This window comes from Sorex araneus, chromosome 1, assembly GCF_027595985.1.
Source record: "Sorex araneus isolate mSorAra2 chromosome 1, mSorAra2.pri, whole genome shotgun sequence".
NCBI classification, from domain to species: Eukaryota; Metazoa; Chordata; class Mammalia; order Eulipotyphla; family Soricidae; genus Sorex; species Sorex araneus.
Window position 1 is genome coordinate 422,156,679 of NC_073302.1, and position 72,089 is coordinate 422,228,767.

At 38.1% G+C, this 72,089-nt stretch overlaps 2 protein-coding genes across 2 annotated transcripts in view; both read right to left on the minus strand.

Annotated features, from left to right (window-relative positions):
• Positions 1-7,101: 7,101 nt before the first annotated feature.
• On the minus strand, positions 7,102-36,169 carry LOC129402461 (hyaluronidase PH-20-like). Its single transcript, XM_055129137.1, has 4 exons — positions 36,103-36,169; positions 17,622-18,478; positions 16,691-16,780; positions 7,102-7,629 (listed from the first exon to the last, which is right to left on the minus strand). The coding sequence occupies exons 1-4, from the start codon at positions 36,167-36,169 to the stop codon at positions 7,102-7,104; spliced, it is 1,542 nt and encodes a 513-aa protein (XP_054985112.1).
• A 27,243-nt stretch (positions 36,170-63,412) lies between these two features.
• LOC129402463 (hyaluronidase PH-20-like) overlaps positions 63,413-72,089 on the minus strand; it is a 12,515-nt gene continuing 3,838 nt past the window's right edge. Inside the window, exons 2-3 of the mRNA XM_055129143.1 lie at positions 67,289-67,378; positions 63,413-63,940 (exon numbers count right to left, since the gene is read on the minus strand). Coding sequence (XP_054985118.1) covers positions 63,413-63,940; positions 67,289-67,378 — 618 coding nt within the window. The remainder of the gene's footprint in view (positions 63,941-67,288; positions 67,379-72,089) is intronic.

Here is a 72,089-nt window from a genome sequence, read left to right on the forward strand (position 1 = left end):
AGCATGGTATTGGAACAAAGGCAGAGCCGCTGACCAATGGAACAGAGTGGAATATCCCTACACACCACTGCAATTGTTTGAATATCTAAGCTTTGATAAGGGAGCAACAAATGTGAAGTGGGGCAAGAGATGCTCTTTAACAAACGGTGCTGGCAAAACTGGACAGCTACTTGCAAAAACATGGGCTCAGATGTCCACCTGTCACCATGTACAAAAGTCAGATCGAAATGGATTAAAGACCTCAACATCAGACCACAATCCATAAGGTCCATTGAAGACAAGGTCGGCAAATCCCTCCACGACATTGAATTCAACGGTATCTTCAAAGATGACACTCCACTGGCCAAGCAGGTGAAAACAGAGGTGAATAAATGGGACTATCTTAAACTATGAAGCATCTGCACCTCAAAATATCACTTTTCACAAGTCTAAGTAGAATAAAGTCACTATCTCTGTCACTGTCATCATGTTATTCATCGATTTGCTCGAGCAGGCACCAGTAACAACTCCTTTTGTCCTAGCCCTGAGATTTTGCAGCCTCTCTTTACTCGTCCTTCCAAAAAATTGCCACATTGGAGACTCTTTCAGCGTCAGGGGAATGAGACCCATTAATAGTACTGTTTTTGGCATATCAAATATGCCATGGGGAGCTTGCCAGGCTCTGCCATGCAGGTAGGATACTCTGTGTGGCTTGCCATGTTCTTCCAGAGGGAGAACTAGACTATAAAAGGTTGTGCAGCCACATTTCGAGAGATTTGTTTTATATTCTCTGGATCTTGGTCATTGGAGGATTACATGGCACTGGGGGCAGTTTGTGGGTGTGACTGCCTAGCTACTGGAAAACTGAGGCATCTCGGTGGAGGAGTCCCAGTCCTGATCTGAGCAATCTTGGAGGGAGATCTCAGCCCCTGGTGCCTTTGCTGGTTCCTTCATGGTGAGGCTTATCTGAGTGTGTGGAGAGTGGCGTTGAGCATGGCTGTGGCTGGGTTCCCAAAGACCTCAGATTTTGAAGCTCTGCTCGGTTGCTGGTTATTTGTCATTTATTCAGTCTCTCATCTTTCCCATCTCACACACTCTTCCTTACTATCCCTCATTCCTAGATCCCAGTTCCTCAGATTCCAACTCTGACTCTCTGACTTCCTGGATTCTGATTCTAGATTCTCACTTGTAAAAAACTAAAGAACGCCGAGGGGGCGCGTGCACTCGCGGGCTCTCCGGGCGGCTCTGTCTCACCGCCCGCGTTCGGTGCCCAGGAACCGCTGTGTGTGCCGTCGGTCGAGGGCAGGCGACGGAAGGAAGAAGGAAGAAGGCCAAACTGGTTGCTCGATCCGTTTATTTCATTCTCTCCCTCCGCTTCTCTCCCGCTCTCCTGGGTCTCTCCCTGTGGATCTGCCCCGTGGATCTGGCTCGTGGATCTGGCTCGTGGATCTGGCCCCCCAACCCACTCTCACCGCCTAGTTAAATCTCCACAGCATGAGGGGGTTGGGGCATACACGTAGGTGTGGTCACCATCAATAGGGTAAGGTCCTTTCCCTAAGGGGATGCTTCTCCTAGGACTTAATTCTCTTTCAGCAGGAGGATCCACCCAAGGGCGGAGTCCCATGAATGTGTTTCTCTTCTCCTCAGCCAGCAAACATATAAGAATTCATAATATTAATTATTTTGTATGGACACAATAAGAGATGCATTAAAGCTTATAGAATTGCTCTCCTGGGGCCATCTCAATCTCAGACTACAGTGCTCAGGCCAGATCAGTCTTTCCTATCCCGGGCAGGGTCCCAGTCTCATAATTACTATTGGATCATGACAGCATTTGTCTATGATCAAGCTCTTAACTTATAGTTAAGAATTAGGCACTCTGGCCAGGCCCATCTCGATGCCAGGGTAGCACATAACTCACCGCTTGCCCTGGATCCTTCCTGTCCCACGTCGGGGACCCTACTTTGGGGTGCTAGGAACTGAGGGCAACTGAGGCTTAAGTGGAGAAAGCAGAGGCCCGGGAGGGAATATTCGAGGCCAATTAATTCCCAAGTTATAAAAACATAATATTGTCTTCTTGTGTCTATACAAAACAGTCATAGCTTTAAAGTAAATTATTCAAAAGGCACAAGAAGAAGAGAAAGGCAATATTAACTTATATAATATAAATTCAGTATCCTAGGAAGGTCTGACCTTGCAAATTAGCAGAGTCAGATTAAGGGAAAGCCGAGGATTAACTCTTGGGGAAGAGAGCATGGAGAAGTGATTATAGCTAAACAAAGGGATGGAAGAGATTCGGGAACACCTTGATGGGTGAGACTGGGGTAAGCCTAAACTCTGGGTAAAACCGGGACAAGCTGCTTGTGGCAAGGAGGGAAAGGACAAAGTAATGTCATCCTACACTCACTCTTCTTCCTGTTCTCTGCTTCTTTTCCCTGGATGTTGACTCTGAGCTCCTGGATTCTGACTCTAACTGCTTCTTGCTCTGATGACTCCCTGACTCTCTTTTTCTGCCTCCTCTGGCTTGCTCTCCTCTCCCTGCGTCTTTTTTTGTGCTCTGCCCTTGTGTGTACCACTATGCTCTCTTCTGTCTTTCTCTCTATTTCTGACTCTGTCTCTGTAGTCTCTCCTCTGGTGTCTTCTGATCTTTCTCTCTTATCTCTTCTGCTTCTCTCTCTGGAGCCCCTCTGCTTCTCTATGGAACCCTTCTGCTTTTCTCAGAATGAAATATATGACTTCTAAAATTATACTTTCAAACAATTAAATGGATATAAATGCATGATTCTCCATAGATAATATGATACATATTTTAAGCTATTAGTAGAGTTTGTGCTTCACTTTGAAATATACTTATTTGGTTGAATTAATTTTAATTAATACTTAAAATATTTCAAAGTGAGTTCAAGACATCATGATTTATTTAGAACCTCTGATGAATCACTCTCCTTGGATTGATACTTTTCTTTGTTTTCCCATTCTAAGGTGCTTTGAGACCAACCAGAGAAGTCCAGGGCTTACTCCAGGCTCTACACTGAAGTGACAGTCTTGGCGGTGCTCGAGGACATAGAAGATGCTGAGAATCAAACCAGGTTTGCAATATGCAAGGCAATACCTTATGCTGTGCAATCACTACAGCCACTGTTCTGCTTTTATTTGTCTTGAAAACATTAAAGCTGTTACCATAGGCTCAAACAATAAATCATTATTGGCTTAGTTATCAGAAAACCTAGCCAAGGTAAAGCAGTATTAACTTCTAAGAAGAAAGGTATTACATAAACTAAAAGCTATAATCACTGCACATGAAATTCTTATGAAAGTCAAGGTAATTAATCCATTTTATTGAGTTCATATGCATAAAGTTTAGCTATAGATGCAAATTTTGAACAAACATTTTAACATAATGCTTCACCAGCCTTGTGTCAATCATATAGTGTTTACTAGCTTTTTTTGCTGCTTGGCCATTTTCAGATCCTTCTGATTGAGTTTGGAGATGCCATTGTGGCAAAGCAAATGGTTGTTTTTCATGAAAGCATTAATAAAGTTTCTGATCTTATGAGGATGGGAAGTTTCTATACTCTGTTGTAAAGATTCATAAAGAATTTCATTATCTGGTTAGTATCTATTATTCATTCTAAAATTTATCCTTATCTATTATTTATTCTAAAACTTATCTTATAAAACCACATAAATTATATTCAATCAGACACTTTTTTTGATGACTCCCCTGAAATTATTCTCTGACATCCACAAATTCTTAATTGCATGCTAGAACATGCTGAGCATCTAGCATGATATTTTTCACACACTTTTGTTATTTTCCACTTTACAAATCTTCTTGAAAAAATGCAGCATACAAAATACATACAAACATATGCTACTTCATCTTGATTTATCTGTGACTCACCTAAGTCTAGCAGAGAAGAAATCCTCAAATGTTTTTAGAAGGATGTGAATTGATGATTAGAGCAAATAAGAAATTTAGGTATATGGGTTTCTCAAATTTGACACGAGCAAATAAATGAATATTTTAGAGATACATGAATTTTAAATACTACACCAAGATTAAAAGTTTGTAGTATAATCAATAATTTAGTCCATAGAAAATTATTTTTTGTTCACTACAACTAAACACCTAAAATATTAAATAGCTATTACATTTTGTTAATATTATGCATGGGCTAGAGCAATAACGCAGCAGATAGGGTGTTCGCTTTGCATGCGGCCTATCCAGGTTAGATTCCTCAGCCCCTCTCAGAGTGCATGGCAAGGTATAGAGAGTAAGTCGTCAGCACAGCAGAGCCTGGCAAGCCACCCATGGTGTATTCGATATGTCAAAAACAGCAATAACAAGTCGCATAACGGAGACATTACTGGCGCCCAATCGAGCAAATTGATGAGCAAGGAATGACAGTGATACACTGAATATTATGCATAGAAAGTTTTGATTATTAGAACAAAGGTTTTAAAAGACAGTATTTCACCTGAATATTTTGCAAAATTTTGTTATGATTGCAAAGTTCTTGTACATTTATTTGTGGCAAATTTGCATGATTGGAATTTTCAGTTTCTAAGAAGTAAATGTTGCAGGTCTTTTCATTAGTATTTCATAGAATGATGAATGTAATAGGCAACTCTAAGAGATGCTACGAAGAAAAAAGAAAATATTCTTAATCTGTACATAATAATTGGAAAATATGATAGGACATATAATAATGATGATTACAATCAAGGATTGGAACAATAGCACAGTGGGTAGGGCATTTGCCTTGCATACGGCTGACCCAAGTTTGATTCCTCTTTCCCTCTCGAGAGCCCAGCAAGCTACCGAGAGTATCCTGTCTACACGGCAGAGGCTGGTAAGCTGCCTGTGGCATAATACAATATGCCAAAAACAGTAACAACTCTCACAATGGAGACATTTCTGGTGCCCACTACAGCAAATCAACAAACAACGGGATGACAGTGCTACAGGGCTATGATAGGACTTCCTCTTAAAAGCTCAATTTTTATGGTATGTCAATAACCAGGGCTGGAGCGATAGCCTAGCACATAGGGCATTTGCCTTGCATGTGGCCAACCTGGGTTCAATTCCTCCGCCCCTCTCAGAGAGCCTGGCAAACTACTGAGATAATCTCGCCTGCATGTTGGAGCCTGGCAACCTACCAGTGACGTATTGGATAGGCCAAAAACAGTAACAATAAGTCTCACAATAGAGATGTTCCAGTGCCCCCTTGAGCAGATCAATGAGCAACGGGATGACTTTGATTAGGACAGCCACAGTTAATAATCAGATTAAGACCAAATGTAGATTCAATCAAAATCCAGTATCAGTTTCCATTTACTTAGATTCAAACTGTACCATGATTAGTTGTTGTTGTTGTTTGTCTGTTTTCGGTTTGTACCCATGTGCTCAAGGCTTATGTTTGGCTGTCTGCTCAGGGAGATTACCTGTGAGTTCTTGAGGGATTATTTGTTATGCCTGGGCTCTAACAGGTGTTAGACACAAGAAAATAAATGGTTAAAACATTGCATTATCTCTCTACCCCCATCTTTTGAAATAAAGGTCTTATTCAATTTTTAATTTATGGAGCAATAATAATTCAAAGATAACTTATTTATGAAAAATGTTTTGCTAACAAAAATAACCGCAAAAATGGTAAGAATTTGGGTTGGGTTTATATGTGGCCAACCTGTGCTCCATTCCTGACTTCCTTAGTGTCCTCTGAGCACTGCCAGGAGTAATTCATGAGAGCAGAAACAAAGGAAAACTTGAGCATTGCCCAGTGTGGCCCAAACCCCACACCAAGAGTAAACTATTCTTAGAGACTTGAGGAAAAATAAGGAAATTAAGTACATAGGATTTTAAAAATAATTACATATACATATATATGAATTTTGAATATAAACTACACTGAGTAAAAGTCAATAGTACAATAAAGAATAATTTAGTGAATAGAAATTTTATTCAATACAAGTGAAATCATAAAGATTACATAACTAATAAAAGCACTATGATACAGAGAAATAGTTGGTATTATTAGAAGAAAACATTTTACAAATCATTTTTATCTCAACAATTTGACAGATTTTACTATGATTGCAAAGTGCTTGTACACTTATTTGCAGTAAATTTCTATCATCAAAATCTTTAGTTTTCTAAGAAGTAATCTTGACTTCAGAGTTTTACAGAACTTTTGATTAGTTTTTGATAGAATGAATAATAAAACAGACTACTCTAACTAGATATGCTATGCATGATATGGAAAATATTCCCAATCTTTGCATAACAAATAGAAAACATAAGACAGGAAATCCTCTTACTGAATTTATATGGCAAGTTAATAAGCAGATTAAAATTCGAAGGTGCATTAAACCAAAATTCATTATCAATTTTCATTTTAAGTCAGATTGTCCAACAAATATTATTTGTCTTGTTCTGTTTTAGGATCACAATTGCAATACTCAAAACTTATTCTTGGCTCTTCATGTAAATCTCCTGACAGAGCTGTGGGAGCAATTTGCTCTGCTATGGCTCTGAGTGGGGTCAGCCACATGCAAAGTAAGTGCCCCAGGCCCTTATTTTGAATAATATCCTACTCCATTTTTAATGTATTTTTCAAAAATAATTCAAGGATAATTTACTTATGAAAAATATCTTGATTAAAAAATAATGGCCAGAATGATAGCAAAGTGGATAGGGCTTGGATCTGGTGAACTGTGGTCCTATCTCTGGCATTGTCTAGTTTTCACCGAACAATAATCAGTCTAATTAATTCCTGAGCCCAGATACAGGATTGATCTCTGAGCATCGCAAGGTATGACCCAATCCGACCCTCAAAAAAAAGTAAACTGTTTTAGGGGCATTCTTTATTCAATTTTCAAATATCAAAGGGATATAAAGTTAATGGGACTACTAAAATGTAATCCGAATAAGCTAAATATTTCAATGTAAAGGATATCCATGAGACAATGGGCATATACTTTGACAGCTTTTCCTTGGTTGTTATTGAGGATGGCTCTTCTGACATCAATGGGTATGTTTGATAAGATTTTAAGAAAAACTAGATTCTATGTGATAGAGAGGAAGCTGTGACGTCGTTTAGTTGACTCGAAAATCCTTCTCTAAGTGGTGGTTGTGGTGGTGGCGATTGTGGCGGCAGGTGTGTTAAGGGCTGTGGTCTTGGTTGTGTTGGTGGTTGTGGGGGCTGTTATGTAGATGGGTGTGGCGGCAATTTCTGTGGAGGTTGTTTTGGGTTCTGTGGTACTTTCGTGTATTTCTCCTGGGTTTACAAAGGCTGATATGCAAGTTTCCTCATTAATGCAGACCCTTATGTTTTTAACATTTTCTACTTCATCATTCTTCTTACAAGTGACATTGGCAAAACAGGTGCAATCAAATTTGTCAGAAAACTGCTGTAGGTCTTCAATTGAGGGCTCCCCATATACTATGAACTTGTCACAATACGCAAACTTAATAACAAAATTCTTCGGGTTCAGGTGAAGATAGTCATTTGAATTCCAGTCTTTCCTCGTACAGAATCCTCGATCTTGGCAGAGAGCTTGGTGACATATTTTAGCTGCTAGAGTGACGTTGATTAAGTATGGACTCAGTGTTTCTCTCTCAAAAGTTTTTAGATTTCTGCAAGCAACCTGCAAATTTTTAGGAAATTCAGAATATTGAGGAACAAGTTAGTTTACATGTGAATTCATTTATCATTAGAAACAGTGTATTAAAGCAAGAAAAACAAAAAGTACATCAAAAATATAGAAAACTAATCTTCTTTATGGTTATAAGATATAGCATTTCAAATATATTTGATAAACATCTCTAAGTGAATTTCACATGCTATTTCAAGCCAGGTAAAAATTGATGAACATGCCCTATCTTAACTTGAGCCTTTCTTAATATTTGATGAATTTATGGCCCTGGGAAAGGTTATTGTGCCAGTAGCAAGAGTTCTGGGCCTATCTGTTGAAGACATAGCCCTTATTCAACTGACTAGAATGTAAATCAATTTAGGAATCTTTCATTTTTTTTGATGGATAGGGTTCCTGAGTGATATATATGAGGTCTTCCATGTGCCACCAATACCACTCTGTGTGGTTGTGAATGCTCGTGAACCCTCTTGTAGTGACCTAGGGCTCTAGGACACCTCTGAAATCTCTGTCACACACAAATACACACACACACACAACACACTGGCAACACTGCCTCCTCAGGACTAGCACTGAACTGCTGTTCTGGTTGACCAAACTCATAGGGAGAGGCCCCTAAACCTTCTGAGGAACACTTGGAACTCTCATGAACACCACTCAGGAACCCTTCTCATGCCAAACAAAAGAAAACAAAATAAAAACATGGAATTATATTATTTTCTTACATTCTCTAACCATTAATTCATTAACGCACAACTATTACTCTTACTGGCATTCTCAAATTGCCAATGAATCAGCTTGAAGATTACCATATTATATTGATGATAAAGGACATGGAAAGTAAAACGTAAATTACTAATAAATGAAGTAGCATTCAAATAACAATAAAACGGGAAATCTAGGAGATATATATGTAATGAATTCCAGGGTGACTATAGTGAGGCAGTATCAGTGGTAGAAAATAATCAGGTTAAAATTGAAGGACTGGGGCAAAGAGAGAGTACATGATTAAGGCACTTGCCTTGTATGTGGTCAACTCACATTCTGCCCTTGGCACCACATATAGTCTTTAAAATTCCACTAGGAGCGATCCCTGGGTAAAAATGGGTGTGGCCCAAACAAAAAAAAACAAGTAAAGGACTATTTCTCCATAAATAAGACTGAAGATGTTCTGAGAATCATGATAGGAAAAAAAAGTTAAGATTAAAATTAAAAAATAGAGGGTGGAAAATTAAAGTTTTTATCATGTCATATTAATTGTGAAATATGTTCTTTATTATTCACTAAGGATAAAGTTCATAGTACTGTTTAAATAAAGGAAGCAGCATTGAGAATTTAAACTCTTTTTACATAGAATATTAGAGCATAGCAAGTAGAGAATATAAATTTGGGGAGACACTGGGGAAAATTAGAATATTACAGAAATTAAAATTTTTAATTTTCACCAAAATAGTAGTACAGAGGGCTGGATGATTGCTCTGCACGTGGCCAAACTGGGTTCAAATCAGCAAACCCTATATTATACCCTGAGGCCCACCAGGAGTAATATCTGAGTGCTGAGTAGCAGTAAGATCTGCAATATCAGGTGTGGTGAAAACAACAATTTTTTTTTGTTTCCAGACTTTTGAAAATATCTATTGTTGTAAGTATCTATTTATTTATTTTTTTTTAATTTTTTATTGTGGAAAGTTACAAAGTTACAAAGTTTTCAGGTTTAAATCTCAGTTATACAATGCTCGAATACCCATCCCTTCACCAGTTCTCATATTCCACCACCAAGAATCCCAGTATAGCTCCACCCCGCCCCCTCACACCCCAAGCCCCCCCACGTCCCTAGCCCCCCCACCCTAAGCCCCCCCCGCCTGTGTAACTAATAAATTTCACTTTACTTTCACTTTGCATACAATATTTCAACAAAACTCACTATTATTGTTTGGAGAGTCTCTCCCCTAAAGTCAGACCTGCTGAAAAGGAAGCATTAGATAATTTGTTTTCCATTGCTGAGGATGAAGAAGTATGAGGTCGAGTGTCCAAACTTAGCGGCCTCTCAGTTTTGGGTTTCTGTAATTTAGTATTTTAGTAACTAAGTCCAGAGAGATATCTGCCAGAAGTTGCATCGTTGCCAACTTGTACTTCTCAGTTACATTATATTCCACATATGAGTGCAATCTTTCTATGTCTGTCTCTTTCTTTCTGACTCATTTCACTCAACATGATACTTTCCATGTTGATCCACATATATGCAAATTTCATGACTTCATGTTTCCTGACAGCTACATAGTATTCCATTGTGTAAATATACCAGAGTTTCTTTAGCCAATCATCTGTTTTCGGGCACTCTGGTTTTTTCCATATTGTGGCTATTGTGAACAGAGCGGCAATGAACATGGAAATGCAGATGTCATCTCTACTATACCTTTTTGCCTCTCTGGGATATATTCCCAGGAGTGGTATTGCTGGGTCAAATGGGAGATCAATTTCTAACTTTTTGAGAATCATCCATATTGTTTTCCAAAAGGGCTGAACCAGTCGGCATTCCCACCAGCAGTGAAGGAGAGTCCCTTTCTCCCCACATCCACGCCAACACCGGTTGCTTTTGTTTTTTGGGATGTGGGCCAGTCTCTGTGGTGTGAGATGATAACTCATTGTTGTTTTGATCTGCATCTCCCTGATGACTAGTGATGTTGAACATTTTCTCATGTGCCTCTTAGCCATTCGGATTTCTTCTTTGGAAAAGTTTCTGTTCATTTCATCAGCCCATTTTTTGATCGGGTTGGCAGTTTTCTTCTTGTGGAGTTCAACCAGTGCATTGTATATCCTTGTTATCAACCCTTTATCGGATGGGTACTGCATAAATATCCTTTCCCATTCTGTAGACTGTCTTTGTATTTTGGTCACTGTTTCTTTTGAGTTGCAGAAGCTTCTTAGTTTGAGATAGTCCCATTTATTTATCTTTGTTTTCACTAGCTTAGCCAGTGGCGTGTCAGCTTTGAAGATACCTTTGGCTTCAATGTCGTGGAGGGTTTTGCCGACCTTATCTTCAATGTACCTTAGGGATTCTGGTCTGATGTTGAGGTCTTTAATCCAGTTTGATCTGATTTTTGTACATGGTGATAGGTGGAGGTCTAAGCCCATTTTTTTGCATGTAGCCGTCCAGTTTTGCCAGCACAATTTGTTAAACATGCTTTCCTTGCCCCACTTCACATTTCTTGCTCCCTTATCAAAGATTAGATGATCATATATTTGGGGGTGTATATCAGAGTATTCAACCCTGTTCCATTGGTCTGCCGCTCTGCCTTTGTTCCAGTACCATGCTGTTTTAATGACTACCGCTTTGTAGTAGAGTTGGAAATTGGGGAGGTTGATTCCTCCCATTTTCTTTTTCCCAAGGATTGCTTTAGCTATTCGTGGGGGCTTATTGTTCCATATGAATTTCAGGGGCGCTTGCTCCATTTCTTTGAAGAATGTCAAGGGTATCCCTATAGGGATCGCATTGAATTTGTACAATGCTTTGGGGAGAATGGCCATTTTGACAATATTAATTCTTCCAATCCATGAGCAGGGGATGTCTTTCCATTTCCTCGTGTCCTCTTTTATTTCCTGAAGTAGTGTTTTATAGTTTTCATTATACAAGTCCTTTACCTCCTTTGTTAAGCTGATTCCGAGGTATTTGATTTTTTGAGGCGCAATTGTGAATGGGATTGCTTTTCTCAGGTCACTTTCTTCTCTCTCATTATTTGCATATAGGAAAGCCATGGACTTTTGGGTATTGATTCTATAGCCTGCAACTTTACTGTACAAGTCTATTGTTTCTAGGAATTTCTTGGTAGAGGTTTTAGGGTTCTCTAAGTATAGTATCATATCATCTGGGAATAGTGAGAGCTTGAATTCTTCCTTTCCTACATGAATGCCCTTAATGTCTTTTTCTTGCCTAATCGCTATTGCAAGTACTTCCAGTACTATATTGAACAGAAGTGGAGAGAGTGGGCATCCTTGTCTCGTCCCTGTTCTCAGAGGGAAGGCTCTTAGTTTTTCCCCATTGAGGACAATGCTTGCCATAGGCTTGTGATAAATGGCTTTGACTAAATTGAGGAAGGTCCCTTCTATACCTATTTTGGCTAGTGTTTTCATCATAAACGGATGCTGGATCTTGTCAAATGCTTTCTCTGCATCTATTGATATGATTATATGATTTTTATCTTTTCTTTTGTTGATATGGTGGATTATGTTGATTGATTTCCGGATGTTAAACCATCCTTGCATCCCCGGGATGAATCCCACTTGGTCGTGGTGTATGATCTTTTTGATGAGTTGTTGAATTCTATTTGCTAATATTTTGTTGAGAATTTTTGCATCTGTGTTCATCAGGGATATTGGCCTGTAGTTTTCTTTTTTTGTGGTGTCTTTGTTTGCTTTTGGTATTAGGGAGATATGAGCCTCATAGAAACTGTTAGGGAGGGTTTCTGTTTCTTCAATTTCCTGGAAGAGCTTGAGAAGGACTGGCAAAAGGTCCTCTTTAAATGTTTGGAAGAACTCACTAGTGAATCCGTCTGGACCTGGGCTTTTGTTTTTGGGGAGACTTTTGATTACCATTTCAATTTCCTTGATGTTAATTGGACTATTCAGGTACTCCAGGTCTTCTTGGTTCAGCCTTGGGAGATTATAGGAGTCGAGGAATTTATCCATTTCTTCTAGATTCTCTTGTTTCGTGGCATAGAGATTTTCAAAGTAGTCTCTGATGATCTTTTGAATTTCATTGATTTCTGTTGTGATGTCCCCCTTTTCATTTCTGATTCGGCTTATAAGGGTTCTCTCTCTCTCTTTCTTTGTGAGTCTTGCTAGTGGTTTATCAATCTTGTTTATTTTCTCGAAGAACCAGCTCTTGGTTTCATTGATCTCCCGGATTGTCTTTTGGGTTTCCATGTCATTAATTTCTGCTCTAAGTTTTATTATCTCTTTCCTTCTGCCTGGTTTTGGCTCCTTTTGTTGGTCCTTTTCTAAGGTCTTGAGCTGTGAAGTCAAGTTATTTATGTGGGCCCTTTCTTCCTTCCTGAGATATGCTTGCAGAGCTATAAATTTTCCCCTTAAAACGGCTTTAGCTGCGTCACACAGGTTCTGGTAGCTCGTGTCTTCATTCTCATTTGTTTCTAGTTATCTTTTGATTTCTTCCTTGATTTCCTTCCTGACCCACTCATTGTTCAATATCGAGCTATTTAATTTCCAGGTGTTTGATTTGGTTTTCTGCATCTGTCCATAGTTAAGTTTTATCTTCAGTGCATCATGGTCTGAAAAGATAGCTGGTACAATGTCTATCTTGTTGATTCTGTTGAGGTATGTTGTGTGGCCCAGCGCATGGTCTATTCTGGAAAATGTTCCATATGCACTGGAAAAGAATGTGTATTCCTTTTTGGGGGGATATAAAGCCCTGTATAGATCTATTAGCCCTCTGTCTTCTATTTCTTCCTTCAAAGCCAGTATTTCATTGGTGAGTTTTAATCTTCTAGACCTGTCCAGAGGAGACAGTGCGGTGTTGAAGTCTCCAACTACTATTGTGTTGCTCGAGATGTCCTTCTCGAGGTCTCTTAGCAGCTGTTGTAGGTATTTAGCTGGTCCCTCATTGGGTGCGTAGACATTTAGGAGTATGATTTCTTCCTGATGTACACATCCCTTGATTAATAAAAACTGGCCTTCACTATCCCTTCTAATCTTTTTCAACCTGAAGTCTATGTTGTCCGATACTAGTCATGCCACCCAGCTTTCTTTGAGGGAGTTGTTTGCTTGCAGGATTGTTTTCCATCCTTTGACTTTGAGTCTGTGTCTGTTCTGGCTATTCAGATGTGTTTCTTGCAGGCAACAGAAGGTTGGGTTGAGTCTCTGAATCCATTTTGCCAGTCTGTGTCTCTTAATTGGTGAAATCAGACCATTGACATTAAGGGAGATTATTGTTATGGGATTTTGTGCCATCTTTGTGCAAGGGTTTGTTGTGCTTGTAGAGGTTGTTCTTGTCTTACAATAGCCCCTTTAGTGCTTCTTTTAGGTTTGGTTTTGAGTCTATGAAGTTCCGGAGCTGTTGTTTATCCCCAAAGTAGTGTATGATTCCTTCTAGTTTGAATGAGAGTATAGCCGGATAAAGTATTCTTGGTGAAGCGTTGATTTCATTGAGTTTTTTCACTATATCCCGCCATTGCCTTCGAGCTTGGAGGGTTTCCTCTGATAGATCTGCTGTGAGCCTAAGGGGTGCTCCTTTGTATGCAATTTCCTTCTTGGACCTTGCTGCTTGCAGTATTGTGTCTCTCTGGAAGATGTCCATCATTGTAACTATGATATGTCTTGGGGTTTTTCTGTTAGGATCTCTTTTAGCTGGCACTCTTCAGGCGCCTTGAATCTGGATGCCCGCATTGTCCAGCTGTGGGAAGTTTTCCGCAATGATTTGTTTGACTGTGTCTTTTTCGTTGGGGTTGGTTCCCTGTGGTTCTGGTAGTCCAATGATTCTAATGTTGTTCCTCTTGAATTCATCCCCTAGGACTCTGATTCTGGCTAGAGCTATTTTGAGGTCTCTTGCCATGGTTTGATGTTGCCTGTAGGCCTCTTGCAGCTCATCTTCAAGCATACTGATTCTGTCTTCGGCTGCAGTCATCCTATTGTTGAGGGCAGTTAGAGAGTTTTTGATTTCATGTTCGGAATCCTTCATTTCTTTTTGAAGGTTTTTTATTTCGGCTCTCATTTCTTCCCGCATTTTGTCGGCTGTCTGTTGTATTGTTTCCGCCAGGTCTTCCTTGAAGTTGTCCATCTTTGCATTGAGTTCATTGAACATGTTGAGGATTTCAAGTCTGAATTCTTTCTCAGAGAGGTCAAGTTTGTAGGAAGCGCCCATTGAGGTTTCCGGACTCCTTTGATCGTCCTCTGGTTGCAATGGGGATTTTCGCTGTTTCTTCATGTTGTTTGTGGTGATATGAAAGAGGGCCCTTGATGATGAGTGTCCCTGTTTCCTTTTGTTGTGAAGAAGGATTGTGGATAGGCTCAGTTAATAGTGGTTGGCTTGTTACTTGCTGGTTGTAGAGCCTGGTCTCCTACTGAGATGTTTCCTTCAGTTCTTATGTGAAGTCTTGTGTTTTATTGTCCTACTGCTTGCGAATAGCTAGGGTGTTAGTCTTGGATAGGATGTTGAGGAACCTACTTGCCGCCGGCAATGAGGCCACGCCCACTTTTCTTAGGCCACGCCCCTGGTGATTAGGTCACGCCCCTTTCCCACAAACCGACAGCCGTCAACGTGCTGGGGGTGGCCTGCCGGCCACTTGGCTGGCAGTCCAGAGGGGAGGGAAGCCCGGTGTGCTCAGGGCCGCGGACATTGTTGTAAGTATCTAAATAGCTCTCTCTCTTAGTAACTTTTTTCTATTCTCTCTATTATTTGGTGATTATAGCAGAGAAAATAATAGTATTTCGATTAGAAAGAATGACAGAGATCATATTGAAAGAATTTCAGAGACTACTGTTATTTAAGTATTTTTTATATATAAGGTAATAAGGTAAAATCATGACCTTTCTGATGGACAATAGAAGACAGTGTATCTTCAGATCTTACAGAGTAGCCCTTTCTCTGCAGTTACTAGAAAACGAACCTTTGCAATGACATCATTAGGCATTCTCCATGGCATATGGAACTGACCACATTTTTTACCACCCTATTCCTTCCACTCTGTGCTTCAATCACATTCACACTTTTCCCTCTTTCTTGAAAAGAACATTTTAATTTCAAGGCCATTACTCATGTCCAGAAACATGGTCCCTAACTTGCATTAATTTTAAGTTCCAATTTCACCTCAATAGATAGATCCACGCTGACTACCTCACATAGAAATATCCAACTCACACCTCTCTTTCTTACCTATACTATTTCATTACTCTTAGTGGCATATATCACCACTAAACCGAGTATATGTGTACCACATGAAAATGAGTTTACCTGTGAAGGGATTTTGCTCTGCTCAGGTTACATTTCTGGCCCCTAATTAATTTGTCTGTCATTTAATCATATTCATTCTTTAACACGACAAATGCTCATGTTATTTCCCTATTAAGGACTGGAGGTTAAATATTTCAGGTTGTATAATTATATAGATTCTGACTTATACTACTTAGGCACGAATTATTAACATAGACAGTCCTAGATATCAAAACCAATGAGCATGTTTATGTTGTCCCCAAAATGTATTTTTAAAAACTAATAATAGGTTATGGGGTACAGCAATGGCACAGCGGGAAGGGCATTTGACTTGCATGCAACTGACCTGGGTTTGATTCCTAGATTCCTCTCGGAAAGCCTAGCAATCTACCGAGAGTATCCCACCCTTACAATAGAGTCTGGCAAGCTACCTGTGACATTTGAAAATGCCAAAACCAGTAACAACAAGTCTCACAATGGAGACATTAATGGTGCCCACTCTAGCAAATCAATGGATGAGAGTACTACAGTGCAATAGCAGATATTAAATTTTAATTTACATTATAAAACATTTTATAAGATACTAGTATTTTGATCTTTTAATATGTTTTTAAAAATCTAAGTCATTATTAGTCTAGTAGTAGAACAACAAATAAAGTCAGATAGATTTGACCCATGGTCATTGTTTGCTTATCTCTACAGTACACTATTGCTATTCAGTAGTAAGTTTTGCCAAAACATAGTAAATAGTAAAATTTTATAAGAGTATGCCTATTACTATGCAAGGCAGCTGGAAAATAATTCTGTACTATGTCAGAAAATTAAGATTATAATTTCACGTTTGATTCTTCAAAGCAATCTAGAAAATTTCAACCAATTTCACTTTTTGTTTTATTTTTGTTTAATCTTATTAAGTAATTTATGACTGATCTTTTTGCTGACTAAACAAGTAATAGATTTCTCCCTTTTACACTTATTAAATAAGTGTACAAAAGCTAGGATGATTGATTCAATTATTTTCACTGAACATATATCACTACTTCATTATTCAACATTGGGTCTGTACCTTAAAAAACAAAAACATTCCCTCTATTTACGATGAATTCAACTTACCTCACTTTGGGCTATCGTGTAGCTTCCCCAGATGACAATTCCTGAGGCCCCAAGAGCCAGAGTTTCACCAATTGTATGCACAAGGTCAGTCTGGCAAATGAGATAGAAAGAGTTAACAGACGTCATATGAAATTCTCATTCATAGAAAAGGAAACCCATAACTAAGTATGCCGAGTCAAATATAATTTAACTTTCTTCCCATCACTTATTACTATTTGACACATTCAAGGTCCTCCTATATCCAAAATACATGTCATTATGTTAATATCTTCTATTGTCAAGAAAGTAAGCACTTCAAAGTTAAATAAACCGAATTACTACATTCTCTAAACTATGTGTTTCCGTGGATAGCAGATATGATTAAATTATAAACTAGTCAGAGCCTTATTTTATACTTATGCTGATTAATAACTGTGTAGGCTTGTTCTTAAAGGCTATTGAAATGAATTTTAGGAGCCGAGGGATCATAGGTTGGGTAGGGCACTAACCTTGCTGCCAGGCTACCCAGGTTTACTGCACTCCATCTCATGCCGTCCCCAAGACCTATCAGTAGTGATCCCTGACTGCAGAGCCAGAAATGTTCCCTGAACATTGTCTTAAAAATAGAAACAAAAGCAGATAAATTCTAAGGCCGGACAGACACTAAAAAGCACAGAGCTCCTGCCTTGCAAATGGCAGAACTGGATTTGATCCCTGGCACCCCATCTAGTTCCTCAATCGTCTCCGGAGTGATCCCGAGTACAGAGAGAAGAGCAAGTACTCGGTACAGTAGGATGACGCTCAAATAAATAAATAAATAAATAAATAATAAGTAAATAACTAACTAAATAAATAATAAAGATATATTTTATTCCCTTCAAAAATGCAATTCAATTACACTAAATAGCATTGTGAAAAATTTCTTGTAGTTACCTTACCGTGATTTACTTACCTCAGAAAGAAATTGTGTCCTATCATCCGTATAAACTGAACGCATGTATACAAAAACCGGAAGTGGATTATCTCTGTTGCGTACTTTAGAAACCCGAAGGGCTTCGTTAACACGATTTCGGGAATAGAGTGCAGCCTTTTGAGTATCCCTTAAAGCTGTATTCAAATAAATGGATGGGTAAAGGGCAGTGGTTCCATTCCATAACCAGTCCAGCTCATTATTTCTTTTCTTCTCAATTTCAGGGCAACTTCCATTGTAGGGGTCGTTACGATAATTATTGTTGAAGCAATCAGGATAATTGTGAAAACCCCAATAATATTTTGGTCTAATGGTCTGAGCCAACTGCAAAGTCTTCAGCATATAATTCTTTGCTGCGTATTCAAATTTTTTTTTGGCTAAAATCTCGGCATCCGCCTCAGCAAAGGTTGGGTGAACCTTCTTGACCAACTCAATTGATTTATTCCGGTAAACCATTCTATTACCCCTGTTCCTTATCCAGATAGGTTTCCACTCTTCTAAGTCTATCACAGCCAAGCCCAATCTATCTTCTGGGAAGTGACGGATAATATCACTCTTGGCCTTCTGCAGGTGTGCATTTAGATCTCCCGACTGAGGAATTACTCCGTATTTTTCCTCTTTTGTTACTAAGTCTAGGTAGGGAAACTCACCAATGTTATCAACGTAAAGTAAGGTAACATTTTGACCTGTGACACCGAATCTGGGGTTTCCTATTAATGAAAATAATCTCACATCCACAGAAACATTATAATCTTCGAAACATACATCATCTGGGCCATTCCAGGCTAAGACATAAGTTGTCTTAGAGACAATCGGAGGGGCTCTGTAATCCTCAGTCACTAAAATTGGAAGAAAAAAGAAAATGAACATTGCCTTGGATACTCCACTGAACTCAACAAACCTCCTGGCCAACAGCACTTCCATGATCAAAATAATGACTATTAAAATCACTTCTTCCTACACTGTTTGTTTTAATCAAAAATTAATGTAAGCAATAAGCATAGAAAGAGATGATGAGCATGTTCCATTTAAAAATTATTCTTCACACATCATGTTTCAGATATGTCTTGAAGTTGTTCCTCTGTAAGAGAAAATAAAAGGAAATGTGTAGATTGACTGCATTTCTGTAACAGGGGTGAAAAAAATGTCCATCTTCTCAAACCTTGGATGCCTAAAGTTTAATTTATATATAATTTTTGAATATAGAATACCTATGCTGTGTTCAAACATATATGTGTTTGAATCAAAACAATTCTTTCCAAATTTAAATTCTATAGTACTTTGTATTTTTTTTTATCTCAAACCATTACTGAGTTTTTAGAAAAATTAATATAGGTATTTACATTTTAATCTCCCAGACACTGAAAAATTATTTCACAAGCCATATCAGGGAAATATCCTTTGATTTAAAATTAATTATCGGAACACTTACTCTGATTGTTATTTATGAAAGACCACTTTGCAATTTTCTAACACATCCTTGATATGACTTCTCAGAATTGTGAGAAAGTATTATTTTTGATGAAGCAAAGTCAAAAAATGAGGATTCAAAGCCTTACACACATAAAAAGTCAAAAGTTTGTTCTATTTTTAAATCAACTAAAAGTTCTTCCTTTTTTATGAAGAACAAGTGTTCTTGAAAATACTGGTCTGTTATATCTTTAAAAAATTTACTCTCAGGTTTAAAGTTAACAAAACATTTTATGGATCTATCTTTCACTGAAAGGAAGGGTTCTGTCCTTGTTTCATTACTTAATGTATGATTTTGGTCTCATATTCTTTGATAAGCAAGATTTACTGTCAATCTGATTATCAACACATAAAGTAAATATACGAGATATAAATTGGTCTAAATAAAGATAAAAAATTAAACAAATACTACATATAATATTTAGTATTTTCATAAACTACCTGTAATAAAATATATTTAAATGTTCCATGTCTCTGTGAGAAAATCAAAATCTCTCTTACTAAGCTAGTAGCATATAGCAATTTGAAAGTATGACAATTTTAGTTTTCAGGAATATCATTGGTAATTACCATAGTAACATCTATTCATTCCCAGTAATAGAAGATACCATTTAATATGAGAACCATTGAGAGAATAGAATGAGATTTTCAGTTATATTATAGACTCTCACTTTAGATTATAAACTAATTTTTCTTCAATACTTAAATCTTGTGAAAATGTTTTATAAAAATTGTTTGTGATATGGACACAGTTTCCATATTCAAAAGCAGAATTGCATGGTATACTCTCAGTGCCTATGGATATAGGAATTTGCCCTCAAGACAATGTATACCTGCCTACAGTTAATAATCCACTAATCTATTCTATTCTAAGAAAGTATTTTTCTTTCCCCTGAGTTAGTTTTAATTTCAAAAGAAGCATTGGCACATTATCTGTATCATAATGTCACTAAATGACCTGAAAACATAAAATTAGTGTTAGAACAAAAAATAGAGGATGAGGCGAGACAGTAAAGGTATTAAAATATATCTTTCACATGACTGAGAGAACCTGGTTCAATTTCAGACACTGTATGGATTCCTGATCATTGTTGGGTGGGACCCAAGAGAATCTGGAGCACTGTGAGACTAGGCCATGTAGGACCCCAAGCACCACAGGGGCAGCCCAGGTAATTCCTGACACTTCAGGTCCAGAAGAGCCTTGAATCCTCAAGGCCCAGCCTTGGTTCACTAAAAGGGGATCCCAGAATTATGGGAGCATGAGCACCCCTTTTGAACTTCTCCTTTAAATCATAAGACCATGAGCAATTACAGAGATACTGCAGGGGAAAAGGCAGATGGGTAACCACTTTGATATTCAGCACTACATATCCCCGTGAGTCAGAGGCCCAGAGTAAGCCCTGAATTTAGTCTGTTTGCATCAAAACAAAATAAAATTTAATTAATTTTGATTAGAATTTAATAAAATTGAAAAAGACATTTCAGAATTTCTTGATCACAAAAAATTTATCTTTAAAATAAAGTTTAGAATCTTCGCCTTCCGGATTCATTTCATGAAACAAGGACTTTTTGAAAATTTCAGAGCATTTGTTGCTCATTTCTAACACTTGCTGGTTTCAGTCATAATCTAAATTTACTGTGCACTCTGCACCAAATGAGCTTGCAAATAAAGAGCACTCAAATCTGCATCCTCTCTTACCATTCCTTTGGGTTTGTAGTGCCAAGCTTCAAATACCAGACCTCACACATGCCAATAAAGAAATTTCAAAATACAAATATGGAATTATTTCTTTACATTTAAATATTGGCGATAAATAATCATTGTGGGAAGGGGAAAAATATAAGAAATATTTGTCATGAAAAGTTGGGATTGCCAGTCAGGGATCACTGATCTCAAGAAGCCTTTGGTTAGCGTAATGACAACTTCAGATACTTTCCACAATGATCATTACTATCACACTGTGGAAGATTTAAGTATGAAATCTGAATATTTCATCAAGATCAAGAAACAAGTAGTGTCAATAACTTGGATATTAAATGAGTGATAGATGGGAACAGGATAAAATAGACAATGATTGGTTACCAATTGCATTAGGGTGACTTTGACACCTACCCTATCACCACTGCATAGATCAACTTCGAGAGAAAAAAAACAAAAGTGAAACAATGACCTTACTAGACGGATATGGAAGATGTGGATATCAGAAGAAGTATGATAGATTCCTCAAAAACTTTAAGTGTATATTCTTTTTTAAAATAAAGTGAAACATCCTACAGGATAAACCATTCTTGTGTGCACAAAATAAGCTTCCATACGGTCCAAAATTACAGAAACCATATCAAATATATTGCAGGTCCATGTTGTTTTGAAAGTGAAAATTAAATGCAGCATGAGCTGGTGAAAACTCAGACACTTAGAAACCAAACAACTTACAATTGGTCAATGAGTGTTCAAAGAATAAATTTAGGATGAAAACCATTAGATTCCTGAACACAAATGAGAATGAAAACATGAGTTACTAGAACATATGGGACTGGGACACTGCTAAAATATAGACTTTGTTCAGAGGAGCTCCCCATCCACAGATAGGTGTGCACTCCTGTGAGAAGGCCACAGTTCCAGGACCTCTTCATGGCTAGAATGTTGCTTTCGACCTCAAAGTTGATAGCACCCGATTTTTCCTCACTCACATTTGGTAATCTCAATGACTTCTTGATAGTACTATAAACTTTAACCATTTTAATTATTATTAACTTATGGATATAATGGACTGGAGCAATAGCACAGCAGGTAGGGCATTTGCCCTTCCTTTCAAGTTTTATTTTAAATTTTTTCAAACTAGTTTCATAATCAGGCCCAAATTAGTTTTTAAGGATCTTTAAAATAATATAAAAAAGGATAAGTATTGAATCATACTAAATCTTGGTTCAAAAAAAAAAAAGAGAACCCATTGAGTGTTGAAGGTAAGATTTCAAGTATATTTTTGAGTACTGGGACACCAAAACCAATCCAACACCAAAAATAGATACCAGAAAACCCAAGTCTACCCAGGACTGAAACCTTTTTGACTCCTCAACTTTACGCTGTTCTAAATATTCTGAACTAAACTGACTGAAAAATCTCATCTGCATCAAGTAGACTTCATTGGGGACAGCTGTTTCATTTCACTTTGTATAAATTTTGTGTTTAACTGAGAACTCAGATACCTTTCTAATATTTCTTGGGCCTGTGTCTTGAGGAGTGTGGTACAGTCCTAAAGCTTTGTAATAAATATTTGTAGCAGTGAAGCTATTCGATCTCACCAAAGCTCATCCCTGAGCCCAGAGACAGAAGTACTGCTGGGCATGACCAAAAACAAACAAACAAAATGGACAACAAACGTAAACAACAAACGTAAATAATAGAGCAACAATTACCATGTTATGTTATTATGTTAAGTAAGATGTTATCTACAAACCCCTTTGGACAAAGCCTGTGGAGGGATTTTGAACAAGGCAGGGACAAATGTGGGCCAGAATAAATTCACCTACTCAGATAACCTTCCTCTTTTCATTCATTTTTGTTTGTTTGTTTTCTTTGTGGGCTATCCCAATGCCATATATGCCATATGAGGGCTTACTTCTGGCTCTCTGCTCAGTGATAACTCTGTAGGTTCAGGTGTCAGTGTTGGGTGAAGGGGGTTGAAACAAGCAGTACCCTGTGCAAGGCAAACACGCTACTCGCTGTACTTTACCATAGGCTTTCTATTCATTTTCTTAATGAAGTTTCTTGTCTGTTCTTCTAAATGTATTATTATCCTTAAAATCATTGCATTTGCTTGGCAATACCACAAATTAGTGTTGTTTCTTAAATACTGTAGCGCTGTCCTCCTAAGGGGGCAACAGTAACATCTCCATTGTGAGTCTTGTTGTTACTGTTTTAGCATATCAAATAGGCCACAGGTAGCTTGCCAGGCTCTGCTGTGTGTTTCTTTAATACACATACATAAATTTATACTTGAAACTGATACTTTGAGAGTCTTTTTTATGACTTGACATATATATATAATGTATATATATATATAATATGTATATACATATATATGCTTTTGTCCTGTTAATCTGTTCTGTGAATTCATGGTACTCAAGTATCTAAGAGCGAGGCAAAATTCTTCTTATTTATTTAAAGTAAATATGAAGGTTAATAAAAGAAGGGCCTCATGATGTAACTAATTTGAAATCAAACTCATGTAATGATTCACAGAACTGCTAACATTAACTATTCTCGGAAAAATGTATTTAATCTATATGAATCCTGAAGGAGTCACTTTGGTGGAGGAAATTCAATGCTAGCAAATTCAAAATTTATGAGTCAGATATGAAGCTGAAACTCTTCTGTAGTAATGCATTTATCTCCACATGGGAGACCTGAGATAAATCTACCTCAGAAAGTTTTCATAAATGATGACTGTTATTATCAGAGCAGAGAGATTGAGGTCTCAGTGGGCATTTCATTCACTGAGTTGCCCACTTATCTTTGTGAAGTGTTCCACTAAGAGAAAAATCCATTCAAACCCAAGTTTCAAGTTATCTTCTTTTTGCCTAGCCTAATCGAAATTTAATGCTCCATAAATATTCTTTCTTGGAGTACTTAATTTAATTTAATTCAGATAATTGTGATAAATAGATGGGATGCAAACATATGGCTTTCAAAATAAAAAATGGCAAATGGATTATTAATATATAAGTCTGATAGTTTTACATTGTGAAAATTTTGGCCAAGCAGTCTGCTTTTAATTTTATTTCACAGAAGAATGTTTTCTAAAACTCAAGAATCATTTGTTAAAAAAAAAAGGGATTACTCAGTATCAAATTCAAGGAAACTGACTTTGACTACTTGCATGTTCTTTACACCCACAAAATAGGAGTAATCACTAGCAGTTATTATAGGTTTGTTATAAAAATAAGCTGTCCAGTAAGTATGCGACATATGATTAAGTATAATATTGATGTTAACCATAAAAGTACATTAATTCATAACATGAACTTCTAAGATCACTAGAAAGAATCCTTAGTAACTATAATATTCTTAACTGCTATACAATAAATAAGAACTGTATCCCATTTACCCTTGTAGATGAGAATAGCAGGCAGTTTTTTTGTTCATTCGCCAAGAACAGAACAAATCAAGAGTGCCCTCCAATAAATGCCTGAGAGAAGAACAACCGGAAGCAAGTCAGTGTTTGGGTGATAGCCAGCTAAGAACTTTGTCAGGTGATGACAAAATGGGAGTGTCCCCAAGACTCACAACTGAGAAAACACAGAGCAAATCAAGGAGATCTTGCAGGACTGGAAAATCAACTGTGAAAACATTTAGGAATATGTTTAGATGTTAAGATGGAAGTTTTGTTTCAACTCACTTATATGTTAAAGAATTCAGGCCACAAAAACATGAAGTTTGGAGTGAGAAAATATTGGATTGGGTAATGGGATGATTATCTTGATACAATTACTTTTGTTATTAAAATCAAATTATAAGGTTTAGTAAAATTATTTCAAGTTCACATGCCTAGTTGTCATCATAATTGTGCAATGTGTATACAATGATCCATGCACTACTCAACTGTTCAATGAAGGCTGCATTTTTAAGCCAGTTTCCAGGTCTGCAGGGGACCCGAATTTACCCCTTGGTCTGCAGGGGACCGGAATTAAGGCTCACCCTGAGCACATCCCAAACTGAAACGTTCCGCGCATCCTCTGCCACCCCATCCAGGTACCAGCCCGGGTCAGAGCTCTTCCTGGAATCACAGCCGTTAACACGGCCACGATTTATTCTCTCCCATACATATACCAAAAGGACCATAAGTTACCCTCTTCGCTGGAAGTTTTACCAGGTTAGTTTGACCACCAGAAACACATTAGCCAATATCCCATTAAGCCCACCTCAATTCATATTGCATCATTAACAGAATAGTAACAGTGAGGGTGAAGAGTTGAGCCACATAGGTCACCATGGTAAAGCAATGCAGATCCCCACCAAGCTTACTTGTTGAAGAGGCTAGCCCAGAAGACCCCAAAAGCAATGAAGTGCTATAAAACCTCTCTGGCAAGGAATTTAGAAGGGAGCTACTGAGGATGCTTAGAAAGCTAAAAGAAACAATGGAAAGCAATGCCAATAAAATGCAAGAGGATTTGAAGGTAGAAATGTGGAAAATGCAAACAAAATTACAAACGGCAATATCAGACCTGAAAAACCTGGTAGGCGAATTAAAAAACTCTCTGCACGGCCTCAGCAGCAGAGTAACAGCTGCTCAGGACAGAATTAGTGAGCTCAAAGATGAAGTCCAGAGACTTTCTAGAAAAGAACAGAAAATGGAAAAGAGAATAACAACCCAGGAACAGATGTCAAGAGAAGATCAGGATGAAGCCAAGAGGAATACTATAAGAATTATTGGAGGCAGGGTGGGAGTCAGGGTCTGAGAAGAGATGGCAGGTTGGGGGAGGCGTGGTGGAGAAGCAGAGTAGATGGTGCTTGCTTCATTCCACTAACCTGAAAGAGAGAGACTTTATATTTGGTTTTCGTGCCACAATCAGAAACGTGCTGTGCTCTGAGGAATAGTCTTAATGATGTTGGAGGACCATATGGGATACTGAGTAAAGAACCCAGATTCTAAATATGCAAGGCAAGTGCTCTACACGTGGTAGTATCTCACCAGTCCTAAATTCAAAAAATATAAAGTTTAATTTTACATATTATTTAAGATAACTTTGTATAGTACATATTGGAGTATGTCAAAAAACATAATGACTCTCACTGTATTTCTATGAATAAATTTGGGAAGGGAATGTTCACTTTCAATTAGTTATTAAATTAAATAGGGAAGGGTGTTACTGCGTAGTGTATACAATTATACTAATGAAACATGGAAGTAGTCTACAATAGGATAACTTCACAAACCGTGTGATCCCTTTTGATCCTCTACTTCCTTTCAACTAAGTCTGAGATACTTATACCATTCCACAGTTGTAATTGGGTAAATAATCAGAGAGGGAAGGAAAGGGGAGTTTGATACATTTTACTATACTAATATTTGTTATGTTATGGTCTTGTTGTCAGAAAGTAGTATTTCAATCATCACCCAACTGATAAGTGAGGAATTCCATTTGCTCTTTTCCCCCAGAATTTGAAAACTATCTCTAATTATGTCAATTAATCTTTATAGTTTTAGGAAAAGATGCAAAAGATAGCAAATATCTGTGTTAGAGAAACTAAAATATAGTATTATGTTTAATGTTCTCAGGAGCTTCTTGCAGCTATTAGCTCGACACAAATATTACTTTTGAATACATATATACAATATTATAAAACTCTAATCAGTTTACATATAAGTTCAGGTACATTCCTAACTAACATTCCAACTATCAAATTAATCCTAAGAAATACAGACCACCATAAAGCCAGGTTTTCATGTCATAATTCTGTTGCCACGTGCTTCTCAGGCACTAGTATTAACATCTCTTTCTTTTGTTTTCAAGAGTATCACCATTTAAGTAATGATTACCTGGTCATCTTTAATAAGAAAATTCATGGTTAAAAGGTATCAGAAATAAGTATACTTCATATAAAATAAATATAATCAAACATGCTAGCATTTGAGAACTCATAACAAACAGCCTCACTTAGTTTAACTTGGTGTTTCTAAAGTTATTGAATTGTGAAACCACATTTTCCCACAAGATTGGTGTCTTTTTCACTTACATCTACTAAGGTGTCATATATAGGGACACCAATGACAAGGCATTACTGATATTGAAATCAAGTTTTCCATATGTTCAACAAAGGTTGAGCACTGCCTTCTAGCATTACATTGAATTTGGAGTCCTTAGGTGACTGGCCAAGACACACCGTGAGATACTTACAAGCTTTCATGTTAGGGTTACAATCTCACAATGATCAAACACCCATTCCTCCACCAGTGCACATTACCACCACCAATATCCCAGGCATAAACCGCCTTTCCCACCCTCCTCCTGCCACATTTGTAGATAATATTCCCCATAATCTCTATTTTTAGGCATTAAAACTTGCAACATAGACATTATGAGGTCATCATGTTTGGTCCATAATCTACCATCGGCATGCATCTCACGTCCCAACTGGTTCCCCCACCCATCATTTTCTTAATGACCCCTTCTCTATTCCATCTCCTTTTCCCCTCTGCTCTTGAAGAAGGGTTCCAGCTATGGGGTAATCCCCCAAGCCCTTGTATCCACTGTCCTTGCGTGTCAGCCTCATATGCTGTTATTTTCTACTCAGAAAATGAATGCAGTCCCTCTATGTCTGTCACTCCTTTTCTGACTCATTTCACTTAGCATGATAATCTCCATGTTTATCCATTTATATGCAAATTTCATGACTTCATCTCTCCTAACAGTTGCATAGTATTTCATTGTGTAGATGTACCCAAGTTTCTTTAATCAGTCATCTGTCTTAGCGCATAGGGGCTGTTTCCAGATTTTGGCTATTGGGAACAGTGCTACAATGTATATATAGGTACAGATGTCATTTCTACTGTGCTCTTTTACATCCTTGGGATATATTCCCGGAAGTGATATTGCGGGTTCATATTGAAGCTCAATTTCTAGATTTTGAAGGACTGTCCATATTGTTTTCCAGAAAGGCTGGACCTGTCGGCATTCCCACCAACACTGAAGGAGCGTCCCATTTTCCCCACGTACATGCCAGCACTACTTGCTTCTGTTCTTTTGAAGTGTGCCAGTCTCTGTGCTGTGAGATGATATCTCATTGTTGTTTTGATTTGCATCTCCCTGATGGCTAGCAATGTGGAGCATTTTTTCATGTGCCTTTGGGCCATTTGTATTTCATTTTTAAGGAAACTTCTGTTTATTTCTTCTCCCCATTATTTGATGGGGTTACTACAAAGCAGTAGTAATTAAAACAGCATGGTATTGGGGTAAAAATAGACTGGCAGTCCAATGGAACAGAGTTGAATATCCTGTCACAGACCCCCAAATGTATAGCCTCTTAATCTTTGACAAAGGAGCAAGAAATGCAAAGGAAAACAAGGAAAGCCTCTTCAACAAGTGGTGCTGGGTAAACTGGATAGCTACCTGCAAAAAAAAGAACTCTGACCTCTGTTTACTGCCAGGCACAAAGTCAGATCAAAGTGGATTATAGACCTCAATATCAGACATGATTCTATAAGGTTCATAGAAGAAAATGTAGGCAGAACTCTCCATGACATTGAAGCTAAAAGCACCTTTAAAAGACGAAACAGCACTGACCATGCAAGCAGAAGCAAACGTAAACACATGGGACTACATCAAACTAAGAAGCTTCTGCACTTTAAAAGAAACAGTGACCAAAATACCGATAGAGCCCAAAGAATGGGAAAGAATATTAACCCAATACCCATCTCGTAAGGGATAAATATCCAGGATATACAAGCCACTTGTAGAATTGTATAAGACAATTTCTCTCTTCTAAAAGGCAAACGGTAACTAAAGATACTCAAAGAGTATTAAATTTCAGTGTCACATATATTTAAAATCTGTTCTCATATGAAGACAGCTCCCAAGTGCTGAGTCCATACACCTGATGTCAGTATTAGATATTCACTGATATAACAAATTCCAGAGCAGGGTCATTGTCCCAAAACCTCAGGTTATTTAGATGAGTTAAGCTGATTTGCTCAGGGCTTTGACATGACTCCTATTAACTCTCACTTTGAAGATAAGGAAAATCTAGACTATAAAAATAGATTATTGGTATAATACTTCAACTACTGTAAAGCACAGTAAAAATTTTAAAACTAATCAATTTCTTAATAAGTCACACTATTGAGTATCATTATTTCATGTCTATCATTTCTCAAAATATCTTGCTTTTTTAATTATCACAATATTATAACACATACTGTACCCTACTGAATTTTCTATAGATATGGAAGATGTAAAGACTGCACATAAATTCTTTCCTTTTAACATTTTTAATTTTTGTTTCTTGTCTCTGACTTTTATCTCTGATTTTAAGTGTGCAAAAGTTAATTTTGAAGGTTAAGTGGATACACTTCTACGGATTCATGATTTAACCAACGGGACATATATTATCTCTCATTTATAATACTATTGGGGATCAATTTAAGGATTATGTATAGTTTATGATATATCCTGTGTGTTTTCATTACCCTATAATGAGACTGGATATGATATGATGTGAGAGTATGTGATATATGATATAATAGTACATCTTAATAATATGGACACACAACTTTTTCATGAGTAGAGCATTGTCTCCTTTTCGACATACCAAAACTCTCCCAGTGATTTACTATGTATAGTGGACAACATGTGAGATTGATTTATGATCTATTTGATTTCATTTACTTCATTCTTATCCCTAGGCTCGTCTTCATGCTCCACTCCCTCTTTAGAGAAAGAGAATCTTTTTTTGAAATATCATAAATTGAGTCATCTAAGAGTTAGATGCCTGTAAAACAAATTTGCCACTAGCATTCCACCCTTCTCCTTCCATAGCAAACTGATAATTCAGTCAAATACAGAAATTCAAATAAGCTCAAGTTCTGTTTCCTACTACCACATCTACTATTCCTTCATTTCTTCATGCAAACTGTCTACTCATATATGCACATTGATATAATCTCAGAGTTTCCTCTTTCCAAAAGTTCTACTTCATAGGTTATTTCTCCACCAAACAGCTCCATTGTTGAATAAACACAATATTAAGACCTCACTGGAGTTTCCCTCTACATATGTCCTGAGTCCATGCAAAGAATTATATCAACTTTCTAGTTTTTTTGTAGCATTCTGTGATTTTCACAAAGCTCAAAGAATATTCTGCAATAGAAAATTGTTATATCATGGATGAACACAATAATAACTCATGCATGCTCCAATAACATTTTGTTATTGTTTTGTTTGTTTGATGCGTTATTCCGGAAAAGTATAAAATTTGGTGGGTTAAGATATAACCATTGCTGGGTGCTGGAGCGATAGCACAGCAGGTAGAGCGTTTGTCTTGCATGCGGCTGACCCGGGTTCAATCCCCGGCATCCCATATATTCCCCCAAGCACTGCCAGGAGTAATTCCTGAGTGCAAAGCTAGGAGTAACCCCTGAGCATCGCTGGGTGTGACCCCAAAAGCAAAAAAGAAGTTATAACCATTGCTTGACAAAAATTAGAGAGTAAAACAAAGTGAGATAGAGAGAAACCTAGTGGGAGAGCCTGACAAGCTCCCAGTGGCGTATTCCTATGCCAAAACTAGTAATAATGATGGGTCTCATTCCCCTGACCCTGAAATAGCCTCCAGTGTGGCACAATTTGGAAGGACAAGTAAAGATAGCCTTCTAAAATTTCAGGGCAAGGACAAATGGAGACGTTTCTGAGACTGCTTGTGAAAATCAGTGATAAACGGGATTATGATGATGATGATGATGATGATAATGAGAAAGAGAAAAACTTTAGCAATCTCAGTACTGCAGCCTAATTTTTAATTGATTTGAGAACTTTTTAATATTCTGATGAAAATTAATCTCTAAAAAAGAAACAATATTCATCTAGGAACAAAAAATACTTGCTAAAATGAAAGAGCTAAAATCAGCATGTCCTGTTTTGATTGTGTAAATTGTATTCACTGAAACACATCAAAGATTAGGTTTGCTTTCTGGGAACATTTATAATTTCATGGACCAAAAGAACTAGCTCTGATCAGTGAAATGTATCTAATGTTCAGGCTGAGGGATCAAAACTCATGCAAGTTTTTTTTTCAAGTATCCCTCTCTTCCCTGATATTACACATGAATTAACTTCTGTTTAGAATTAGAGAGTACAATCTGGTGGTAACTTCAGCATGACTTTGGGAGTAACAGTATGTACATAGAAACTGCAAACACATGTAAGAGATGAAATGGTGTCTTTTTGTTACTCTTGGAATAATATCTACCCCCTAAAAACTGCCAATAAGAATCCCAAGATTTGATTTCTGGTTTCCTTGCTAACCTACTTCTCTTCCCAAATGATTAATTCCTTCTCCAGCTTAAGCTATACAGAACTCATGGAATTTCTCAACCATGATAGGACCGTTACACAATTTATGTGTATGGAATTCTTTTATTCTCAATGCATGAAAGACCAGTTTCTTTATAGTTTATAGATCCCATCCTACACATCACTTTTGAAAGACATTCCTGTCACAGTTTTCTTTATCTAATGCTTATCTTCTTTAGCAGAGTACTACACGTGTTACATCTGACACAGTTGTGATCTTAAAATTATGTTTGTGGAGGAATCCTCCTGATCCTTATTCTTACCATCTTTGGTGTCAGTTTCCCTGTTACTTTATATTCCACAAATGAGTGCAGTCATTCGATGTTTCCCTCTCTCTTTCTGACTCATTTCCCTTAACATGATACTCTCCATGTCCATCCACTTATATGAAAATTTCATAAGTTTATCTTTTCTAACAGCTGAATAATATTGCGTAGATGTACCAAAGTTCCTTTAACTAGTCACCTTTTCTTGGGCTTAGAAGCCGACTTCACATACTGGAGGAAAGAGCAGCTGAGATAGTCTCTATCTAATGACGACCAAGCAATGTATGCTTGGAGACCTCACTCGGGATGGGAAATGTGTGCCAAAAGTAGACTATAGACTGAACATGAGGGCCATATACTGCCATAACACCAAGAGAGAGAGAGAGATAGAGAGAGGAAAAGGGAATATGCCTACCACAGAGGCAGGTGGGGGATAGGGTGAGGGTGGTGGGAGGGATACTGGGATCATTGGTGGTGGAGAATGGGCACTGGTGGAGGGATAGGAATTCGACCATTGTATGACTGAAATGTAATCAATCATGAAAGTTTGTAAGCCTGTAATTCTATTTCATGGTGTTTCATTAGCAAATTAAAAAAGAAAAATAGCATAAAATAGCACTGCACTGCACTGCTGTAGCACTGTTGTCCTGCTGTTCACTGATTTGCTCGAGCAGGCACCGGAAACGTCTTCATTGTGAGATTGTTGTTACTGGTTTTGGCATACCGAATACACCATGGGTAGCATGCCAGGCTCTGCTATGTGGTTGGGATACTCTTGGCAGCTTGTTGGTTTCACCTAGAGAGACAGAGTACTAAAACCGGGTCAGACACGTGGAAGGTAAACAGCCTACCTGATGTGCTATTACTAAAAATAATTCTGTTTGCTTTTATTAGTCAGTGTTCTTCTTGTTACTGTAACTTTGTAAAGACACCAATCTTGAATATTTAATGATATATATCCATCATGTAGACCATTAGTAGAACATAAAAGGATGCATTAGATATTTCAGGGAAAAGATGAAGAAGTGAAGGAAGACTGAAGATGGAAGAAAAGTTTGTAAGTGAAAGGGATAAATTATAACTCTGAAATACATATTTCTGTCTTTATTGATTCACTGTGCAATACAGTTACAAAGCTTTCATGTTTAAGTTTCAGTTATGCAATTATTGAACATGCATCCCTCCACCAATGCACATTTTTCACCACCAATGTCCCCAGTATGCCCACCCATCGTACCACTCCCCCTGCATCTATAGCAAACAATTTCCCCCATACTCTCTCTCTACTTTTGGGCATTATGCTTTGCCATACAGATACTGAGTAGATCCTGTATCTACTTTCAGCACACCTCTCCCATCTCAAATGATCCTTCCATCAATGACTTAGTGATCCCTTCTATATTCCAGCTGCCATCTCCAGGCTCATGAGATAGGCTTCAACAGTGAAGCATCTTCCTGGCCCATGTCCTTCAGTGTCAGTCTTCTATGTCTGTCTCTCTCTCTGACTCATTTCACTTAGCATGGTACTTTCCATGACCATCCATTTATAAGCAAATTTCATGACTTCATCTTTCCTAACAACTGCATAGCATTCCACTGTGTAGATGTACCAAAGTTCCTTTAATCAGTGTCTGTTAACTGATTAAGTTCCTTTAATCAGTGTCTCGGCCACTTGGGTTGTTTCCACATTCTGGCTATTGTAAACAGTGCTGCAATAAACATACAGGGACAGATGTCATTTCTACTGTTCTTTTTTGCACCCTTGGGATATATTTCCAGAAGTGTTATTGCAGGGTTATATGAAAGCTCAATCTCTAGTTTTTGAAGGAATCCACATATTGCTTACCAAAAAGGCTGGGTCAGTCAGCATTCCCATCAACAAAGAAAGAGAGTCCCTTTCTCCCCACATCTATTCCAACCCTGTTTGTTCTTGTTCCTTTTTGATGTATGCTAGTCTCTGTGGTGTGAGATGATATCTCATTTTTGTTTTGATTTGTAAATCCATGACAGTTAGTGATGTCGATTATTTTTTCATGTGCCTTTTGGCCATTTTTATTTCTGTTTTGAGAAAGTTTTTCTTCATTTCTCCTCCCACTTTTTGATGTGAATGTTTTGTTTTCTGTACAATTCTTCTAATGTTTTGTATATCCTGTATATTAACCTGTTATCTGATGGGCTTTGGGTGAACAACTTTGTCCATTCCGTGGGAGCTCTCTGCATTTTCATCACTGTTTCTTTTGAAGTACAGAAGCTTCTTAATTTATTGTAGTCCCAGTTGTTTATGTTTGTTTCCACCTGCTTTGTCATTGGTGTTCCATCCCTATAGATGCCTTTAGCTTTTCTGTCATGGAGGGTTCTTGCTACATTATCCTTCATGTACCTTATGGTCAAATTTATATTTGAACTTTACATTTTAATGTGAATCAAGCCATACACTTCCAACACTCAAGTTTTGGATTGTTTTGTTTTTCTTTTAAAAATTGTTCTTTGTTACATTGATGGAATGGAGGGGACAATGTCAAATGACTGGCGTCAAAACATTCACATCTGAAACCCAATCATGTATAAGTTTGTAACACACGGTGAATAAATAAAAAATACAAGAACAGATTGTCTGTCATTATAACTTTAGAATTTTAATTGTTAATAATTTATAAGGGCCGATGAACTTGTATTTCAAAAGTTAACTTAGGATAGTGTCAGTATGTAAATGCAACAATACATTTATATAAATTGTACACTTTATTGAATTTCATTATTACCATAGAATTTTTTTTTCAAAATTATTCCTGATTGAGTGATTACTATATACCTGTATACTGCATGTATGTTTAGAGGATACATATACATATATGTATGTATATAAAAAAAAAGAGACCTCTTCCATTTTCAAAGTCTGGTTTCGGTCTTTTAGTTTGTGAAGTTCTACTTGTGAGAAAAATAACTTAATCATTGCAATTTACTCTCAATAAATGGCTTTTTAATTTAAAATTTGAAAACCCTCAGTTTTAAAGGCATTAGCATCAGTATACTTTTCAATTTCTAGCACAAAACTATGTTTGTTAACTATTTAAACTTGATGAATTATTCCCGATATAATGAATGGCAAATAATCTTTTTTTTTAGATTTTTTTTTTTTTTTGCTTTTTGGGTCACACCCAGCGATGCTCAGGGGTTACTCCTGACTTTGCACTCAGGAATTACTCCTGGCGGTGCTTGGGGAACCATATGGGATGCCGGGGATCAGACCCGGGTCGCCCGCGTTTAAGGCAAACGCCCTACCCACTGTTCTATCGCTCCGGCCCCGAATGACAAATAATCTTAAAACATGATTGTCCCATACGTGAAAATGCTAAATGCTTATTCCTAACCTTGGAATCCTAGGGTTTGTGGAGCCTAGGTTCACTGTTTGCAAGACAAGTGCCTACTTTTAGTTCAATCACTCTTGCTCCTCCATAACAACTTTTAACTGTAATATTTTTAAACTAAGTTAAATGTATATATTTATAGTTGTTCTTTAGTGCTACACTACAAATCTTATACACATATATATGTATATTGCAGGAAAAATAGAAAATTCTTCTTTTCTGTCAATTCCTTTTATTAATTTATCATATCTAAAAGACAGTGTCTTCAGTTTCTTTGTTTCTCCTATATTCTGGCCTAATTCTAGGCTGTTGATCTTTTCTGTCTCTATCCAGTCAGTTTAAGAAATCATCTTCCATTAAAATTTGAGCCTTTGGACTGTGATATCACAGAAAGAAATAACAAGTCACTTAGACTCAGATAATTTAGGGGTGTTTTTGTTCAATTTTGGCCACACAGCAATACTCTGGGCTTCTCCTCTCTGTGATCAGCAATTACTTCAGGCAATCTCCTCTGACCCTATGGAGTGCAGGTGATCAGACCTCAGACAGTCACAATCAGAAAAGTACCTAACCTGCTATACTTTGTCTCATTTAAGTGGAATTTCATTTCCTTGAATAATTTTTGAGTGACTGATCAGAAGACTACATCCCTTTGAGTTTTTTTCCAGATCAAAAGATGTTTATGCAAACGACTGTTCTGTGTTGGTGAAGCGTATTTTTATGGTTACACAACTTATGGAACACTCAGTGATAGGAAGGTGATATCAAAGGAATACAGAGAAATGGTCTCACATTTTAACTTTGAGCAACTTTGGACAAATTATTCCACGAAGCAACTCATGTGTGCCACCTGTAATTCTTCAGTCAGCATAATTATTTTCCATGTTCATCATATTAAAGATATCAAAAGAAATTTAATATTTTTGTTAATAGCTGCCAATAAGGTATAAAATATCAGTATTGGTGACCCAGAAGGAATAACAATTCATGTTGTCCCAAATAGTATTATTGTGATTTAAGATATCAAATATTTATTAGGTTTCACCCCTCTGAAATATCACTTCACTTATCACTTGTCTTCATATTTATCCTCAAATTTTGAGCTCCAGTAGCGTCTACATTTGTCCCTGTCGTGAGCTAGTGTAGCCCAATATCTGTTCACTCCAGAAACAGGAAGAGCCTCAAACCATTCATTCTGGGTTTTAATGAAGAAGTCTGACCATCTAGTTGGTGGGCAGCCACACGGTCTTTTGACGTCCCGTGGACTCCAGTCGGTAACAGCTCTAGTCCAACTGTCTTCTCTGAGGGCAGTCGGAGGGCAGTCATCTTGGTCGTGTAGTTGGCTAAGAACAGGCGGCATTGCGAATACTTTTCCTGGCTTCTGCCGCATTGGCCAACACTGATGCTCTTCTCTCTTTGAGGTCTTCCTTAATGCTTCTCTGCACAGCTTTGCATGCTCAGATGTTAGCTTGTGGTTGCCTGAGGCTCGCGCCAAACCACGTTGATGAATGAGCTCGAGAGTTTCCAAAGAGAGGCATCTGTTTTTGGCTTTCTCACTCTCGTCATTCTTCGTGCAGTCATGAAGGAGTTGAACCAGCCGATCGTATTCCTTATCAATGTTGTCAAGGGCGGCATCTTCCCACATTGCCGCCAAAAGTGTCAAAGAGCTCCCAGTTGGTGGTCATTCTGGGAGTTCTTTTCTTAAACTTAAACTTTGCAGACCTTTCTCCCCTCTATTGAAGGAGAATTGTGCACAAAGGTGACGGCTGTCTCATCCTGTTTGGAATTTGGGGACAACAGCGGCATCGGTCAGTCAAAACCTTCTATTGAATATGATGCAGTCAATTTCATTGTGGAACTGTCCACCGGGAGACTCCCATGTCCAGCCTTTAGAATCAGTCTTCTGGAGCTGTGAGTTACTATACATGGTCTTGGTCAACATGATGAACTCAGACAGTCACTCATCCTGACTGTTCCATTCTAGGCAATGGGTCCCAACATGGAGTTCTTTGGGCGACCTTCTTGGTGCTATATTAGCCTTAAATCACCAACTATGATCTTGTAGAAGGTGTGGTCTTCTTTTTAGAACCTTCTAGTTCCATATGGAAGTTCTCAATTTGTTCTTCATCGAGTTGGATGTTGGTGTGTAGACGACGAAGATAGAAACTGCCAGTAGTGAGTCACATCTATTCAAGCTTAATCGTCCGATTCAGGTTGTTAAGCATTCAAATGAATCAATGCTCATGGCAAAGTTCACGTTGACAAGGACACCAACGCTGACAGCACGTCTGTTGTAGAATGCTCTGAGGAACAATTCTTCTCCAGTATCGAAAATGGCGTGATGTGATCAATACCTTCTTATTTTGGTCAGACCAATGATGTCATACTTGATCTTCCACGCTTGCACCATCAGGTCCTCGATGGATGCTTCCATGCCAATGTACATGTGTTGAAAGTACAGACAGTCATTTTAGTCTTTCTTTAGCCTTTCTCTGTAATCTAGTGTTACTTAAAATGACTTCTAATTACTTAAAATTACATCATTTACTGTGATAAGCGTTATCTGAATGCTTTTTTTTCTTTGTCTAGGCGGCAACTTTTGGCTCACACTCAATGTTACCCAAATTGCTAACCATGTGGTTAAAGAATTAGAAGTTTCTGTCTACAATATTTATTCTAGAGAAAATGTTTCTCAAGGTTCCAGCTAGCTGCAAAAGTCTGTTAGGCACTTCTTGCACATAAGGACGGAGAAAAGACTAAGTTAACTTACCTGTTTTCAGAGGGCATATGTCACCTCTAGCTCTTGTGGTATTTTTAAAATTATTTCTGCCCTAGAACTTTCTGGGAAACATAATAATGTCCCCATTTAAATTAATTACATTTAAAGATATAAACAGAAGTTTATTAAGTGAATTCAGCATGTGAGGTGGTTGTCTGGGAATGCCAAATTAAATGTCAATCTCTGTAAATTGTCCAACCTTAGAAAATCAAACACTAAAGGTACACATGGTCTCAAGCAATTAATTTGTCATAGTGGATAAAGCCTGTGTACAGAAAAGTTTGCTAGGCAATGGTGGGCAAGATTCCTCTCTAACTCTTGGTGTTTCCCCATGTCAGGGTCCTGGTCAGTCGACCCTGGCAAACGAGTATGATCCCCCAAAGTTGCTGGATTTACTCCCTTCTGTGAGAGGGAGAGGGAACGGCAGAAGCCTCTGCCCTGGCCTTCTGCTCACCCTGGGATTCCTGAAGCTGCAGAGCACCACCTAGGCGGGGATCTGGTGGTCAAATAGTCTCCATTTATTGGCCCTTACACAGAGGTATTTATACAGCTTTTCGCAGTGGGATTCTCATGCAAGGCACATAGGGCACATCCCTTTGGGCTTGTACAGATATCAGCTAATGATTTGCACATCTATAGGGCTGATTTATCATATGGTAGGTGGTCACAATTATGCCCCGCACCCTCACCCAGAGTGCCCATGCATGGAGAGTGCTGGAGCAAGCCCCTGGGTCTTTGTACATACGGTTGGCTCTTGTTTCAGGGCCAGAGGACTTGGTCAAATTCTCAGGCTAGCTGCTGCTGAGACCCCAATGCCCCATACATAATTACAGTGTTGATGGGAGGTAATATATGCCAATAAATCACAGTCCTGGACAACATCTTAATTTATCTATGTTATTTGTCTTTAGTATTTGGAACCATATAATTATTTTTTAATGAATGTTTCACTTAGTCTTTTATATACTGAAGCTTTATGCTATGGGAAAGGCAAGTCATTTTTTTTTTCTATCAAATATTCTGATTGGCACATTCGGCTTTAACTTTTATCATTATACAATCAGGCAAATTGCCATTCAGATTCAAGGTTTCTTCAATAAAACTTGTAAGCTTAAATAAGACTAGAGTCTTATTTTCAGGGCATACAATTATAGCACATAAATATAATGTCCCAGATACCTGGATTTTAAATGCACTTGGGCTGGAGTGATATCACAACTGGTAGGGTGTTTGCCTTACACACGGCTGACCCAGTTTTGATTCCTCCTGTCAGACAGCCTGGCTAACTCCGAGAGTATCTCACCCCCATGGCAGAGACTGGCAAGCTACCCATGGCATATTTGATATGCCAAAAACAGTAACAACAATAATAACAGTAATGACGTCGGAGATGTTACCGGTGCCCACTTGAGAAAATTTATGAGCAATGTGGTGACAGTGATACAGTGATAAGTCCATAGAATGACTTTTCTAGAAGAAAAAAAATTCTATCTTTAGCTAGCAACCCTTTCCACTATTTTATTCTTTCAGAATTTCTAGAGAGCTATTCATTTTATTCCTAGTGGAAAAATTAAAAAAATATCTCCAGAGTCTTAAAATTTACATCTTTTCACAGTTACGTCAAAGACAGAAATAACTAGACACTTTGCCTTATATTTCTCTTTCCACAACACACTCATGTCATGGGCAAGTTGGATCAGAAGAGAAAATTAAGAGAAATTCTCTGTTGCATAATCTATATTTGATTTTTCTAATAAGCACACTGAAATACATGATAAAGCACTTTCATCATGAAAGCTACTCTCCTTTATTTTTGGTGGGAATACAAACTCGTTGAACCATTTTGTTAAACAATATGGATGTTCCTTATAAAACTAGATATTGAGATTCAATTTCATCCAGGAATACTTCATATGGGTATATACCCTGGGTGCTCAAAAACACACAGCAGTTTATATAGAAGTTGATAAAACCAAACTCATCATCTACCTTGGAAACAAAGCACTAATGATTAGAGGGACAACAAGATCTTACCATTCATTTATAGTTTTGACTTCTGTTTTGCAATGCAGCTCAAAGAGGATCTTGATGTACTGAGTTTCAATGCCCTGTTTGGCTAGGTCTCCGAGGACTGTTCAGTCTCAACAGAATCAAAGGCCTTCTTTAAATCGATAAATGTTAGACTCTGCAGCATCTTTAGCTCCTGTAAAACTTCAATGAGTTTGGTCACTGTGTGGATATGGTCGATTGTGCTGAATCCTCTTCAGAACCCAGCTTGCTCGCATGGTTGACCTTTGTCTGGTGTTCTGCCTATTCTATACAGAATAACTTGAGTAATAAACTTTTAGACAATGGACAACAGGCAGATTGGGCGATAGTAGCCTATGTCAAGGATGTCTCCCTTCTTGTACAACAGAACAGTCCTGCTGGTTTTCCAATGGGAGAGAACCTTGCATTCAGACAGGTAGCCTGTGAAGTGCTGACCCAGTGTATTGTCTAGTACTGGCAACAGATTCTTCAGGTGTTCGGGTCTGACCTTGTCTGGACCAGGTGCTGTACATATTTTACTGACAAAATGGTGTGTCAGATTTGGAAGGGAGGATTCTAGGAATGACATATCCGTCCTGGAGAATTTGGTATGTGGGCAGGAGGACTTGGCTATCAAAGAAATCAGAGTAGAAGTTGTAAACTATCCTCTCCATTGCCTTTCTAGTAGATGTGATAGATACATCAGGACCTGGGAGGGCAATATCTTGGTCTTGTATTTGGCGAAGGACAGGTGAGTGTTGCGAATACTTTATTTTTTTTATTACTGTATTACAGATTCAACACCAGGATCTCACCTTTCTACAAGAAAGTCATAATTTTCATAAAGAGGGGTTCGGCAGAGGGATATCATTTCAACAAAACTCTTCAGTGCCACCCTCAAGAACGTCATGGGACAACTGCAATGGTAAGGAAGGGGTGTGAAGTCAGATGGTGGGAATCTTTACCACCTCTACCTCATTTAAGCCATTGTTCTCATAACAACAAACATTAGCCAAGTGGCACAAACGCTGTGCGACTTGGAATGCATGAGTGGAAAGGATGGACTGCCGCTGAATCTCACAAAACAGTTTTCATGAAAAACAAACTAGTCCCTGACGTTCCATTTGCTCTCAATGGAAGGAATGTCTCTGAATGCAGCAGCTATGTGTACCAGTTCAAGAAATCAACATGAGAAATGACTTGGCACCACAGCTGCGCAGGAGGAAGAGAGCAGCGTGGAACGCCTTCAAGAGCATCGTAGAAGTGGTTAAGAGAATAAAAAACCTCCAGCTCCAGGCACATCTTTTCAATTCCACATTTCTTCCTGCACTAACATATGCCTCAGGGACCTGAGTCCTATGAAAACACTATTAGAGTATCCCAAGAGGAATTCAAATAAGAAATCAACGGGATGACAAGTGGTACAAGTGATACAAATGCTGTTGTGCAAACATTTCTGCACGTATAATGTTCAAAGCCCCCCTGAGGAAAAAAGATAAATGCCAAAGTTTCAATAATTATATCTGAGGAGATAATGTGAGATAGCATAGAAAAGAAATGCAGTGTCTTGCAATTTTAAGTACTTAAAATGGCATATATGGTCAATACAGCACTATTTAAGACTGTCTGTTTTTCTATTGATCTAGGTATCTACTAGTATTCCAATCTAAATCCCTATAGGACATTATGGAGGTTGCTTTGGGCCACACTGAAGGTGTTCAGGGGTTATTTCTGGATCTGGAATCATTCCTTGAATGCAGGAGATCATCAGGAATGTACACTATTGAGCCCAGGTATACTGCATGCAAGACAAAGGCCTTCTCACCATTCTAGCTCTCTTGCTCCCTTGAGGCACTTTTATCTCAAACATTTTGAACTAAATTAAATGCATATTTCTTGATTGATGTTCTCTCTACTGTTGTGATATAATATATTATATTATATTTGTCTATAGTAAAGAGAAAAATCTTTCATCTGCTCTAAATTATTATGTGCAATATTATGTTTGCAATACTTGAATTCATTTTCAAGATAGTTGATGAGATTGTATTGGGGTGATTTTTTTAAGATTGTTAAATTGGAAACTCCTGAATAATATCTATTAATTTCTATGTAATTTCATGACAGCACTAGGAACATTGTATAGGATATCATTCTTTCTGTCCTGGCACCAAATGGCCTCCTGTACATCAGGGTCTGAAGCCCTGTTAACCCACATCACTAAAACAGGCACATCTCTGGCCTTTGCAATGATCTTCCAGACCACTTGTTCCCTTGGACACTGCTTAGGGTCCCATATCTGCCAAAAAATAGAATGGTTAATTTGTTATGGGACCATGACAAAGTAATTCACCTCTTCTGTGGCCAAATGTCTGTATTCATATATGAGGATAATGAAAGCAGCATTTATGTTATGTGCATAGAAAGTGTGTGCCCAAAGAGTGTCTTGATTCTCTACTTTTAAAGTAGAGACTTCTCTAAGACAAACATTAACAAGGTCAACATAGGTACAATTCTAGTATGAACTTTTTTCATTGGAACTTATGAAATATCCTGGTCTTAAATGTTTCTAAGAAAATTGTGGAGGGCCTATATATTTTTTAATTGAATCTCTGAGAGAAGCGTTACAAAGTTTTCTAGTTTCAGTCTCGGTCATATAAAAATCAAACACCCATCTCCTCACTAGAGCACAGACTCCACCACCACAAACCCTAGTATACCCTTATCTCACTCCTTCCCCACCTATGTGGCAGATGATTTCAACCTTGGTCACTCTCCGCTTTGATCACATTCAATATTTTGACAGAATATCCACCATTATTATTTGGAATTTTCCCCAAGATTCAAACCTGCTGAAAAGGCATCTTTAGATCATTTGTTTTCTATTGCTGATATGAAGACCATTTTGGATTTCTGATATTTTAGTCATAAGTCTGGCGGGATTTCTGCCAAATGCTGCTAGGTTCAAAGATTGCTTTTGTATGCCTCTGGGATCATGGCTCTTCAAGAGCCAGGAGCTGTTCGTGGGCGGCAACTCAGGACCTGGTTGGGGTTGGGAGAGGGGCCGGTTCCACCCCCGCATACCTTGAGGTTGGAGGGCCTATTTCTCAGTCAGAAGGGTAGATCACTTAGTTCCTTGTTCCATTTAGCTACACTCCATTGTGTCACTGAATGTTCAAAGACACTGACATGGATGGTAGCCCAACCAGAAATGCTTAATAATGTTTGTGTGTTGCTTTTATGTCATGCATTAGAGTTGGCATACGAATGACAATGTTCCTCTTTGCACCCGGGTGTTTCACGAACATCTTCCTTAATGTGCCATAAAACAAATCCAGACATCTAATTTTTATACAAATTCAAATTTTGCACTCAGAGAACGACTTATAATTTTCAGACTTCTCTGTCCAACCACTTGAAAAAAATCCACAACCACTATTTTTCCAGCAGGGAGTAACCACTATTGTAGAAACATTCGTTCTACACATAGAATCTTTAAGGAATACCAGTCAAATTTCTTTTGTGACTCAGGAATTTAAAATGAGTCAGCAACCTCACTGTGAGGATAAGAGAGTCCCTTATATGTTATCAATCTTTGATGAGAACACAAAAAAAATCAGGTAGGACACTGGAAATTTTTCAGTAAGTCTTGCTGGTGTATAAGCCTTTCAACAACTCTTGTAGTAAATGTTCCTTTTCAGCATAACTACTTGGAAGCGTATGATTACTTCAATATGCAGTTCCACTTAATATGATGAGGTTTTATGGTATGGGTGATGAGAGGTATTTATGAATCAAATATTCCAATTTTGACTTTTGGCGCGACCTTTATTGTTTTGGCAATTATACAAGTGGCCACAAGGATTTGAGGTTTTTCCGTAAAATTAACTTTGAAGCTTAAATGAAGAGTCGAGCTCCATTTATCAAGCTCTTTAACGTTCATAATAGTATACAAAATATCGAAGCTTAAGAGTTCATGTACTCTGGATAAATAAAAAATTCTTAATTTTTTGGCAACATCTTCCATTCATATTCTGTGTCTGAAAGACAGTGTCTTCAGTTCCTGTGTTCCCCTATCTTCTGCTCTGTTTCTAGGCTTCTGGCCTTCTCATCTCTCCCTAAGTGAATAAACCAGAAATCATCTTCCAAGTCTTAAATTTTGAGCCTTTAACCTTTTATATCCTTAGAAATAACTAGACATTTGAATTCAGATAATTTAGGAGACGTATGGAGCCACACACAGCAATGTTCAAGGCTTCTACTCAGATTTGTGTTCATGCTTCACTCCTGGCAGTCTCTGGTAACCACGTGGAGTGCAGGGGATGATAGATGGGTCACCCCCATACACAAAAGTACCTTACCCAATATACTATCTCTTCACCCCATCTTAGTATATTTTTATTCACTTAACTAGTTTGTGACTGACTGAACACAGATTGTACATTCATTGGAAATTTATTTCTGCAATGTAAGGTATGTAACTGAATATCTGCTCTGTGCTGGTGAAGTATAATTTGTGGATCACAAAGCTTCTGGTGCACTCATAACAGAACCGTGATACCAGAGCTACACAGAGAACTTGTCTCACATATCAGCCTTGAGAAACTCAGAACAAATTATTCCTCAAAGTAACTCAAGGGTGCCACCTTTAATACCCCAGTAAGTATAAATTACTTTGTGTGCTCATTACTTTAAAGATATTCAACAAATTTGTTCTCTTTGTTAACAACTGATGATAAGGTATCACTTGTAGTCCCATTTATCTTCGATTTGCTTGAGTGGGCAACAGTAATGTTTCCATTTCTCCCTGTCGCATACTAGTGTAGCCCAAAGATATCTGCTTACTCCAGGAACAGGAAGAGCCTCAAACTGTTCATTCAGGGATTTGACAAAGAAATTTTACCATCTAGTTTGTGGGCAACCATAAGTTCTTCTGACTTCCGTGGAATCCAGTAGGTAACAGCTCTAGTCCAGTGGTTGTCTCTGAATTGCATTATATGACCGGCCCATCTGATTTTTGATGCCTCGGCAAACGAGACAGCATACCTGATTTTTGACCTTCGACGGAGGTCAGAACTCCGGGTTCCTTCTCTCACTTGAGTGAGACATGATATTCCCAGCATAGCTCTTTTGATTCCTCTTTGGGATACCCTAAGAGCATTCTCATCCTGTTTGCATAGGGCCCTGGTCTCTGAGGCATACGTTAGTGAAGGAAGAACGGTGGAATTGAAAAGATGTACCCAGAGTCAGAGGTTCTTCATTCTCTTAACCACTTCTTCGATGCTCTTGAATGCATTCCACACTACTCTCTTCCTCCTGCGCAGTTCTGGCACCAAGTCATTCTTCATGTTGTTTTCTAGAACTGGTACACATAGCTGCTGCGTTCAGAGATGTTTGTTCCGTTGAGAGCAAATGGAGCTTCGGGGACCAGTTCGTTTTTCATGAACATTATCTTGTTGAGATTCAGCTGCAATCCGACATTTCCACACGTGTGGTCGAAGTCAACCAAATTTGTTCCGCTTGCCTAATGTTTTGTGTTATGAGTACGATATCATCAACAAAGCAGAGGTGGTGTAATTGACAACCATCTATCTTCACTCCCACTCCTTCCCATTCCAGTCATTGAATGATGTTCTTGAGGGGGGCCCTAAAGAGTTTCAGTGAAATGGTATCACCCTGCCGTATCCCTCTCTTTACATCAATGATCACTTCCTTGTAGAATGGTGAGATCCTGGTGGTGAATCCACAATACAGGTCTCGAAAAATTTTGATATACTGAGTTTGAATACCCTGTTTGGCCAGGGCTTCGATGACCACCTCAGTTTCAACAGAATCAAAGTTCCAGAAGGCCGAATCTAAACGCTGGACATGGGAGTCTCCCGGTGGATAATTCTACAATGCAATTGACCACATCATACTCAATTGACTGATGTCGCTGTTGTCCCAAAATTTCAAACGGGATCGAACCACCATCTGCTTCATGCAAAATTCTTCTTTTCAGAGTGGGGAGAAAGGTCTGCAAAATTTTTAAGTCTAAGAAGATAACTCCCAGAATGACCAAGAACTGGGAGATCTTACGCACTATTGCAACAATGAGGGAAGATGCCATCCTTGAAAACATCTACAAGGAATACGATTGACTAGTTCAGCACCTCCATGACTCTGGGAAGAATGCCAAGATTGAAAAAGTCACTAACACATCCCTGTCTTTGGAAATTCTTGAGCTCATTTGTCAACGTGGTTTAGCGCGAGCCTCAGGCAACCATAAGCTAACATCCGAGCTCACAAAGCTGTGCAGAGAAGCGATAAAGGAAGACCTCAAAGAGAGAAGAGCAGCAGTGTTGGCCAGTGCAGCAGAAGCCAGGAAATGTATTCGCAACACCTGCCTGTCCTTCGACAACTACAAGACCAAGATGACTGCCCTCCGACGTCACAACTTCCAGAAAGGCAACGGAGAGGATAATTCACAACATGTCCTGGATCTCTCTGACAGCCATGTCCACCTGCCCGTTTACCAAATTCTGCAGAATGGATATGTCATTCCCAATGTTCTCCATTCTGAAATCTGACATGCCATTTCGTTGGTAAAGACGTGTACAGCACCTAGTCTGGACAAGGTTAGACCCGAACACCTGAAGAATCTGCCACCAGTACTCATCAATACACTGCCTTGACTCTTCACATGCTACCTATCTGAATGCAAGGTTCAGTCTTCATGGGAAACCAGTAGGACCATTCTGTTGTACAAGAAGGGAGACTTCCACAGCATTGGGAATCATCGCCCAATCTGCCTGTTGTCTGTCGTCTAAAAGTTATTCACTCATGTCATCCTGAATAGAATAGGCAGAACACTAAACTAAGTACAACCATGCGAGCAAGCCGGGTTCCAAAGGGTTTTCAGCACGATAAACCATATCCACACAGTGACCAAAAACATTGAAGTTTAGCGAGAGTTCAAGATGCTGCTCTGTCTAACGTTCATCGACTTAAAGAAGGCCTTCGATGATAAGGTATACAATAAAATTATCAGGTAGTAATAATAAATTAGAATTCAGATAGTTTCCACTGGTATTTTGTGATTTAAAATCACTGTACTACTGTCACTGTCATCCCATTGCTCATCGTTTTGCTCGGAGGGCACCAGTAAAGTCTCCATTGTGAGAATTCCTACTGTTTCTGCCATATGGAATACGCAATGGGTAGCAGCCAAGCTCTGCCATGCAAGCGAGATACTCTCCGCAGCTTGTTGTACTGTCAGATAGTGGCAAAGTAATTGAACCTGGGTCGGCCGTGTGCAAGGTAAATTCCCTACATGCTAATTATAATTATTTAATTAATATAATTATTACATATAATTCTTACACATAACAATAATATCCCAAATACTTAGGATGTGAATTCACATACTCTGTTTTGCTTGCAACACCTCCCACTTATTTATTTTCTTCAAAAGACAGTGTCTGAGGTTTATCTTCAGTTTCACTATCATATCCTCCACTCAGATTCTAGGAAACTGAACTATTAATTCTCTTCAGTGAACAAATAAGAAATCTTCTTCCAACCTTTAAAATTTGAGTCTATGCAATCTTCTTATGTTTCTAGATAGAAATAACTAGACATGTAGACTTAAATTTCTCTTGCCATACCACATTCATATCTGGAGTGAGAAAATTAAGTGAAGAGGTTAAGTAGAGGTCTGCGCTATTTTTTCTTGCATGTAGCTGTCCAATTTGCCAGAACCATTTGTTAAAGAGACTTTCGTTGCTCCACTTCACATTTCTTGGTCCCTTACCAAAGATTAGGTCATCATATATGTGAGGGTGTGTGTCAGGATATTCAATTCTATTCCATTGTTCTGCATCTCTGCTTTTGTTCGTTCCAGTACCATGCTGTTTTTATTATTGCTGCTTTGTAGTAGAGTTTGAGGTTGGGGAAGGTGATACCTTTCATCTTCTTTATCCCCAGAATTGCTTTGGCTAGTCATGGGGGTTTATTGTACCAAACGAATTTCAGGAATGTTTGCTCCATTTCTCTGAAGAATGTCATGGGTATCCTTATAGAAATTGCAATTCATTTGTATAATTCTTTGGGGAGCATTGCCATTTTGATCATGTTAGTTTTTCAAATCCGTGAGCAGGGGATATATTTCCATTTCCTCGTGTCCTCTTTTATTTCTTGAAATAGGGTTTTGTAGTTTTATTTATAGAGGGTCCTTTACCTTCTTAGTTAAGCCAATTCTGAGGTACTTGATTTTCTGATGCATGATTCTTAAGAGGGTTGCTTTTTTTATATCGCTTTTTCCCTCTGATTATTTGCATATAATAAGACTGTGGACTTTTGGGTACTATAGCTTGCAATTTTGCTATACAAGTCTATTGTTTCTAGGAGTTTCTTGGTAGAGGTTTTAGGATTCTCTATATATAGTATCGTATCATCTGTGAATAGTGAGAACTTTATTTCTTCCTTTGCTACCAGAATGCCTTTAACTATCTTTTCTTGCATACTTGCTATTGCAGTACTTCCAATTGAACTATATTGAACAGAAGTGGTCAGAGTGTGCATCCTTGTCTCATCCCTGATTTGAGAGGTAAGGCTCTTAGTTTTTCCCCATTAAGAATGATAGTTGTCATAGGCTTGTTGTAGACGGCTTTAACTAGATTGAGGAAAGTCCTTTTTATACCCATATTGGCGAGAGTTTTCATCATAAGCGGGTGCTGAATCTTCTCAAATGCTTTCTTTATATCTTATTATATGATTATATGGTTTTTGTCTTTTCTTTTATTGATATGATGGACTATGTTGATTGATTTCTGAATGTTAAACCATCCTTGCATCCCTAGAATGTATTCCACTTGGTCGTGGTGTATGAACTTTTTGATCAGTTGTTGGATTCTATTTGCTAATCTTTTGTTGAGGATTTTTGCATCTATGTTCATCAGGGATATCGGCCTATAGTTTTCTTTTTTTGTGGTGTCTTTGTTTACTCTTGGTATTAGGGAGATATGTTTGGGAGAGCCTGTTTCTTCAATTTCCTGGAAAAGCTTAAGAAGAACTGGCAATAGTTCCTCTTTAAATGTTTGGAAGTCTTCGCTAGGTTATCCATCTGGACATGGACTTTTGTTTTTTGGAAGATTTTTGATTACAATTTCAATTTATTTGATATTAATAGTTCTATGCAGGTATTGCAGACCTTCTTATTTCAACTTTGGAAGATGATAGGAATCCAGGAATTTATCCATTTTTGTGGCTTTTTGGGTCACACCTGGATGCACAGGGGTTACTCCTGGCTCTGCACTTAGGAATTACCCCTGGCCATGTTCAGGGGACCATATGGGATGCTGGGATTTGAACCCGGGTCGGCCGCGTGCAAGGCAAATGCCCTACCCGCTGTGCTATCTCTCCAGCCCCAATTTATCCATTTTTTTCTAGGTTCTCTTGTTTCCTGGCATACAGACTTTCGAAGTAGTCTCTGTTGATCTTTTGAATATCTTTGGTTTCTGTTCTGATGTTCCCCTTTTTATTTCTGATTCGGTTTATTAGAGTTCTCTCTCCTGGTGAGCCTTACTAGTGGTTGATCAATTTTGTTTATTTTATCAAAGAGCCACTTCATGGTTTCTTTGATCTTTCAGATTGTTTTTTAGGTTTCCATGTCATTAATATCTGCTCTAAGTTTTTTATTATTTCTTTCCTTCTGCCTTGTTTGTGATCTTTTTGTTGGTCAATTTCTAAGATATTGAGCTGTGAAGTAAATTTGTCTATGAATGCCCAAAATTCCTTCTTGAGGAATCCTTTCAGAGCTATAAATCCATTATTCTGTCTATGATATGTCTTGGACTTTTTTTACTAGGGTATCTTTTAGCTGGCACTCTTTGGGCTACATCGAACTGGATGCTTGCATTCTATAGGTCTGGGAATTTCTTAGCAATGATACTTTTATTTATTTATTTATTATTTATTTATTTATTTTTTCTTTTATTAGTTCACCATGTGGAAAGTTACAAAGCTTTCAGGTTTAAGTCTCAGTTATACAATGCTCAAGCACCCGTCCCTTCACCAGTGCACATATTCCACCACCAAGAATCATAATATACCTCCCCCCTTCCCCCCACCTCCCCAGCCCCCCACCCCGCATGTGTAACTGGTAAATTTCACTTTACTTTCACTTTATTTTGATTACTTTCAATATTTCAATTAAAAAATTCACTATTATTGATTTGGAGTTTCTCCCCCCTAGAGTCGATCTGCTGAAAAGAAAGCATTTGTTAATTTGCTTTCCATTGCTAAGAATGAAGAGATATGAGGTCAGGAGTCCGCACTAGCAGCAGCATAGTTTTGGATTTCTGTATTTTATTAACTAAGTCCAGAGAAATGTCTGCCAGGAATGACAACATTGTAAGCTTGTACCTTTCAGCTACTTTATATTCCACATATGAGTGCGATCTTTCTATGTCTGTCTCTTTCTTTCTGACTCATTTCACTCAGCATGATACTTTCCATGTTGATCCACTTAGCAATGATACTTTTAACTGTGTCTTTTTATTGGGTTTGTCTCCCTGTCCTTCTGGTACTTTGATAATTCTAATGTTGTTCCTCTTGTAATCATCTCCTAGGTCTCTGATTCACCTAAAAAGTATATTGAGGTCTTTATCCATTGCCTGTTTTTGCATGTAAGCTTTCTGTAGCTCATTTTCCAACTCACTGATTCGGTCTTTGGCTTATCAATTCTACTATTGAGGGCACCCACTGCATTTTTAACTTAGTCTACAGAATCCTTTATTTGTGACACTTCTTTTTGTAGCTTTTTTATTTCTGCTCTTATTTCTTCACATATTTTATCGGTTGTCCGTTCTACTCTTTCTTCCACGGTCTCCTTTAATTTGCTGGATGTCTGTTGATACGTTTCTTTGAGTTCATTGAATATCTTCAATATTTCATCTCTGAATTATTTATCAGAGAGATCGTATTTTTGGGAAATGCTTCTGGGGGCTTCTGTACCTTTCTCATCATCTTCTCTTCTTGGTGGGGATTTCCGTTGTTTCTTCAGGTTTTTTCATGTAGTTTGGAGGTGGGCCCTTCCAGTTCTCTCTCAGGAATCTCCTCTATTTGAAGAAAGGGTTCTGGATGAGCCTAGTCTATGGTGATCACCTTTTCCCCCTTCTCGAGTTTAACTGCCTCTGAGGTGCTCCTCAGCAGTTAATTTGAGGTCTCTAATGAAGATATCAGGAAGATTTGTTCTGTAATATTAGAACTTGTAGAGGTTGTTGTGATGGCAATATTAATTGAAATAGGCTATGGACTATTGACATAATGTGTCCTTGATGGCCAGGATATTGTCCCGAAAATTAGGTGATGGAGATGAAGATGTGAGTCCAGAGTGCCAGGATAGGGGAAAGTAACTGCAGCTGAAAATAGGCCATAGCAACTTATGCGGAGGCCATGCCCACTGCCGTGAAGTGGGAGGGGTGCCAGCTGGGGGTCACACACTTGGAAGTGGAAGCAAAGTTGTGGCTCTGGAGAACAGCACACACGGGCGTGCAGCATGAGGGCCTGGGAAGCAGAGGTGGGGATGGCTCCGGGTTCGAGGGCGTGCTGCTCTGATGTTTTCTTTGCTAGGAATGTCTCTATTGGCTGTTGGTATAAGATGATCTGGGTTTCATAGAAACTTCCAAGAATTCCTTTGCTTTGCAGAAGAGCTTTAGAAGGATGCATATTGAATGAATTCTCCTCAACATGGTCAAAGCTATCTACAACAAACCCACGGCATTCTCATTGGGGAGAAACTGAAAGCATTCCCTCTAAGATCAGCGACAAGACATGGTTTCCCAGTCTTACCACCCCTATTCAATAAAGTACTGGAAGTTCCTGCCATACCAATTAGGTAAGAAAAATATATCAAGTGCATACAGATAGGAAAGGAAGAGGTCAAGCTATCACTATTTATAGACAATGTGATATTATAGTGAGAAAATCCTAAAGACTACAAAAAAGCTCCTTGAAACAATAGATCTGCATATTAAATTGGCAGGCCACAAAATCAACACCCAGAAGTCCATGGCTTTCCTATTACAAACAATGAAAGAGAAGAAAGATACATTCAAAAAACTACCTGGTTCACAATAGTGCCTCAAATAATAAAATGCCTTGTAATCAGCACTACTAAAATGGTGAAGGACTTATACAAAAAAATTACAAAACACTACTTCAAAAAATAAGAGAGAACACTACAAAATAGATAAACATACCCTGCTCATGGATAGGGATGATTAACATTATCAAAGTACTTCCCAAAGCACTATACAGATTTAATGTGGTCCCTATAAGGATACCCTTGACATTCTTCAAAGATATAGACAAAACACTCCTGAAATGCATATGGAACAATAAATCCCCATGAATAGCTAAAGCAATCCTTAGATTACAGGGGAAATAAAAGATGGGACCATCATCTTCCACAACCTCAAACTGTATAACAAGCCGTAGTAATTGAAACAGCATGGGATTGGATTAGAAACAGACTCACAGACTAATGGAACAGAGTTGAATATTCAGTCACAGACTCTCAAATATATGATCACTTAATCTTTGATCAGGAGCAAGAAATGTGAAGTGGAACAAGGAAAGCCTCTTCAACAAGTGGTGCTAGGAAAACTGGACAGCTACCTCGAAAAAATTAAATTTAACCTCAGTCTAACGCACAAAAGTTAGATCAAACGAATTAACCACCTGAATATCAGACCTGAATGCACAAGGTACATGGAGGAAAATGTAGGCAGAACCCTCCATGACATTAAAAATAAGTAAGCATCATTAAGGATGAAATACCACTGACCAAGCAAGTAGAAACAAACAAAAAAAAAATGGGACAACATTAAACTAAGAAGCTTCTATACCTCAAAAGAAACTGTGACCAAAATACAGAGAGAGTTCACTGAATTAGAAAAAATTACTTCTCACTATATTTTCCATGTCCATCAACTTATAAGAAAATTTCATGACTTTATTTATCCTAACAACTGCATAGTATACTATTTTGTGGATATAACAAACAAAAACTGCATATTTAGCCCTTATCTGATGGGGTTAAAATCAGATAAGGGCTTAATATCCAGATATACAGATCATTAGTAGAATTGTTCAAGAAAAAATCTCTAACAATCAAAAATTGGGGAGAAGAAATGAACAGAAACTTTCTCAAAAATTAAATATAAATGGCCCAAAGGTAAATGAAAGAATGATCTAATTCATTAATCATCAGGGTGATGTAAATCAAAACATCATCTCATGGTGATTCATAAAAAATATATTTAAATGAAGGATTCATAATGTATTCCTTTTGAAGATTTGGAAGAACTCAGTAGGAAAACCATCTGATCCTGTGATTTTGTTCTTGTGGAGAACTCTAATATTGTCTAGATTTCATTAATAGTAATTGATTTATTCAAGTTTTTCACTTCTCATTGATCTCTCTTGGGAGGTTTTAATTCTCTAGTGAATTTCCCTTTTATCCCAGATTTTCCACTTTTAGTGCAATATTCTCATATGATACTTTGTTTCTGGTGTATTTTTTTCTCTTTCATTTCAAGTTTATATTAAAAATATTATGATTTTGGACATAGAATTATAATAGTGTTTAAACTTACAATACCTGTGTACAAAGATATCTCACACTACCTCAACCAATGTACATGTAACTTTTTACCCATCACTATGTTAATCTGGTCCTTCCCCCATCTTCCTCACCTATATAACCATTATGTGTTGATTGATCATTGTAAGTCCTCCCACTCTTTCTTCACAACCTAAATTCTGGTCTGTGGTTTATTATCTAAGTTTTATTATTGGTTGATATCGTGCACACCATTGGTTTGTTTGTTGAGATATCAAGGATAAGTGAGATTATTCTGTATTTGACCTTCTGCCTCTTGCCTATTCACTCTGCACAACTCCTTCCAATTCCATTCAAATAGCTGTGAACTGGATAACTTCATTTTTGTGAGTGCATAGTACTACTATCTCTCTCTCTCTAAATATATATATATATGTATATACATATATATATTTCTTTAGGTATTCATATCCTGTGGGCATTTAATTTACTCTCCTATTGTGGCTATTGACTAATAAATAAAATTAATATGTGCATGCCATTTTCTTCATATTATTTTCTGTGTATTTCTTTTCCATTGGCTCTCCTTCTGCACAAATTTACAAGTACATTTTATTCAAAATTTTGGGAGGCAACAAATTCCACTTTGACCATGGGTTCAGAGCCATCTGATGAGGTTGCAGCCCCAGTTCCAACATTATGTAAATCGTTTTAGGAATATTTAATGTGGAGGTTGATATGGAAATCTCGTTCTGCTCAGCAGGGAGAACCCTTCCTGGTGCTGTGAATGGGACGCAGCAGATTGAACAGATGCAGAGCTCAGAGGAGGGAAAAAAGGCGTTTATTCTATGGCAGTTACTGATTTATACCTCCCTGCTGGGAGGAGGTGGTATAGTATGCATGCGGGGACCCCAGATAGAAATGCAGGGTGTGGCATATGCAGTTAGTTAGTGATAAACAAATGGTGATAGGATAAGATCAGTAAGATCAGGAGTGGCAATCTTTGCTAGGTGTGGCATGGGCATTAGCTAGTGATAAACAAATGGTGATAAGATCAGTAAGGTAAAATGGCTCCCTAAAATTTAAATCTTTTTAGAAGGGAAGGGTCACCAAAAGGTGCTCAGAAAGCTTCCATGGGTCACTCCTGTTTCTCAGGCTATTAGTTCAGTGAAAGACCCTGGGGATATGGTGCTGATCAGCTCCCACAATGTTCAGACACTATAAGTCCACAACTGGCAGTGCAGTGGGAAATCATGTCTGACCTGGGTTGAATGCATGTAAATCATGCATAACCTAATCACTGAGATCAGACCTTGATGGTGGAACTGTCAGCAGCACTGACATCCCATTGTGCATCTATTTGCTCAAGAGGGCACCTGTAACTATTCCATTGTGAGACTTGTTGTTACTCCTTTTGTCATATCGAATACTCTATGGGTAGCTTGCCAGTGTCTGTGGTGCAGGTGGGATACTCTCGGTAGTTTGGAAGGTTCTCTGAGAGTGTCAGAGGAATCAAAATTGGGTCAGCTGTGTGCAAGGCAAACAACCTACCCGCTGTGCTATCACTCCAGCCTGAACATGTGGTAGAGCAGTACATTAGTCCTTCTACTGTTTTCGTTTCCAGTCATATGTTCCAAGTTTTCATATTTTAACCAGATGGTTTTTGGTAAACTAATTAACCTTATTATGCCTCCACTCCGTTATATATAAAATGAGGATATATCTAGCATCTTGCTCATAAGATGAAAATATACTTTATACATAATAATACCTATAGTAGGGCCTGCTATTTTTAGCCCTTATGAAATATTAAGCAGCTATAATAAATATCACTTTTCTTTTTTAAAATTTTTTATTAGTAGATCGCTGTGGGGTACAGTTACAAACTTATTTACTTTCATGTTTGTATATGGTTTACATCCCTCCACCAGTGCCCGTTCTCCTCCAATCAATTTTTACAGTATCCCTTCCATCACCCACACCTCAACTCCCACCACCACACCCTGCCTCTGTGGCAGGGCATTCCCTTTAGTTCTCCACCCTGTTGGATGTTGTAGTTTGCAATAGACATACTGAGTGGCCATCATGTTCTGTATATGGCCCAATTTTGTTACGCGGCTTTCAAACCGAGTGGGTCTTCCCAATAGTCTCTACTAGGTGTTCCCTTCTCTGTCTCTCCTGCCTTTTCCTCCAGCATGTGAGGCCAGTTTCCAATCTGTGGGGCAAACGTCCTGGGTGTAATTTCTACTACTGTTGGGTGTTATGTCTCATTCCACTACTTTATATTCTACAGATGAGTGTGATCCTTCTATGTCTGTCTTATTCTTTCTGACTCATTAGACTCAACATGACACTCTCCATGTTGATCCACTTGTAGGCAAATTTCATGACTTCATCTTTTCTAACAGCTGCATAGTATTCCATTGTGTATTGTACCAAGTTTCTTTAACCAGTCATCTGTTTATGGGTACTCCAATTTTTTCCATATTTTGGCTATTATAAATAGTGGTGCAATGAACATAGAAATGCAGATGTCATTTCTACTATAGTTTTTTGCCTCTGCGGGGTATATTCCCAGGAGTGGTATTGCTGGGTCAAATGGGAGCTCAATTTTTAGTTTTGTGAGAATCGTCCATATTGTTTTTCAAAAGGGCTGAATAGTCGGCATTCCCACCAGCAGTGTGGAGTGTCCCTTTCTCCCCACATCCATGCCAACACTGGCTGGTTTGGCTATTTTGCATGTGGGCCTGTCTCTGTGGTGTGAGATGATATCTCATTGTTGTTTTGATATGCATCTCCCCAATGATTATTGATGTAGAGCATTTTCTCATGTGCCTCTCAGCCATTTGGATTTCTTCTTTGGGAAAGTTTCTGTTCAATTCATCACCCCATTTTTCGATCGGGTTTGCAGGTTTCTTCTTCTGGAGTTCAACCAGTGTCTTGTATATCCTTGTTATCAACTCATTATCGATGGGTATTGGGTAAATATCCTTTCCCGTTTTGTAGGCTGTCTTTTACTTTGGTCACTATTTCTTTTAAACACTGCCTTTTCACCTCTGGATAGAACAACAAGAACAACACTCAGCAAGGAAATAATGTCTCTGAAGCAAGAAATGGAGACGACTTGGCTAATAGACCTATATAGGGGCTATAAACCCCAAAAAGAAAGAATACACATTCTTTTCCAGTGGAAACGAAACATTTTCCAAAGTAGAAAACGTTCTGCGTTACAAATCATACCTGGATAAAATCGGGAAGATAGAAATTGTATCAACTATCTTTTTAGACCATGATGCACTGAAGATAGATGTTAATCACACACAGACACGGAGAACCAAATCAAAACCCGGAAATTAAACAAGCTACTGTTGAATAATGAGTGGTTTACGAAGGAAATCAAGGAAGAAATAAAAAATTATCTGAAACAAATGATAATGAAGACACAAGCTCCTGGAATCTATGGGACGCAGCTAAAGATGTGTTAAGGGGAAAATTTACAGCTCTGCAAGCATTCCTAAGGAAGGAAGAAAGGACCTAAATAGTTAGCTTGACTTCACAGCTCAAGATCTTAGAAATGGACCAGCAAAAGGAACCCAAATCAGATTGAAGGAAAGAAATAATAAAAGAGAGAGCAGAAATTAACAACGGGGAAACCAAAAAACAATCCAAATAATGAATGAAACAAAGAGCTAGTTCTTCGAAAGAAAAATAAGATTAATAAACCACCAGCAAGACTCACAATGAAAGAGAGAGAGAGAGAGAGAACCCTGATAAACAGAATCAGAAATGAAAAGGGGGACATCATAACAGAAACCAATGAAATTCAAAACATCAGAGACTAATTTGAAAGTCTGTATGGCACAAAACAAGAGAATGTAAAAGAAATGGATGAATTCCTGAATTCTGACAATCTCCCAAAACTTAACCAAAAAACCTGGAATAACTGAACAGACCCATTAATATAAAGGTAAATGAAATTATAATCATAAATCTTCCCAAAAACTAAAGCCCAGGCCAAGACGGTTGTACCAGCAAATTCTTCCAAACATTTAAAGAGGACCTGTTGCCAATTTTCCTCAAGATTTTCCAGGAAATCTAAAAAACAAGAACCCTCCCAAACAGTTTCTATGAGGCACATATCTGCCTCATACCAAAAGCAATTAAAGACACTGCAAACAAGGAAAACTACAGCCCAATATCCCTGATGAAAACGGATGTGAAAATCCTCAACAAAATACTAGTGAATAGAATCACACAACTCATTAAAAAGATCATACATCAAGACCAAGTCAAATTCATCCCTGGAAAGCAAGGCTGGTTTAACATTCGGAAATCAATTAACATAATCCATCACATCAACAAAAGTTAATATAGAAACCACGTGTTGAGTTCAATAGATGCAGAGAAAGCATTTGACAAGATCTAACATCCATTTATGATGTAAACTCTCACCAAAATGGGTCTAGAAGGAACTTTCCTTCAGATAGTCAAAGCCGTCTACCACAAATCTGAGGCAAGCATTATTTTCAATGGAGAAAATCTAAGGACCTTTCCTCTACGATCAGGGACAAGACAAGGATGCCCACTCTAACCACTTCTGTTCAACATAGTATTAGAAGTACTTGCAATAGCAATTAGACAAGAAAAAGACATTCAGGGTATCCAGATAGGAAAGGAAGAAATCAAGCTCTGTCTCTTCGCAGATGGCATGATTCTACACCTGGATAATCTTAAAACCTCTACTAGGAAACTCCTAGAAACAATAGATGTCTACAGTAAAGTTGCAGGCTATCAAATCAACACCGCAAAATCTATGGCCTTCCTATACACAAATAGACAAATAGTGAGACAGAGAAAAGAGACATAAAAAAAACAATGCCATTCATAATTGTGCCCCAGAAAATCAAGTACCTCGGAATCAGCCTAACTAAAGAGGTTAAGGATCTCTACAAAGAAAAGTACAAAAGCCTACTCCATGAAATAAAGAAGACACAAGTAAATGGAAGTGTATACTCTGCTCATGAATAGGAAGACTTAAAATGATCAAAATCGGAATACTCCCTAAAGCAGTATACAGATTCAATGGATCCCCATAATTATACCCATTAAATTCTTCAAAGAAATTAATCAAGGAATCCTGAAATTCATACAGAACAACGAACACCCACGAATAGCTAAAGAAAATCTAGGGATAAAGATGATGGGAGGCATCACCCTCCCCAACCTCAAACTCTACTAGAAAGCAGTAACAATTAAAACAGCATGGTATTGGAACAAAGGCAGAGCCGCTGACCAATGGAACAGAGTGGAATATCCCTACACACCACTGCAATTGTTTGAATATCTAATCTTTGATAAGGGAGCAAGAAATGTGAAGTGGGGCAAGAGATGCTCTTTAACAAACGGTGCTGGCAAAACTGGACAGCTACTTGCAAAAACATGGGCTCAGATGTCCACCTGTCACCATGTACAAAAGTCAGATCGAAATGGATTAAAGACCTCAACATCAGACCACAATCCATAAGGTCCATTGAAGACAAGGTCGGCAAATCCCTCCACGACATTGAATTCAACGGTATCTTCAAAGATGACACTCCACTGGCCAAGCAGGTGAAAACAGAGGTGAATAAATGGGCTATCTTAAACTATGAAGCATCTGCACCTCAAAATATCACTTTTCACAAGTCTAAGTAGAATAAAGTCACTATCTCTGTCACTGTCATCATGTTATTCATCGATTTGCTCGAGCAGACACCAGTAACAACTCCTTTTGTCCTAGCCCTGAGATTTTGCAGCCTCTCTTTACTCGTCCTTCCAAAACATTGCCACATTGGAGACTCTTTCAGCGTCAGGGGAATATGACCCATTAATAGTACTGTTTTTGCCATATCGAATATGCCATGGGGAGCTTGCCAGGTTCTGCCGTGCAGGTAGGATACTCTGTGTGGCTTGCCATGTTCTTCCAGGGGGAGAACTAGACTATAAATGGTTGTGCAGCCACATTTCGAGAGCTTTGTTTTATATTCTCTGGATCTTGGTCATTGGAGGATTACATGAAACCGGGGGCAGTTTGTGGGTGTGACTGTCTAGCTACTGGAAAACTGAGGCATCTCGGTGGAGGAGGCCCAGTCCTGATCTGAGCAATCTTGGAGGGAGAGCTCAGCCCCTGTGCCTTTGCTGGTTCCTTCATGGTGAGGCTTATCTGAGTGTGTGGAGAGTGGCGTTGAGCATGGCTGTGGCTGGGTTCCCAAAGACCTCAGATTTTGAAGCTCTGCTCGGTTGCTGGTTATTTGTCATTTATTCAGTCTCTCATCTTTCCCATCTCACACACTCTTCCTTACTATCCCTCATTCCTAGATCCCAGTTCCTCAGATTCCAACTCTGACTCTCTGACTTCCTGGATTCTGATTCTAGATTCTCACTCTTCTTCCTGTTCTCTGCTTCTTTTCCCTGAATGTTGACTCTGAGCTCCTAGATTCTGACTCTAACTGCTTCTTGCTCTGATGACTCCCTGACTCTCTTTTTCTGCCTCCTCTGGCTTGCGCTCCTCTCCTTGCATCATTTTTTGTGCTCTGCCCTTGTGTTTACCACTATGCTCTCTTCTGTCTTTCTCTCTATTTCTGACTCTGTCTCTGTAGTCTCTCCTCTGGTGTCTTCTGATCTTTCTCTCTTATCTCTTCTGCTTCTCTCTCTGGAGCCCCTCTGCTTCTCTATGGAACCCTTCTGCTTTTCTCAGAATGAAATATATGACTTCTAAAATTATACTTTCAAACAATTAAATGGACATAAATGCATGATTCTCCATAGATAATATGATACATATTTTAAGCTATTAGTAGAGTTTGTGCTTCACTTTGAAATATACTTATTTGGTTGAATTAATTTTAATTAATACTTAAAATATTTCAAAGTGAGTTCAAGACATCATGATTTATTTAGAACCTCTGATGAATCACTCTCCTTGGATTGATACTTTTCTTTGTTTTCCTATTCTAAGGTGCTTTGAGACCAAACAGAGAAGTCCAGGGCTTACTCCAGGCTCTACACTGAAGTGACAGTCTTGGCGGTGCTTGAGGACATAGAAGATGCTGAGAATCAAACCAGGTTTGCAATATGCAATGCAATACCTTATGCTGTGCAATCACTATAGCCACTATTTTTTATTCACTACAACTAAACACCTAAAATATTAAATAGCTATTACATTTTGTTAATATTATGCATGGGCTAGAGCAATAACGCAGCAGATAGGGTGTTCGCTTTGCATGCGGCCTATCCAGGTTAGATTCCTCAGCCCCTCTCAGAGTGCATGGCAAGATATAGAGAGTAAGTCGTCAGCACAGTAGAGCCTGGCAAGCCACCCATGGTGTATTCGATATGTCAAAAACAGCAATAACAAGTCGCATAACAGAGACATTACTGGTGCCCAATCGAGCAAATTGATGAGCAAGGAATGACAGTGATACACTGAATATTATGCATAGAAAGTTTTGATTATTAGAACAAAGGTTTTAAAAGACAGTATTTCACCTGAATATTTTGCAAAATTTTGTTATGATTGCAAAGTTCTTGTACATTTATTTGTGGCAAATTTGCATGATTGGAATTTTCACTTTCTAAGAAGTAAATGTTACAGGTCTTTTCATTAGTATTTCATAGAATGATGAATGTAATAGGCAACTCTAAGAGATGCTACGAAGAAAAAAGAAAATATTCTTAATCTGTACATAATAATTGGAAAATATGATAGGACATATAATAATGATGATTACAATCAAGGATTGGAACAATAGCACAGTGGGTAGGGCATTTGCCTTGCATACGGCTGACCCAAGTTTGATTCCTCTTTCCCTCTCGAGAGCCCAGCAAGCTACCGAGAGTATCCTGCCTACACGGCAGAGGCTGGTAAGCTGCCTGTGGCATAATACAATATGCCAAAAATAGTAACAACTCTCACAATGGAGACATTTCTGGTGCCCACTACAGCAAATCAACGAACAACGGGATGACAGTGCTACAGGGCTATGATAGGACTTCCTCTTAAAAGCTCAATTTTTATGGTATGTCAATAACCAGGGCTGGAGCGATAGCCTAGCACATAGGGCATTTGCCTTGCATGTGGCCAACCTGGGTTCAATTCCTCCGCCCCTCTCAGAGAGTCTGGCAAACTACTGAGATAATCTCGCCTGCATGTTGGAGCCTGGCAACCTAACAGTGACGTATTGGATATGCCAAAAACAGTAACAATAAGTCTCACAATAGAGATGTTCCGGTGCCCCCTTGAGCAGATCCATGAGCAACGGGATGACTTTGATCAGGACAGTCACAGTTAATAATCAGATTAAGACCAAATGTAGATTCAATCAAAATCCAGTATCAGTTTCCATTTACTTAGATTCAAACTGTACCATGATTAGTTGTTGTTGTTGTTTGTCTGTTTTCGGTTTGTACCCATGTGCTCAAGGCTTATGTTTGGCTGTCTGCTCAGGGAGATTACCTGTGAGTTCTTGAGGGATTATTTGTTATTCTGGGGCTCTAACAGGTGTTGACACAAGAAAATAAATGGTAAAAACATTGCATTATCTCTCTACCCCCATCTTTTGAAATAAAGGTCTTATTCAATTTTTAATTTATGGAGCAATAATAATTCAAAGATAACTTATTTATGAAAAATGTTTTGCTAACAAAAATAACCGCAAAAATGGTAAGAATGTGGGTTGGGTTTACATGTGGCCAACCTGTGCTCCATTCCTGACTTCCTTAGTGCCCTCTGAGCACTGCCCAGAGGAATTAATGAGAGCGGAAACAAAGGAAAACTTGAGCATTGCCCAGTGTGCTCCAAACCTCACACCAAAAATAAACTATTCTTAGAGACTTGAGGAAAGATAAGGAAATTTAAGTACACAGGATTTTCATATTTGACACTCAACAAAAATAATTACATATACATATATATGAATTTTGAATATAAACTACACTGAGTAAAAGTCAATAGTACAATAATGATTAATTTAGTGAATAGAAATTTTATTCAATAGAAGTGAAATAATAAAGATTGCATAACTAATAAAAGCACTATGATACAGAGAAATAGTTGGTATTATTAGAAGAAAACATTTTACAAATCATTTTCATCTCAACAATTTGACAGATTTTACTATGATTGCAAAGTGCTTGTACACTTATTTGCAGTAAATTTCTATTATCAAAATCTTTAGTTTTCTAAGAAGTAATCTTGACCTCAGAGTTTTACAGAACTTTTGATTAGTTTTTGATAGAATGGATAATAAAACAGCCTACTCTAACTAGATATGCTATGCATGATATAGAAAATATTCCCAATCTTTGCATAACAAATAGAAAACATAACACAGGAAATCCTCTTACTAAATTTATATGGCAAGTTAATAAGCAGATTAAAATTTGAAGGTGTATTAAACCAAAATTCATTATCAATTTTCATTTTAAGTCAGATTGTCCAACAAATATTATTTGTCTTGTTCTGTTTTAGGATCACAATTGCAATGCTCAAAACTTATTCTTGGCTCTTCATGTAAATCTCCTGACAGAGCTGTGGGAGCAATTTGCTCTGCTAGGGCTCTAAGTGGGGTCAGCCACATGCAAGGTAAGTGCCCCAGGCCCTTATTTTGAATAATATCCTACTCCAGTTTTAATGTATTTTTCAATAATAATTCAAGGATTATTTACTTATGAAAAATGTCTTGATAAAAATTAATGGCCAGAATGATAGCAAAGTGGATAGGGCTTGGATCTGGTGAACTGTGGTCCTATCTCTGGCATTGTCTAGTTTTCACCCAACAATAATCGGTCTAATTAATTCCTGAGCCCAGATACAGGATTGATCTCTGAGCATCGCAAGGTACGACCCAATCCGCCCCTCAAAAAAAAGTAAACTGTTTTAGGGGCATTCTTTATTCAATTTTCAAATATCAAAGGGTTATAAAGTTAATGGATCTACTAAAATGTAATCAGAATAAGCTGAATATTTCAATGTAAAGGATATCAATGAGACAATAGGCATATACTTTGACAGCTTTTCCTTGGTTGTTATTGAGGATGGCTCTTCTGACATCAATGGGTATGTTTGCTAAGACTTTAAGAAAAACTAGAGTCTATGTGATAGAGAGGAGGCTGTGACGTCATTTAGTTGACTAGAAAATCCTTCTTCTCTAAGTGGTGGTTGTGGTGGTGGCGATTGTGGCGGCGGGTGTGTTAAGAGCTGTGGTCTTGTTTGTGTTGGTGGTTGTGGGGGCGGGTATGTAGATGGGTGTGGCGGCAATTCCTGTGGAGGTTGTTTTGGGTTCTGTGGTACTTTCGTGTATTTCTCCTGGGTTTACAAAGGCTGATATGCAAGTTTCCTCATTAATGCAGACCCTTATGTTTTTAACATTTTCTACTTCATCATTCTTCTTACAAGTGACATTGGCAAAACAGGTGCAATCAAATTTGTCAGAAAACTGCTGTAGGTCTTCAACTGAGGGCTCCCCATCTACTATGAACTTGTCACAATACGCAAACTTAATAACAAAATTCTTTGGGTTCAGGTGAAGATAGTCATTTGAATTCCAGTCTTTCCTCGTACAGAATCCTCGATCTTGGCAGAGAGCTTGGTGACATATTTTAGCTGCTAGAGTGACGTTGATTAAGTATGGACTCAGTGTTTCTCTCTCAAAAGTTTTTAGATTTCTGCAAGCAACCTGCAAATTTTTAGGAAATTCAGAATATTGAGGAGCAAGTTAGTTTACATGTGAATTCATTTATCATTAGAAACAGTGTATGAAAGCAAGAAAAACAAAAAGCAGAACAAAAATATAGAAAACTAATCTTCTTTATGGTTATAAGATATAGCATTTCAAATATATTTGATAAACATCTCTAAGTGAATTTCACATGCTATTTCAAGCCAGGTAAAAATTGATGAACATGCCCTATCTTAACTTGAGCCTTTCTTAATATTTGATGAATTTATGGCCCTGGGAAAGGTTATTGTGCCAGTAGCAAGAGTTCTGGGCCTATCTGTTGAAGACATAGCTCTTATTCAACTGACTAGAATGTAAATCAATTTAGGAATCTTTCATTTTTTTTTTGATGGATAGGGTTCCTGAGTGATATATATGAGGTCTTCCATGTGCCACCAATACCACTCTGTGTGGTTGTGAATGCTCGTGAACCCTCTTGTAGTGACCTAGGGCTCTAGGACACCTCTAAAATCTCTGTCACACACAAATACACACACACACACAACACACTGGCAACACTGCCTCCTCAGGACTAGCACTGAACTGCTGTTCTGGTTGACCAAACTCAGGGAGAGGCCCCTAAACCTTCTGAGGAACACTTGGAACCCTCATGAACACCACTCAGGAACCCTTCTCATGCCAAACAAAAGAAAACAAAATAAAAACATGGAATTACATTAATTTCTGACATTCTCTAACCATTAATTCATTAACTCACAACTATTACTCTTACTGACATTCTCAAATTGCCAATGAATCAGCTTGAAGATTACCATATTCTATTGATGATAAAGGACATGGAAAGTAAAACGTAAATTACTAATAAATGAAGTAGCATTCAAATAAAAATAAAACGGGAAATCTAGGAGATATATATGTAATGAATTCCAAGGGTGACTATAGTGAGGCAGTATCAGTGGTAGAAAATAATCATGTTAAAATTGAAGGACTGGGGCAAAGAGAGAGTACATGATTAAGGCACTTGCCTTGTATGTGGTCAACTCAGATTCTGCCCTTGGCACCACATATAGTCTTTAAAATTCCACTAGGAGTGATCCCTGGGTACAAATGGGTGTGGCCAAAACAAAAAAAAAAACAAGTAAAGGACTATTTCTCCATAAATAAGACTGGAGATGTTCCGAGAATCATGATAGAAAAAAAAGTTAAGATTAAAATAAAAAAATAGAGGGTGGAAAATTAAAGTTTTTATCATGTTATATTAATTGTGAAATATGTTCTTTATTCTTCACTAAGGATAAAGTTCATAGAACTGTTTAAATAAAGGAAGCAGCATTGAGAATTTAAACTCTTTTTACATAGAATATTAGAGCATAGCAAGTAGAGAATATAAATTTGGGGAGACACTGGGGAAAATTAGAATATTACAGAAATTAAAATTTTTAATTTTCACCAAAATAGTAGTACAGAGGGCTGGATGATTGCTCTGCACGTGGCCCAACTGGGTTCAAATCAGCAAACCCTATATTATACCCTGAGACCCTCCAGGAGTAATATCTGAGTGCTGAGTAGCAGTCAGATCTGCAATATCAGGTGTGGTGAAAACAACAATTTTTTTTTGTTTCCCGACATTTGAAAATATCTATTGTTGTAAGCATCTAAATAGCTCTCTCTCTCTTAGTAATTTTTTTCTATTCTCTCTATTATTTGGTGATTATAGCAGAGAAAATAGTAGTATTTCGATTAGAAAAAATGGCAGAGATCATATTGAAAGAATTTCAGAGACTACTGTTATTTAAGTATTTTATATATATAAGTTAATAAGGTAAAATCATGACCTTTCTGATGGACAATAGAAGACAGTGTATCTTCAGATCTTACAGAGTAGCCCTTTCTCTGCAGTTACTAGAAAACGAACCTTTGCAATGACATCATTAGGTATTCTCCATGGCATATGGAACTGACCACATTTTTTACCACCCTATTCCTTCCACTCTGTGCTTCAATCACATTCACACTTTTCCCTCTTTCTTGAAAAGAACATTTTAATTTCAAGGCCATTACTCATGTCCAGAAACATGGTCCCTAACTTGCATTAATTTTAAGTTCCAATTTCACCTCAATAGATAGATCCACGTTGACTACCTCACATAGAAATATCCAACTCACACCTCTCTTTCTTACCTATACTATTTCATTACTCTTAGTGGCATATATCACCACTAAACCGAGTATATGTGTACCACATGAAAATGAGTTTACCTGTGAAGGGATTTTGCTCTGCTCAGGTTACATTTCTGGCCCCTAATTAATTTGTCTGTCATTTAATCATATTCATTCTTTAACACGACAAGTGCTCATGTTATTTCCCTATTAAGGACAGGAGGTTAAATATTTCAGGTTCTATAATTATATAGATTCTGACTTATACTACTTAGGCATGAATTATTACCATAGACAGTCCTAGATATCAAAACCAATGAGCATGTTTATGTTGTCCCCAAAATGTATTTTTAAAAACTAATAACAGGTTATGGGGTACAGCAATGGCATAGTGGGAAGGGCATTTGCCTTGCATGCAACTGACCTGGGTTTGATTCCTAGATTCCTCTCGGAAAGCCTAGCAATCTATCGAGAGTATCCCACCCTTACAATAGAGTCTGGCAAGCTACCTGTGACTTATTTGAAAATGCCAAAACCAGTAACAACAAGTCTCACAATGGAGACATTAATGGTGCCCACTGTAGCAAATCAATGGATGAGAGTACTACAGTGCAATAGCAGATATTAAATTTTAATTTACATTATAAAACATTTTATAAGATACTAGTATTTTGAACTTTTAATATGTTTTTAAAAATCTAAGTCATTATTAGTCTAGTAGTAGAACAACGAATAAAGTCAGATAGATTTGACCCATGGTCATTGTTTGCTTATCTCTACAGTACACTATTGCTATTCAGTAGTAAGTTTTGCCAAAACATAGTAAATAGTAAAATTTTATAAGAGTATTTCTATTACTATGCCAGGCAGCTGGAAAATAATGCTGTACTATGTCAGAAAATTAAGATTATAATTTCACTTTTGATTCTTCAAAGCAATCTAGAAAATTTCAACCAATTTCACTTTTTGTTTTATTTTTGTTTAATCTTATTAAGTAATTTATGACTGATCTTTTTGCTGACTAAACAAGTAATAGATTTCTCCCTTATTAAATAATTGTACAAAAGCTAGGATGATTGATTCAATTATTTTCACTGAACATATATCACTATTTCATTATTCAACATCGGCTCTGTACCTTAAAAAACAAAAGCATTCCCTCTATTTACTATGAATTCAACTTACCTCACTTTGGGCTATCGTGTAGCTTCCCCAGATGACAATTCCTGAGGCCCCAAGAGCCAGAGTTTCACCAATTGTATGCACAAGGTCAGTCTGGCAAATGAGATAGAAAGATTTAACAGACGTCATATGAAATTGTCATTCATAGAAAAGGAAAACCATAACTAAGTATGCCGAGTCAAATATAATTTAACTTTCTTCCCATCACTTATTACTATTTGACACATTCAAGGTCCTCCTATACCCAAAATACATGTCATTATGTTAATGTCTTCTATTGTCAAGAAAGTAAGCACCCACTTCCCGCTGCCGTCTGCGTCCCCCCAGTTTCTGAAGTCACTCCCTGCTCGCCCTGCGCGCCCCGTCTCCGGAACCGGCTTGTAACTGCGCACGTCCATCAGGTAAGAGGACCATCCCTCGGCCACGCCCTCCCTTTCCTCCACTTCCCGCTGCTGTCTGCGTCCCCCGAGTTTCTGAAGTCACTCCCTGCTCGCCCTGCGCGCCCCGTCTCCCGAACCGGCCGCAGTTATTCTTTGCTACCTCAGCTCAATCGGTACTGTGTATTCCTTTGAAAACTCACTTTTCCGATCTCAAACACTTACGCAAAATAGCCATTAGCTTAGGCTGACAGTATAAAAGCTATCAGTGAATAAGAGAAGTTTAGCACAATCGGAGCCCCTTCTTCCCACAAAAAGGAAGAGGAATAAATAACTACAAGGTTCCAACTCTACACTTCCGTGACAATATGAAGAAGCAGCGAAAATCCCCCCCGCGAAGAGAGGGGGAAGAAGAGGTACCAGAAACCTCAACAGGGGCTTCTCACATCTACGACCTCTCAGATAAACAATTCAGAGAGGAAATCTGGAGGAGAGTCGACCTACTCCAAGCAAATATGGAACAGACATCCAATAAATTAAGGGAGGAGATGAATGAAGCGCTGGAACGGTCTACCAAGAAAATACAGGAAGAAATGAGAGCAGAAATGAGAGCAGAAATTTCAAACCTTCGAACGGAAGTCTCACAAATAAAGGAATCGGTAGATGAAATAAAAATCTCACTAGATGCCCTCAACAGTAGAATGACTACAGCCAAAGACAGAATCAGTGATCTGGAAGATGAGCTGCAGAAAGCTTATAGACAGCAACAAATCATGGCCAAAGACCTCAAAATGGCTATAGAGCGAATCAGAGTCCTGGAGGATGACTTCAAGAGGAAAAACATAAGAATCATTGGAGTACCAGAACCGCAGGGAAGCAACCCCAATGAAAAAAACACAGTCAAAGATATCATTGCTAAGAAATTCCCAGAGCTGGAGAAGGCAGGCATCCAGATACAAGGAGTCCGAAGAGTACCAGCAAAAAGAGACCCGAATAAAAATACCCCAAGGCATATCATAGTCAGAATGACGGATACCTTGGATAGAGACACAATTCTGCAAGCAGCAAGGGCAAGGAAGGAAATCACATACAAAGGACCACCCCTCAGATTTACGGCCGATCTGTCAGAAGAAACCCTCCGAGCCCGAAGACAATGGTGGGACATAGTGAAAAAACTCAACGAAATGAATGCCTCACCAAGAATACTTTATCCAGCTAAACTCTCACTCAAACTCGAAGGAACCATACACTACTTCTCGGATAAACAACAGCTCAGGTCCTTCATAGACTCAAAACCAATCTTGAAAGAAGCTCTAAAGGGGCTACTGTAAGACAAGGAGGAGCCCCATAAGAACAACAAATCCCACAGAAAGATGACACAAAACCACATCACAATAATCTCTCTCAATGTCAATGGCCTAAATGCACCTATCAGGAGACACAGAGTGACTAAATGGATCCGGAAATTAAACCCAACATTCTGTTGCCTGCAAGAAACACACCTGAACAAACAGAGTAAACATAGACTCAAAGTCAAAGGATGGAAAACAATCCTCCAAGCAAACAACCCCCATAAAAAAGCTGGAGTGGCCATCCTGGTATCCGACAACATAGATTTCAGGATGAAAAAGATCAAAAGGGACAGCGAAGGTCATTTTCTGTTTATCAAGGGATATGTACAACAGGAAGAAATCACACTCTTAAACGTATATGCTCCTAACAAACGACCGGCTAAATATTTAAAACGACTCCTAACAGACTTCAAAGAGGACATCACTAACAGCACAATTGTAGTCGGAGACTTCAATATGGCCTTATCGCCTCTAGATAGATCCACAAGAACAAAACTCAACAAGGAAACACTGACTCTGAATGAAGAAATTGAAGAGAGAGGCCTAATAGACCTATACAGGGCCTTACACCCCAAAAAGAAAGAATACACATTCTTTTCCAGTGCACATGGAACATTTTCAAAAATAGACCATGTACTGGGCCCCAGAACATACCTCAATAGAATCGGAAAAATAGAAATTGTATCAACCATCTTTTCAGACCACGATGCGCTGAAGATAGAAGCTAACCACCCATAAATACGGAAAATCAAATCAAACACCTGGAAATTAAACAATTCCATGTTGAACAATGAGTGGGTCAAGAAGGAAATCAAGGAAGAAATCAAAAGATACTTAGAAACAAATGAGAATGAAGACACGAGCTACCAAAACCTATGGAACGCAGCTAAAGCCGTGTTAAGGGGAAAATTTATAGCTCTCCAAGCATTCCTCAGGAAGGAAGAAAGGACCCACATAGATAGCTTGACTTCACGACTCAAGACCCTAGAAAAGGACCAGAAAAAGGACTCCAAACCAGACCGAAGGAAAGAAATAATAAAAATTAGAGCAGAAATTAATGACATGGAAACCAAAAAGACAATCCGAAAGATCAATGAAACAAAGAGTTGGTTCTTTGAGAAAATAAATAAGATTGATAAACCGCTAGCAAGACTCACAAAGAAAGAAAGAGAGAAAACTCTAATAAATCGAATCAGAAATGAAAAGGGGGACATCATAACAGAAACCAGTGAGATTCAAAAGATCATTAGAGACTACTTTGAAGGTCTTTACGCCACAAAAAAGGAGAACCTAAAAGAAATGGATGGATTCCTTGATTCCTACAATCTCCCAACACTGAAGAAAGAAGACCTGGAATACCTGAATAGACCCATCAATGTTAAGGAAATTGAAACTGTAATCAAAAACCTCCCCAAAAACAAAAGCCCAGGCCCAGATGGTTTCACTGGCGAATTCTTCCAAACATTTAAAGAAGACCTATTGCCTGTTTTCCTCAAACTTTTCCAGGAAATTGAAAAAACAGGAACTCTCCCAAACAGTTTCTATGAAGCACATATATCCCTAATACCAAAAGCAAACAAAGACACCACTAAGAAAGAAAATTACAGACCAATTTCCCTGATGAACACCGATGCGAAGATCCTCAACAAAATACTAGCAAATAGGATCCAACAACTCATCAAAAAGATCATACATCACGACCAAGTGGGATTCATCCCAGGGATGCAAGGATGGTTTAACATTCGGAAATCAATCAACATAATCCAGCATATCAACAAAAGTAAAGATAAAAACCATATGATCATATCAATAGATGCAGAGAAAGCATTTGACAAGATCCAACATCCTTTCATGATGAAAACCCTCGCCAAAATGGGGTTTGGAGGAACTTTCCTCAAGATAGTCGAAGCCATCTATCACAAGCCTACGGCAAGCATTATCCTCAACGGGGAAAAACTAAGGGCCTTTCCTCTGAGATCAGGCACAAGACAAGGATGCCCACTCTCACCACTTCTCTTCAATATAGTACTGGAAGTACTTGCGATAGCTATTAGACAAGAAAAAGAGATTAAGGGCATCCAGATAGGAAGGGAAGAAATCAAACTCTCACTATTTGCAGACGACATGATACTATATCTAGAGAAGCCTAAAACCTCTACTAAGAAACTCTTAGAAACAATAGACTTATACAGTAAAGTTGCAGGCTACAAAATCAATACCCAAAAATCCATGGCCTTCATATATGCAAACAATGAGGCAGAGGAAAGGGACATGAAAAAAGCAATCCCATTCACAATCGTGCCCCAGAAAATCAAGTACCTCGGAATCAGCTTAACCAAGGAAGTAAAAGACCTTTACAAAGAAAACTACATAACACTACACCATGAAATCAAAGAGGACATGAGGAAATGGAAACATATACCCTGCTCGTGGATAGGGAGAATCAATGTTGTCAAAATGGCAATACTCCCTAAAGCATTATACAGATTCAATGCGATCCCTATAAATATACCCATGACACTCTTCAAAGAAATGGATCAAGCAATCCTGAAATTCATATGGAATAACAAACGTCCAAGGATAGCTAAAACAATTCTTGGGAAAAAGATGATGGGAGGCATCACCATCCCCAACCTCAAACTTTACTACAAAGCAGTAACAATTAAAACAGCATGGTACTGGAACAAAGGCAGAGCCGTAGACCAATGGAACAGGGTGGAATATCCCTACACACAACCCCAAATGTATGACCATCTAATCTTTGATAAGGGAGCAAGATATGTGAAGTGGAGCAAGGAAAGCCTCTTTAACAAATGGTGCTGGCACAACTGGACAACCACATGCAAAAAAATGGGTTTAGACCTTGACCTGACACCATGCACAAAAGTCAGATCAAAATGGATTAAAGACCTCAACATTAGACCACAAACCATAAGGTACATTGAAGACAAGGTCGGCGAAACCCTCCACGATATTGAAGATAAAGGTATCTTCAAAGGTGGCACTGAACTAAGCAATCTAGTAAAAACAGAGATCAACAAATGGGACTACATTAAACTAAAAAGCTTCTGCACC

Excerpts from the sequence above, each read along its gene's own strand:
- LOC129402461 (XM_055129137.1), bottom strand. The coding sequence starts at position 36,169 with ATGCCGCCTGTTCTTAGCCAACTACACGACCAAGATGACTGCCCTCCG. Across the intron at positions 18,479-36,102 it reads GACTGCCCTCAGAGAAGACA|TGACTGAGGATTACAGAGCC; the intron begins GTTGGACTAGAG and ends TTCCAATTTTAG. Across the intron at positions 7,630-16,690 it reads ACACGATAGCCCAAAGTGAG|GTTGCTTGCAGAAATCTAAA; the intron begins GTAAGTTGAATT and ends AAAAATTTGCAG.